Genomic DNA, 72089 nt, shown 5'->3' on the forward strand with positions numbered 1-72089 from the left:
CTGCATTCAGAATAAACTAATTCCTATATTGGCTTACAAAACCCTACAGGATGTAACCTGTGCTTGTTTACGTCTCCAAGCGTGTTTCCAAGCTTACTTTCCTTTTACTTTCTCATAGCTTCCCCCTCAAACCCAATTTAGGGCCTTAGAATTAGCAGTTTCCTTCGCCCCAAATTCTTCTCTGATATTTGCATGCCTGATATTTGCATGCTTCTTAAATGTTTCCTCCTCAAAAGGGCCACTCCATTGCAATAGTCATCAATCACATCATTCCCTGCATTTCTTCTGCGTGGAGCTTAACACCAAGATATTTTTCCTCCCCTGCTCATAAGCTCCCTAGAACTTAGATTTACATGTTTTTGAGGATGCTCAATCCAGAGTTTGAATAGTCCCTAACACAGAAGCTCAACAAAAAATTGTTAAGAAATAAACATATGAATATGCCCTTTGTTCCTTGCCCTCCTCTCTCCCAGCCTGGGCAAAACTTATAATGAAGATATACTTAAAAATGTCGTTCTCATCTATCAGGTATCTCCACTCTTGAGGAATAGATGTCTTCGAGGAGACTGCAACTTCACTGGACTAGCCCTTCCGATTCTACTTTCTTTTTTTTTTTTTTTTTCTACCTTGATTCTAAACATACTAGCTTTTCATCTCTGTCTTGGTTTCTCCGTGATCAAGGCTTTACTTCCCGATTCTGACATCGCCTCACGACGGAAAGGTGAGCATTAGGGCCTGGAGATCCCTTGATACCATTTGTCCAGGTCTGCGTGGGGCCGTGGGCCTGGCGCGCTGTGAATGGTCCTCTGGGAAATGCTGGGGGGAAAGGGCGGAGCTGTGTCAGAGGATGAGCCCTTCTAGAGCCGTCGGATCTCGAGGGGCTGCCGCTATGGGAAGGGGACCCCGGAATCAGAAGCAAGCACAAGCTAATCTGGGGCGAAGAAGGAGCCCAGCTGACCTCCGGCGGTAAAACCTAGGGGACGAACGAAAGGAGGCAGGGCCTTACACCCGAACCGCAGAGCAAGCCAAGATTTGGATATTTTGCCAGAGGAAAGGGTTAAACGGTTCCCCAGGTAACGGACCAGGAAGCGCGCAAGACGTCTGCAGGAGGTTCGTAGGTCAGCCTCGAGTTTAAAGCTCCCGTGGGCCAAACGGACTCTGACCAATGGGAATGCCGCTGGGCGTGGTCACGTGATGCGCGCGGCCATCCGGCTGGCAGCCCCGGAGCACGTGGGAAGGCTTTTTCCTGTTCCTTCTCTCCCGTTTAAAAGCCCACCCACTTTTTGCGCGGGCTTGGTCGCGGAGTTCTTCTCGCGAGAGGCTGGGTGTCCTCTCGCGATAGCCAGTGGGAGGCGTGAGGACTCTCGGAGGTGTTGCGGGCTGGAGCTGCGGTGGCGGAAGCCGGGGGCGGGTGGGCCGGCCGCGGGGCGGGGAGGGGGGAGGGCTGGGGGCCGCTGCGGGAGGGGGGCGCCCGCCTCCTCGGCCGCTCGCGCCGCTGGTCGTTGCGGGCGGGTGTCATGCTTGTGAGCTGCGGAGGCTGCGGCCCCCCAGGTGAGCCTTGGTGCGGGTCCGCCCGCTGAGGTGAGCGGCGCCCGTTGGCTGGGGCGGCGGCGGGGCGTGGGGCCTCGCTGGATGGAGCGGCCTGGAGCGGCCAGCAGCCCCGGCTCTGACTTCGGGGCTGCCCGGAGCTGCGCCTTCGCACGGCGGAGGGAGGAGCGGGGCGGGGAGAGGAGAGGAAGCTTGAGGCCCTGGGCCTGAGGGGACGGGGACGAGGTCCTCGGGCTCCGGAAGGGTCTTCCCGGGGTCTGAGGGCGGCGGCGGGGCGGCAGCTCTTTGGGTGACAGGCCTAGTTTCCGTCCCCTAAGGTGGTCTTCACAGCCGGGCCCCCGCCGTGCGTGCTGCTGCGTGTGCCTCGTTGGGGATCCGTGCTGCACGCACAGAAACCTTTGCGGGAGGAATAGGAGGATGCATTTTGTCCCCCGAACCAACAGCCATCCTCTGTCAGATCCCTTTGAGCCCTGGAATCGGGCACAGCCCAAATACTGTGACAGAAACGGAAAGCGTCAAGCAGCTCCTCGGGGTGCTACTTGGATTTATCTGCTCTCAGATTTCCTTCAGCGCTGTTAAACAGCTCAAATGCAGGCCACCACCCCTCATCTGAATGGACTGGGTAGACTTATTCTTTTATTCCAGGCACTTAAACTGCCTAATTAAAAAAAATACGTGGGTGTGACCAAAGTGTTAAAAACGTTGGCAGAATAACAATGGCAGTAGAATCTGAACCACAGTGTATGACGTGGGGACAGTCTTTCTGATTTCCTTCCACTGAAACCCCTGTTAAACTGGAGGTGGTTTAGCTTAAGATGCTAAGGAAATTTCAGGGTGAGAAATACTGCTGAGACATATATCTAATGGCCTTTTTGCAGCCTGGCGTTAAACATTCTGGTTCGCTTTTCAGCTTTGTAATTCCTCAGTCCCTTGCAAAACTCATAAGCTTTCCTTAGCTGTTTTCCACCTTGTTAGGGATGATATATTGATTGATACTGACTTCGGTATGTCTGGAAATAGGAAATGTACTCAGAAAATTTAGGGTTCTCAGCAGTTATTTTCATGTCTTATTATTGTCTTATTTATGGTTTTAGAGGAAATGGCATCCCAGTGCCCAGCACAATCACTGTCAGTTTAGGTAGTACCATTTTAATGAAGCTCTTAAAATACACAGTTGTATTTTTCTTTATGGCCCTGTGGCAGAACTGACCCAAAGGTTGACCGTGAATTTCACTCTTGGCTGTAACAGAAGTTTATGAGAAATCTGAGAATGTAAAGGGCAGTCAGAACAAATTCCCAAAATTGAACTGGTACCTAGGGATGAATATCTGTACCCACATAGCTGCTCTGTTAATAAGGGCCTAGTGGTTTACCTCCAGGAGAAGGCAGTGGCACCCCACTCCAGTACTCTTGCCTGGAAAATCCCATGGACGGAGGAGCCTGGTGGGCTGCAGTCCATGAGGTCGCTGAGAGTCGGACACGACTGAGTGATTTTACTTTGACTTTTCACTTTCATGCATTGGAGAAGGAAATGGCAACCCACTCCAGTGTTCCTGCCTGGAGAATCCCATGACGGGGAAGCCTGGTGGACTGCCGTCTATGGGGTTGCACAGAGTCGGACACGACTGAAGTGACTTAGCAGTAGCAGCAATGATATTTCCCAGTTATTGAGGATATGGGACCTGCCAGAGACCCTGAACCACAGTGAGAAGTTCTCTAGCTTTACAACTCTTCGGAGAACTCTAGAAGCTGAAGAAGTTTTCCTTTGCCTTTCAAGGATGGAAGAAGGATAGTACATTTGTTTTTCTTTTTTTTTTAATGAAACATTCCAGGAACTTAACTGTCTGGAAAAGTAAATCAAACCAAATCAGATGATACATTTTAGGTTGTTCTTAGGGAAATTTCCAGTAATGAGTAGGCTATGCTGTTGTTTGTACTTGGAGAAAACATGAAAAACTTCAGCAGTGTCTTTTTGAGAATGGGCAAAAGAGATTGTATAGATTTAAGAAGTTCTCTGTCATTTCATCTTGGGAAGCTGATTTTCAGGGATAGAAAAACAGTTTTATGCTGGTTTTTTAATCACTTTGGCAATATTTTCAGGTTTAGGATGTAGATACTTGTAAATGAAGTCACTTTGGGTAGGATGATTAGGTAAGCTAAACTGTTCTTTTTCTGGCCTGCATTTTTAGTCAAATCAATGATTTGGAGGAAATGAGGAATGGGGCAGGTCAGGAAAAGATCTAAGCTGGCCTGGGCTTGAGTTAAGGGTTAGTGTATAAAGTGGTAAAGTAAGGAAAGAAAAATACTTCATCAATTTAGAAACAAATCAGACAGCTCCTAGTGGCTTTATTCTGGCACTCATCTTCATTATTAAAGTTTATTATAAAATACTAGCATAAAGGCATTTGAAATATATAGGTTAGAGACTGGACAGGAGAAAAGAAAACATTTTTGGACTAATCAGAGAATGTTTCATGGGAAAAAACAGATAAATGGCATTGAGGATTGGAACAGATTAGATGTTACTTGAGTGAAAAAGAGGTACAGTGTAAAAGAAAAAAGTAGAAAGAAAAGAGTTTGTGTTTGGGAGTCCAGCAGATCTGTCCATTGATACTACAAAGCCTCTTTTTCTTCATCCCCGACAGGAAAGTTTTTAAAACCTTAGTTACAGTGAAGCACATAGTAACTGCTTACCCACTGTTTTTTCTTTGACCTCTTTTAATGTCTTGAGGATTATTTGGCTGCAAGAAACAGAAACCATTTGAATTAACTTACTTAAAAAGGGCATTTGTCAGACAGAAGGCGTCTGAAGTCCAGCTCAGCGTTCTGGAAACCAGAAGATCTTCAGGCAGTTAACCAGCCAGTTTTTCTCTGGGAAGCCATGACACGGGTCTTGTGTCTCTGTTACTCTGTAATGTCTGTTTCGACTTCTTCAGACTGTTTCTTTCAAGTTCTTGGTTTCTGCTTCCCCATACCTTTGGTTTGCACGAGACTTTGGTTTGCTTTAGTGCCGACACAAGATGTTTTGATTTTGCAGTGTGGTTCTCTTGAGATATCTCTATGTCTTAATTCCGAATTTCTGGAGATATAGATGGTCCAGTTGATCAGGTACCTACTTGTAGTCCTGTTGGCTGAGGGTGGGGAAAGATGGGGGAGAAGATGTAGGTGTGCTCTACACAAAAGTCCCAAAAAAGTCCCACAGTTTGTATTTTTTCAGGCTGGGTACTGCAATTTCTCTAGTAAAGGGGGTGTGAACAGCAGGAAAAGGTGGGTACTTCCGGTGTACTCTGACCTCCTACAGTTAGAATTTTCCCCTTCGTACTCCTCTGAACTTGCTCTCACCAATGATCTCCTTCAGGACAGGTTCTAGGTGTATGAGGGAGAAATGTGTATGTAAATCAGGTGTCCCCAACCTCCAGGATCTAATGCCTGATCTGAGGTGGAACTGATGTAATAATAATAGAAATAAAGTGCACAATAAATATAATGTGCTTGAATCATCCCGAAAACATCCCCCCCTCCGCAGCCCTGCCAGTCCGAGGAAAAATTGTCTTCCGCAAGACTGGACCCTGGTGCCAGAAAGGTGGGAGGACCACTGAAGTAAATGTTTTGTATCTCAGTTTTCTTATGTAAAAATGGGTATAAAACAGCAACTTCTGTTGTGAAAAATATAAATTCTGTTCATCAGCAATTCAGCAGTGCCTGCCTGGCAGAGTGTAAGGGATGTGGTGTGACTGACTGAGGGCTGTGGGTATTGTGTGTGGGTATTGTGGTGTGGCTCCTGCAGCATTTGAAGAAGAAACACTCATTCCTAGCTAAGTCTAGTACTGACCACTGCATACTTAAAACTGTTTCTTGACTTCAGTGACACCTGCTGCTGCTGCTCCTGCTGCTAAGTCACTTCAGTCGTGTCCGATTCTGTGCGACTCCATAGACTGCAGCCCACCAGGCTCCCCCGTCCCTGGGATTCTCCAGGCAAGAACACTGGAGTGGGTTGCCATTTCCTTCTCCAATGCATGAAAGTGAAAAGTGAAAGTGAAGTCGCTCAGTCCTGTCCGACTCTTCCTGACCCCATGGACTGCAGCCTACCAGGCTCCTCCATCCATGGGATTTTCCAGGCAAGAGTACTGGAGTGAGGTGTCATCGCCTTCTCCTCAGTGACACCTAAATTCTCCTAAATTGCTGCCTCACTTGCTTTGACTGCCACTGATTTGTGGTTCTTCGTTTACCTGCCTGGGGACTGTTCGTCATGATTGTCTTCTGTCTTGTCAGAGTCTCTAGGGTCAGTCAGCTTTGAAGCTCTCTGTATGCAGATAATTCCTAGAGTAGTGTCTCTAGCTCTGACTACCACAGCTAAATTTATTTTTTTAGGTGCTCTTTGGATATTATCTTGACATAAAATAATGCTATCTTCCACTTACCCTCTAGTTGGCTTCACTTACAGCTCCCCAAGCTTGAAACCTTAAAATTACCTTTCACACTCTTTTTTTTTTTTTAAACAACTGTTTATTTTTTTATTTGGCTCCACCTGGGTCTTAGTTGCAGCTTGCAGGCTCTGTCGTTGTGGTATGTGGGATCTAGTTCCCTGAGTAGGGATCGAACCCAGGCCCCCCTGCATTTGGAACACAGAGTCTTAGTTACTGGACCACCAGGTAATCCCCACACTTTTTTTTTTTTTATGCTTCATGTATTCTGTTGGTTAATAGGTTCTGCACAGAATTTTAGAATGCTACATATGTGCCAAGCACTGGGCCCATCTGCAAAGGAGATCTGTTCACTCATTCCTGCTGCTGGCAGTTTGGGGTAGAACCTTATTATTATTTGCACGAGCTGCTTAAGTGCCTTTTCAGCAATATATTCTTAGAGCTGTGAAATCACAGATGCCACTGACATGGAGAAATGTGTTCCTGAATTAAAATTTTGAGCATACTTTTTTGTTAAAAATAATCTTGTAGGTGGGGATTGTGCAGAAGGTTAAGAATATTATTACCCTACCTTCTAGGAAGCGTATTCACATTAAGTGCACAGCCTCAGTACTTTAGGGTATTTTTTTAAGTTGTGTTTGTTGTTCATATACAGGACATTTATAGAGAAGCAGATATCTTAGTAGATAATCAGATTACATTCACACTTCTTTTTGCATGAATGATTATTGTGTTGAAAGACAAAGTAGTAACTGATAGCTGTGATATTTTTAGATTTCATAAATCTAAGGAAGAAGCTAGCATTTTTCAGTTCTTTCTACATCAAGTATGGTTTTTAAATGTATTAATTGTATTCTTATAACCATCCTGTGAAGATGAAGCCTTGGGTTCCTTACCTGCAAAAAGAGGATAGCACCTCTTCACACCACTTTGCTTTGTATTTGATGGTTGCTCTGGGGTTAACAAGATAACTTATCAATATCACTTTTTGTATAGTGTAGAACAGTATTTTTTTTAGTTCTTAACTGTGTGTAATTTTGTTACACATCTTACTTATATGTATGTTGTAAACCCCATAATTCATTGTTATTTTCAGTTTAAAGTTATTTTTTAAGGAATTAAAAAAGCAGAAAATATTTTTTATATTACCCTTATATTGACCCTTTGAGATATTATGCTTAGTTTAGATCCAAATTTGCATGTGATAGTGTTTTTCTTTTGCCTGTAGAAAAAAAAATTTTTTAACACTGATTATAGTGATGGTTGGTTGGTGATGAATTCTCATAGCTTTTTTTTAGTTCAAATAAATTTATTTTCTCTTAATTTTTGAAAGATATTTGGGAATGCGTATCTGGGTTGACACTCTTTAGATGTTTCCCCATTGTTTTATGGTTTGGCATAGTTTCTAATAAGAAATTTGTTGCCTTTGTTCCTCTGTATGTAGTGAGTAGTTTTCTCTCTGGTTGCTTTCAAGAGGTTTCTCTTTATCACACATTTTCAGAAATTTGGTTGCAGTGTGTATTGGTGAAGTCCTCCTCATGTTTGTTTTCCTTAGGGTTTGTTAATCTTCCTTACATCTGTCAGTTTATGGTTTTCATCAACTTTGGGACATTCTGAGCCATTTTGTCTTCATATGTTGCTCCTTGTTCTCACACTTTTTGGGATTCCAGTTATTCATCTTTTACAGTGAGTCATTTGTTTGTTTTTAAGTTTCTCTGTGCAGCATTTTGGGTAGTTTCTATTGCTATGTCTTTAAATTAACTGAGCTTCTCTCTTGCAGTGTCTAATCTGCTGTTAATTGCATCTAGGATGTACTTTATTTTTATCTCCAGAAATTCAATTTGAATCTCTTGCATCTTCTGTTCTCTCCTTATCATAATCATGTTTTCTTTCCCTTCTTGACTGTATGGAACACATTTGTAATATAGTTTTAATATCTGTTCTGTGCATTCCATTATCTCCGTCATTTCTGGATCTGCACTTAGTGACTTTTATCCTCCTGCTTATGGGTCTTATTTTTCTCCTCTGTATATCTGATAATTTCAGACTGTGTGCCAGCTATTAAATTTTATGCTGTTACTTGCTCAGTTTTGTTGTATTCCTTTAAGTGTTGGAGTTAGTTGGAGTATACAGCTAGATTATTTGTAGTCTGTTGGGTGTTTTGAGGCTGGACTTTTATCTTTGTTAGGGTAAGTCCAGAGCAGACTTTAGTGCTGACTTAGTTCCTCAGCTGAGGCAAATTTCCTTCTGAGGAGTCCATCCATTTCCTGGTATGTTACAGAGTTTTCCCACTCTGGTTGGTGGGACTTATTCCAAAAGTCCTGTGTGGCTCAAGGTACTATTTGGCCTACTGCTCTCTGGAAATTATTTCCCCATCCTCAGCTACTCAGCACATATAAGGACCCTAGGAAGCCCACCTTGCAGGTCTGTAAAGTTCTGACTCTTTCTGAGCTCTTTCTCCAGTACCTGCCCTGCAAATTCTAAGCAACTTGGCCTTCCCAAACTCTGGCCCCTGTTTCTTCAATTCGGTGAGACTGCCAGACTGCTTGGCATGTGTCTCTTTGTGTTGTGACCTGGAAGTATTTCTCTTGGATGATAGTCTTGCATAGATCAACTCTTGTGTTGTCTCTTGTCTGGTAGTGTCTGAAACTAATGTTTCACATATTTTGTCCTATTTAGTTGTATTTATATTCAATAGAATATTTATTTTTAACACTGGATATTTGGGATTTGGCCAAAATATGTATTTGGTGTATTTATTATAAATACGTTCCCAAATATTATACAATTAGAAATTATTGGAGACTTATATTTTCAGAAATAATTATTTAAATGTAGAGGTATCCATTTCAACATTTAAAGATCTACTTTGTACTTTAAAAATAATTTTTTATTTTTTTCAGCAGATGTTTGAATGCTTACTGTGCTTGAATACAAATACAATAAAACACTTTTGTTTTCAGAACTCAAAAAGAGGGAAACATGCAGTGTCAGTTTTGTATGTATATAATTTTTAAAAAAATCACCGAGAGCACACTATTTATGTTGTTCTGTAGCTTTCTTTTTTCCTTAATATATTGTGAACACGCTGGACTATCGTCAGTATGTATTGCTTTCTTTCCAACACAGTCATATGAATTTATTATAATTTATTTGACTTGTTGGGCTTCTAGGTTATTTTTAGTTTTCATCCTTTTTTGTCTTAGTGAATATTCTTTCACATATATCCTCGTGAATTTTGTGCAAGTATGTATATAGGATAAATTTTAAGAAGTGAAATCGCAGGATCAAGGATAGGTACAGTTTATTCAAAGTGTCTGATACCTGTTTTCTGTGCTCTTTATAATTTTTCTAGTTTTCATTTGTTTTCTTTTACATTCTGTGGTATTTATTTTTCTTTTGTGATATTTCTTAAAACTTTCTTGGTTGTTTGTGTTTCAGCAAACAACTATTCTGCTTTTTTGCTGCTTCTCAGAAGATTTCATTTGTTTCATGGTGCTTTATATCCTGTGGCTTTCCTGAGCTCTGACAGCTTACTCTTGAGTTGTTTGCCTTGTCCATCTGTACTTTATTTTCTTAGAGCTGTTTAGTAAAACATTATCCAGGTTCACTCTAATATTTGACTTTAGAGAAAAACCCTTAGTGATTTCCTGTTTAGGACTCTTGTTTATTCACCCAGAATGGAACACAAAACAAAAAAGCATTAAGGGAAAAGTTTATTATCCTAACATAAAGATGTTCCAGGGAAAAATACTGTATTTTTGCACCTTTTGTAAAATCTGTTTAAAAGTACATATTCTGTAATTATGAAAGAATGAGGAACCCTACTCTGTTACTCTTTCTCCCTCTATCTGCCTTTGTGTCTTTTCTAAAGAGATTTTTGTTTCTTTGCTTTATCAGAAGTATGAGTCATACCATCTCATGCTGGATTCACTGTTACGGACTGTTTCATAGATATTCTTTGATAGATTTCTTTTCTCTGCAAGGTTAATATTTTGCTTATGTTTTAAGTGAAACACAGAAGTAATGGAGTAGGATTCAGTAAGTATTTTTCTTCAGTGAGTGAAGCAGAGTGTAAACGTGGGATTAAAACTAGTTTCTTAAATTCTAAAAATAGATAATGTGAGTTTTGGGTGGCATGAGTATGTTGGGAGTTTGTTTTTTTTTCCTTTCTTCAGTGTATATTTGTGTGTGTGTGTGTTTTAATGATTCTTTGTAGGTTCATACTGGATTGTTCAGTTCTCAGCTTTGAAAAGGGTGTCCTGTTTAGGTCTGCCATTCAGGAATATTTCAGGTAGTGAGCTGCGGTAGTACACGGTGTCAGATACGGATGTTGTATCAGAGGCCCTGGCCTTCCCCGAAGGCCTTGTGACTGCTTCTTTCCTTGGGGGCTTGGCCTGTTGCAGAGTCCACCTTCTGGTGAGGTAATGGGTCAGTTTCAGGTTTGGTGACGCCACCATTGAGTTCAAGTTTAATCTTTGCTCGTGTTGCCTTTATTCTGCAGCTGCAAAGTTAATTGCTTTTAGCAATTACCATCTCTTAGCAACTCCATCTCTTGGGGAAGATTAGGGGTCAGAGAAAGTACAGATGCTTTGCATGCTGGTTGTCTGTCCGTGCGCATTGTGTACCGTGGCCGACATCATGTCGTGGTGGGAAGGCACTCTCGGGCATTCAGTCTTTCTGTTTCTGACATCTGGGGTGGTCCTTATTGCTATTACAAAGTGCGATGAACAGCTTTTCAGGCCTCTGTACACTGTAGAGAGGAGGATAAGCGCCTGGGGGCTAGAGTTCAAAGATCGGGATTTGCGTCTCAGCCCTCTGCTGCTAACTGTGGGGGCCTGGTGAGTGGTTAACTTTGCTCACCTCTGTTTTTCTCACTGTAGAACTGGATTCTGCCAGTCCTAAGGATTGAACGATACGTGCAAGGAAGTCTTTTAGCACAGCTATTGGTGTGTCTTAAGCTCTCCTGAGAACCCTGGCTGCTCCAGGGGCATTCTTTCCTTTGATGAATTCCCAGAAGTGGAGTGGCTGTGTCAGAGTGTAGGGGTGTTTTCAGGGTTTTGGCATGCATTACAAAATTGCGCTCCAGAAAGGTGATGCCAGTTTACTCAGGAGCTGAGTTAGAGTTTCACTGTTGTTGCATCCTTGTGTTGGCCTCTTAATTTTATATGTTTTATGTGAAGTTTGAGGCAAGTCCACTCGTCTCTGAGGGTTTTTGGTAGGTGTAGAAAAATCGGGGCGGGGAAGAGGGGAATGGAGAGTGTCTTGGACTGGGACAAAGAAAAAGATTATTTCTTTGCTTTGGTTACATAAACCTTTATACCTTGTTTTGAGAAGTTTGGTCCTCTTAATCATTTTGGTCTGTAAGTAAATCTTTTACCTATGTTTATAGTTTTTGAAGTGCCTCTTATAAATTTCTATTTGATTCTTACAATAAACTTGTCCAGTAAGTAGGTATACATCGAGGTTAACATACATCATATACACCCAGATATATACATAGAGGAAACAGATCCAGAGATAATGCAGTTTGCCTAGAGGGAACAGAGCTAGTGAGAGTCACAAGGGGGATACAAATGCTACTGTTCTGTATCCCAGTGTATCGCTCTTTATCTTGTGCTATCTGGACATTCCTTGTCTTTCTGACAACTCTGCTTCAATTCCAGTCACTAATCACGTTTTATTGTTAAAGAGACTAGAATAGAAGTTTATTTTAGTTCAGAATAGAAATTCTTTGTCTGAAACAATTAAATTCTGGGACTTCCCTGGCAGTCCGATGGTTAAGATTGCGCTACTCCTGCAGAGGGCACAGGTTTGATCCCTATTTGGGGAGCTGATAGCCTCCCCAAGTGTGTGGCCCCCCCAATAAGTAAAAAATATAATTCTTTGGGAAAAATTAGAATCTAGGAATCCCTAAAGTGAGGTGCATTTGTGTGCAGGCGCTGATACTTCAGTTTTATCTTTGTAGCAAAAGAATATAAAATTAGAGCTCCACTATAATTTAGGTTTTCTTTTTTTTTTTTTTTTTGCAGTTCTGTGGGGGACTAGTTTGAAGTTTGGTTTTGTGTATAAATCTCTTCATAGTATAAATTAATATCAACCAAATGTCTTGAAAACTTCAACTAGGTAATTCTTGAGAAGACCAATTTGACTGAAACTGATTAGGCATGTCTTCAATCTCCATTCAGATTTTTTTTAGTATTAAGGATTTATTTATTTATTTATTTTTTAGTATTTTTTTTTTTTTTTTAGTATTAAGGATTTAGAATTCAGTTCTCACTCCTGCCCTTTACAGTAATAAAGGATTTTCCTTGTAAGGCTCTGACCCAGAAGGGCTGTATATGCCCCGTTCTATACCTGTATCCATAGCATCTGGTGCCCATAGATTATGAACGAAGGGACAAGTTACTGTGGTCAAATGTGGGTATTCAGTGGTTAATACTCAAGTTGATTTAAGCTCTCAAAGGTGTTTCATTAAAGCATTGATAAAAAGTGACATAGCTCTAGCGTTTTCTACCAAGGAGGGTGTGTGTGTGTGTTTTAAATACTATGGTGTTATCATTTGAATTGGATGTTTTTGAATTCTTGCCATTGGTATGCTCTTAAGAGTCCTGTAGAAGGGATTTGTTTTTATCTGATTTTATCTGATATGTACAGATTTCATATTTTCGTTTGTATATTATTAAACCTTTCTCCCCAAGAAATAAGAATGTCTAGAGCATTCATGGTTGCTGTAGTAATAGAGTCACTTTTAGGAGACAAGAACGTTGAGGTTCTTTCTGTGATACTCTATGTTTTAGGTTTTTTAAAAGTTTTTGAAATATTTCTTACTAAGGCTTTCAGATATTATTTGTAATTAAAAAGGGCTAAGACTGACTAGATATGGGTAATTTTGAATATATAATAATTTTGAACCTAAAAATAACATTTTGTAATAGTTTGATCTTACTAAAGTACCAGTATTCATAGTTTTCATGAATATTCAAATATTCATGTTAGACTGTTGAGTACATTTTTATGTCTGAGAATTTTTGTTTATGTTTTCATTTTTCTAAGTGAATTTGAAGAAGTTATTTTAGGACAAAATGCTTGCCTGAATTACTCAGATCAATAAATTAGTTTCTTTTACTATTTTTTCTTTAGGTCTTTAGTGGATTAACTCTTCATTGATTACATACAACAGCAGAATAGTCATGGCGACCTTCCAGTCTTTCAGGAACAATCACATGAAAACTAGAGCATCTGTCAGAAAAGTAAGTTCACTATATTAGATTTCTTTTAGTGATTGTTTTAATAAAAATGTTGATCCTTTTTCTGAAGTCAGAGTCTTTTTAAGCAGCTGTGTTATATTACTGTTTTTACACTTGATCTTAGCCAAAAGGCCAAGAAGGAATTGATATTACTGTTTTTAAATGCATTTTAATTATTGAAATCAATAATGATAAAATGCAGAGATTGGGATATATGTAAATAGTGATATGAAATCATGGAGACAATAAACATTATTTGCCAAAGATCAAAATCTCTCCCTATTTCTTCTCAGTAGTTTTCTTTCTTCTTCTTCACAATATAAGCATCAGGTGTGACTTTTCTTACATAGCTTTAGCTTTACCTCAAAATATTACTGTTCACTGATTCACTCAGCAGATATAAACTTGAGTGCTGCTAGTATGCCTGGCCCTAGGCTAGGTAGCAGGTGGAAAATAAAGAGCGAGCAAATGAAATGCGATTTCTGATGCTTCCGGGTTTCTAGTCTGAGGAAGAACCCTCTCTCTTTTCCTCTCGTGATGATTTTGTTACCCTTTCATTCTTGACATTTTTCCTGACTAACACTGTGGGGGTGTCACTTGATGAAAGGGAGAATGAACACTGGAGGACGGTTAGCAGTCTTTGTCAAACCTTTTTTTAGCTTCATCTCACATTATATGACACTGTTGACAAGTCCTTGCTTGATAAATGGTCTTTGACTTCTTGCATTGTAGCTCTTTCTCGCTCCTCTCTTATAGTAGCTCTTGTCTCTCTGCAGATCTTCTTTCCAGCTTCTCATTGTTAGTGTTCTTAAAGCTGCTAGGCCTGCTTTTTCATTTAGCTATTCATTTCTTCAGAGATCTAAGAAATGTTTGGGTTTGACTGCTAACTGGAATAGAGTGGTTGTCGAAAAAGGTGCCTGTAAAGTTGGAAAACAGAAAGTAAACTTATTTATTTTATATTTTTTATTGGAAGATAATTGCTTTATAATATTGTGCTAGTTTCTGTAGTAATTATATTTTTAAGTAATATGCCCCTTGTGTTTTCAGGGACCTTTAAACTTAGTAGGTCCCCTTTTTAATTTGAAAAAAGAAACCTGGGTTCTATCCCTGAGTCAGGAAGATCCCCTGGAGAAGGAAATGGCAACCCACTCCAGTACTCTTGCCTGGAAAGTTCCATGGATGTAGGAGGCTGCTGGGCTATAGTCCATGGGGTTGCAAAGAGTTGGACACGACTGAGCAACTTCACTTCATAGTAAAAACTATTTTCTGTGTGTTTTTACTTTTTGTAAACTATAGGTATATTATAGTTTTTTCAGATTAGCCATTGGATCCATAGCTTTAAATTAGTAATTAAATTGTACTGACTGCTTTAAATTAATATTAGAACTAAGAAATGCACATATACAGAAAATATGGTAGTGAGTGACCATGTACTCCAAGCATTGTACTACCTATCTATTTAATTTGAATTCACCAGTGTATTCAGCCACAGCCGAAACTTCATACTGTTAATTTAATATTGTTATTTAGCAACCCACTCCAGTACTCTTGCCTGAAAATCCCATGGATGGAGGAGCCTGGTAGGCTGCAGTCCATGGGGTCGTGAAGCGTCGGACTTGACTGAGCGACTTCACTTTCACTTTTCACTTACATGCATTGGAGAAGGAAATGGCAACCCACTCCAGCGTTCTTGCCTGGAGAATCCCAGGGACGGCGGAGCCTGGTGGGCTGCCATCTATGGAGTCGTACAGAATCGGACACGACTGAAGTGACGCAGCAGCAGCAGCAGCAGCAGCCCATTGTTTATATTAGACACATGATAAAATTCTGGTTTGAATTCTCTTGAATATTTGGAAACCCTTTTAGATAGAAGTATATGAATCTAAATCTTATATACTTTGTATGTGTGTTCTGTATGCACAGTACAACTTTTGACATTTTTTATTTCAAAAGGTCTGTGTGTGTGTGTGTGTGTGTATTATATGTATTACATGTATAATATATATATAATATATATATATTAGCTGAAAAAAACTTCCCTGTTGGCTAATGTGGAAATTGGAAACGTATACTCAGATTTTCTAGATTTCACCTTACTTTGCATTAAAGGTAAAGAGATACTTTGAATATTTATTGGGAATCAGGGACTATGAGAACCAGAAAGAACTGCACTTTATATTCCATTAATTTTTTTCTAACATTTTATTATGAAAATTTCAAGCATATAGAGAAACTATAGTACACCCATATGTAAACCTACATACCAACCACCCCTATTCAGCAGTTAATATTTTTGTTTTATTTCTGTGTGTATTTAATTTTTGGCAGAACCATTTGAAAATTAATGGTCTTTATTTTTTTTAAAACTACAGTTGATTTACAATATTGTGTTAATTTGAGGTGTAGAGCATCAGATTCTTTTCCATTATAGGTTATCACAAGATGTTGAATATAGTTCCCTGTGCTATACAGTAAATCCTTGTAAAAGTTAACATTCTTGATGTTTCATCACTCCAAACATGATCACATTCAAGAAAATTAAATATAATCCCCTATATCTAATACCCAGCCATACTCAGATTTCCTTTATTACTCTGAAAATGTTTTTTATAGGCCATCACCCACCCCACTTCCATTTTGGGTTCAATGTAGGCTCCTATTGCATTTGAGCTAATTGCATTTGATGGTTATGACTCATGTTTTTGAGGAGTGGTTCTGAAAGAGCTTCTCTTCTTTTTCTCTGTTTTTAAATTCAAGACTGACTGGTTGAATGGGCCAGGCCAGTTTCTTGTACAGTGTTCCACATTCTGCATTTGTCTGGTGGTTTTCTCACAGTGCTATTTAACTTACTCTTCTCCCCTCTCTATATATTTCATATAAACTAGAAGTTAGGTGTAAAGGCTTAACTTAGATTCAAGTTAAAAATTTTTAGCCAGGATACTAAAGGGTAGTGAGAAGACAAAATTGCAGGTTTTCCTAATGATTAGTGATGCTAGAATCGATCAGTTGATTAAGGTAGTAACTGTTGTCCATTTTAAAAGTGTTTCTGTTTTTTAGTTAGCAGATAATCTATGGGATGATACTTGGTGGTGTGCAAGCATCTTGTTTTTTCAACTTTCATTAACACTTTTGGCATCCCTTGATGGTCCTTTCCTGCAGCTAGTTCCTGAAAGTTGCAACATGGTGATTATCAATTTTCAGATGAATTATTTGGTGGAATAGTCACCTTACATGGATGTTAGTAGTTTAAATTTATTTGTGTTGCTCTGGAAGCATTGATTTTAAAATAACTATGTTTTCTTATCTTTTATTTATTTGCAATCATTTATTTATTTATTCACTCGTTTATTTAAGTTGCTCAGATTGCCCCAGACTTGGTCCCTATAAGCCCCTTCAGGCAATGCCAAAGTCCTTTTGTCTCAGGCTTATAATTCTTTAATTGCTTCCTTGCTTTCTAGTATAAGACTGACCCTGTTTCTGCTTTACCTTCCTCAGACCTGGAATGGGCTCTTTCTCCACAGAACCTTTTGATTTTAGAAATCAAGATCTGGGTACTAACTGTGCTGTTGTTCTTTTACTGTCAGGAGTTTATGTTGATTGCTTATGTTCAGATTTCACATTTCATATTTTTTCCTTTTTTAAGTTCATGTTCATAATTTAGCCTGAAAATTTCCACTCATTAGTGAAAGAAGAATCATTTAAAATTTTGAATATTCAAATATTGGGGGGAAAAGCAGTACAGTGAACACCACATCTACTCTTCACTTAGATTCACCCTGTTAACATTTTACCAAACCCATTCTATCTGCATGTGTATATATGTACATACACACTTCCCTTTTGAAACCAAATAAGAGTAGGCTACAGACATTATTTTACTTCTCGTTTTCCTCTGCTAGCATGCTTCTCTTAAGAACATCAGCATTATTACTGTCCTTCAGAAAATCATTAATTCAGTAGCACAGTCTTAACGTGCAATCCATGCATAAATTTCCCCAGTTGTCTCAGTATCCTTGTGATTTTCCCCTTGCCTCTCGTCTAGGAGTCAAGTAAGGTTGACATTCTCTACTTAGGTATTGTATCTTTTTGATCTCCCCACCCCCGTCAGCTCCATCTCTGGTCTAAATTCTTTTCTCATGATGGCAGATCTTTGGAAGAGTTTGTAGCGCTTATCTTGTAGAACATCTTCATATTCTGAGTTCACTTGTTTTTTCCTTGTGGTTAGGTTCAGTAGGAACACCTCACGGATCATGTCATGGTCATTCTAGTGTTTCAGATCAGAAGGTGCATCTTTTTAAGGCCAGGCTTGACCAGATAGTTAGTTACCCTTAACTGCCTTAACTCTGATAAACCACCAGTTATCTGCAGCATAAAGACACATAATCCCTTTGTAATTAATACTGTTAATAAGTAATCTATAGGGTGATGTGGCAAAACACTATCTTGTTCCCCAGTAGCTTTTAATCTGGTAGATTAGGATACATTGATAGTCCTTTCCTGAATCAGTAGTTATATTGGGAGTTACAAATGGAATTTTTAAATTTTGTCATTCTGTTCATATTTGTTAGCCAGCCTTCTAAGGTAAGGTAGCACAGTCCTCCAACCCCTACCCTTTTATCTGTCTCTCTTAATGGGCTTGTAGTTTCTTTTAAAACTCAGCTGTCGTACTCCATTACCATCTGTATTCTTTTGATGCTTAGATTATCCCATATTTGGCCAATTGGAATTCCTTCAAGTGTTCTTCAAGCTTCTGTGTTCTTTTGAGACACTTTCTTCCATTGTGTCACAGTAAGACGTTCAGCTGCACTTCATAAGTTTCCGCCTCAGACCTGGAATTCCTTCACTCAGAGAACTTCTAGTTCTTTTCATTGGTGAATGGTATTTAATTGGTGAATGGTAAATACCATTCCAGGAGTTTGTGTGCTGGATTTGCTCATTGCTCTTAAGGGTCATTGATTCTATGATCTATCAATGGAAAAAATGCAGTACAAACGTTTAAAGAGCCCTGAGTTCATATTGAAAGTTCAGATTTAACATTACATTTTTTTTGTTAATTGCTTTGATTTCATATTTGCATCTTTTCTCTTTGTTTGAGTTCATACTGTATGTGAGGTACTGAAATCTGGGATAATAGATTGAGTAAAGGACAATTACTTCAGTAATTTGGATTAACAGGTAGGAAAGACATACATACAAAAGCAGTAATTATAATACATTGTGGTATAGATTAAATGATCTTAATGTGCAAACAATACAGTAGGAAGTTTGGGAGAGCTTTATTACGACTAAGGGGTGGGAAATCTTCACAGGTCTTGGAATACATAGGATTTCTACAGGGGAACATTAGGGAATAAGGACATTTTTGCCAAAATAGCAGATCAACAAATCAGAAGGGGAATAAGGTAGAGAGAAATTAATGTTCTCTTTATATCCAACTATAATATTCATTTATGAAATTTTCCTCCTCCTCTGTTTCTTTGCACTTATGACATCCTTTTCTTTCAAATCTGGAATGCCTTCCCTCTTTCATCATACTGCTGCTTTAAGAACCCTGAAAAGCCTTATTTTGGGTTCTTACCTCTGATTTTTCCATCCCCAACTTCGCTATGAAATTAATCACATTGTTAGCATACCTTACTGTAAGCCCCCCCATCATCATCTTATGAATTGTTGCTTCTGTTCTTCCAGTGACTTGGAAATCAGGTGTGCGATCTGCTAGGTGTCAGTGCAGGGTGGAAGGGAGAGGGCCTGGCTAAGGGCCTCACGTCTCTCTAGGTTGAGAGCCTGGGGCTGTTGTGTGTTGAGCATGTGGAGTTCTGCTTCAGCCTTTTGTTCTTTCTTTCTCTCAGTTGAGTTGAGTTCTGTTACATCAAAAGGTGCCCACTGAATATTCTCTGGAAAGTTACGGACTCTCCATTTAATCCATCACCAGGTTCTTTTACATTGTCTTAGAATTAAGTAAATTAAGAGTATCTTTTGTTTTCAGAGCTTCAATGAAGATGTGTTCCAGTCTGTGAAGTCTTTATTGCAGAGCGAGAAGGAACTATGCAGTGTATCAGCCGAGGACTGTTTGAAGCAGGATGAACATGCCAATTTGACTGAGGTTTGACGGATTACGCTCTATACCCTTTTCTAATACAGCACAGTGTATTTTCATGTATCTTTGTAGGACTACGTGGTCTGTTTTTAAATGCCTAAAATCTCTGCACATTAATTCATGTGTGAGAAGTACCTGTTTTAAGTACCTGCTATGGTGGCACTAGTGGTAAAGAACCTGCCTGCCAGTTCAAGAGACATAAGAGATGTGAGTTCAGTCCCTGGGTCAGGAAGATCTCTGGAAGAGGGCTTGGCAACCCACTCCAGTATTCTTGCCTGGAAAATCCCACAGACAGAGGAGCCTGGCAGGCTACAGTCGATGGGATCGCAAAGAATCCCACACACCTGAAGCAATTTAGCACGCACACACAGCATAGTCATCTTAGTGTATTATAATGCACACATTTAATTCAGTGCACAGACATTACTGACCACTCAGACACACAGCTGTGTATTAAATGATTTCTACTATGTTCAGTAATTGGGACTTACATTCTGAAATTTTCTACTCTGAAACAAAATATATACTTATTTTTAATACTCATTTATTGGTTGTTTAAATTCAGTGCTTTGATTCAAAAATGAAATAGTGATATATTTATTTTGAAGTAAGATATTTTCCACTTAAGGATATGATATACTACTTGCTCACCTTTTTCTCTGTTGCGTCAATGTTTCCAATCTTTGTTTGAATTTATTACTATTAAAAGGGGTAAAGTTTTTTTCTACAATATATAACCATAGTCCATCTATACATTTATTTACCAAAGAAGAGAGACAGGATATTGGGGTCATTGAAGCTCAAAACTGATAAATATGTTGATTAAAGATTCTTTTTTGAAATCAGGGTTCTAATAAAAATATTGGTTATTATTTTGGGTATGGTTTTCTTTCATATTCCTTGAGAAACTGTTTGAAGTAGCTGCACAGGATGGCGAGCACAGCTTTCAGGCCTGCAGTGGTTCTGACCCGAGCCTCTTCTTTTTGTGTGAGCTCGGTTCTCTGGCTCTTGGCTGTTCTCCTGTTTGTTATCCTTTATTGTTTTATTTTAGTCGAGCCAAGCCTCTCCTGATCTCCTCAGCTGTTGCCAGGCATGACAAGTCTTCTGTGTCCTCTGCCCTCAACCGGGGTCCCAGCCGCCTCTCTCCAGTGGTTTACTCAGTGCCCTCTGAGCCCACATTCCTTAAGCACTGCGAAATGCAGTGCTCTGCTGGCACCTTCAGACCTCCATGCCAGCTCATTTTCTCTCTTGCATTCAGTTAAAGGAAGCTTAAAAGAATAGAAGGAATTTCTGTCTCATGTTAGGGCATATATATTTCCGAAGTATCTTTGTTGAAGAAAGGAAGCTTGTTACTTGAGTGTCTCTTTGTTGTTGAGTGCCTGCGATATGCTGGGCACTTTCCTCCACATTCTCTTATTAGCCCTCACAACCATGGGAGAGGAGTTGTGTTGCCTTAAGATTTATACGTAAGGAGACAGGTTCCTACAGGTTAATGACTTTACCTGGACACCTGGAAGTTAACTGTAACATTTCTGTGAAGGCAGTACTCATAATTAATGAGAATAAAGATTCTGCAACAATCTTAAGATTCTGACTTGCTTTTGAGTCATCAGAAAGATGTCAAAAGTATATTGAGTGTTGCTTTGTATTTTAACTATGCTGTTTTCCATTAATTCTTGAGAATTGATTATATTGTTGCCACTTATTTCATATTTTTAGTCATAGAACTTACTTGGTAGACAGTTACTAGTCTAGCTTCAAGCAGTCAAAATTTCTTCTTATGATGTCAAAGACAAAGAAATATAAATTTTTAAAGTAATGATACTCAGGTTACAAAACTGTACATATTCCATATAGAAAAATAAGAAATACTGAAAGTATTTAAAAAAAATGTCATTAATTCTGTAAGTGAGGAAAGAAAAAACCATAGGGGGGTGAAAGTAGAGAAAAATAAGATCACTTACAATTCCATCATTAAAAGTTAATCCCTCCTTATAATTTGGTATATTAACTTCCAGAATTATTTTCCTGGTGTATATTTTTAAAAATAAGGTTGAAATTATGTGTATAGTCTATATCATTTTTCTATAATTTGTCCTTTTTGCTTAATAATGTGACATTTCTTCAGACCATTAGATTGTCTTTAAAAATTTAATTTCTATAAACTTTTGTAGAGAAATCTCCATGTAAAGGTATTGAAGGAAATAAATGTGATATCACAGAGAGTCAGTCAGGAGGTACCTTGGGAGGTTCCCAGGGAAAGCCTCTCTGTGGAGGTGATGTTTAGGTTGGAACTAGAAGAACAAGAAGCAGCTAGACAGGTAAACATCCAAGGAATAGGGGTCTGGGTTGAAGGCACCACTCTGAAGCCCTTAGGCAGGAACAATCAGGCGTGTCCTGGACCCAGCGAGGGGGCCCATGTGTTTGAATGAAGGTGAGGGAAAGTTGAAGCCACCAGCTAAGCCAGAGCCTTGGGACCTCCATTAGGACTCTGCATTGAGAAGCTTGGAAAGGTTTTGACAGGGAAATGACAGGATGGTTCCTGAGGCAGGTAGGAGAGGACTGGGGTCATGCCGGGGAGAAGTGGCCACAGAGGCTGTGGAGAGAAGAGACATGTGCTTTATGTTTGAGGGTGAGGATTGAATTTGCTAATGAGTGGGTGTGGGAGAGGTTTGGGAACCCCAGTTGGAGCCAGACCTTTGGTGAAAAACCTTTGTGATCATCTTTGAAAAAATTAATCATCTTGCAGCAGCATTTTAATGCATTGTGTGCTTTGCTTTCTGTTTCTCAGCTCTGTCAACAATCTAATTGAGACAAGACTTAAAAATTTTAATGGACCTTTATTCCTTTTTTATTCAGGTCACATTTCTAGGTTTTAATGAAGAAACAGATGCTGCTCATATACAGGTACGGTCGATTTATTGAACTGGAAAGGGACATGAGAGATTATTTGAAACAAATTTTGAGAGCATGGAAAATTTGCTCGTTAGCCTTAAAGTTACGTTAAACTCTTCTGTTATCATTCCTATTTAAAGTTAAAAGATGACATTTTGAGGTCACCTTTTGAGTGTGTCCTCGACATTTTCACTTTTAGTGTTTTCACTGAGTGTTTCTGTTACGGAAAGCAGTTTTAGGTCAGGGGACCACAAAAGTCATTTATCTGAGAAGGTTGCAAACCACAGGCTAACTTTTTCTGCATCTGTCATAATGTAGAATGGAAGATTTATTTTTTATTTCGATGGTTTTTATAATCTAACTTCAACAGTCATATTCTTATGTTTTTAATTGAGAAAAGAGTTAAATTTGTTAAAGTAAGAGTAAATTTGTAAAAAATAATGAAGAACCAGTGTAAAAATTGTAGCCTGTTTGATTTAGGCAGGTGTTTATAGAGGCACTGACAGTTGAGATTAGGATCAGCAAAGCAAAGCTGCACACTTAGGTGAAGAGGAGTGGAAGCTCGGGTAGATGTGATAGGGGTACTTTCTTTTTCACCTTGTACTGCTTCTTAAAACTTGTGCTTGTCGTGTTTCCTTTTGTGTCAGTAAAACATCTGGCAGAAGCAGCAGCACTAGCACTGCATTGTTTGCAAAGGTAATGCGTATCTGGTGATGAGAAAAGAAACCTTTGCTGTGTGTCTTGATTGTGCCCTTACCTGAAGGAAATAGTTTAGACAGAGGGCACAAGAGAAGATATAGTTGCGAGAGCGTAAGGCTGAAAAGATGAATCCAAAGTTATTTCTTTCATACTCCACTTCCTCTTTAAGAATGACTGATAAAACCATGTTTATGAAGGAAAGTACTATATGAATGGTCAGAGATGGTAATAATTCTTGCACTGGGCAAAACAGTTACATAAAAGGGGCAAATGGAAAGAAAAACAGGCGTTTTTCATTACATCTTCATAAAATTTTCACTAAAGGGAAGAAAGGCAGAAAAATAGACTTGAATTATACAAATATGTAACTTAACCGCCAAAGAACTGTAAAAGCAAGAATCCCATTTGAGACATTTCATGGTTAAACTTGAGGACTCCAGATTTGACATTTGCTGCTGAAAACTATTAAATGCCTCGTTGTTGTTGATGTGTGAGGTACCATGTGAAATCTTGTTACAGTTTGGTATCATTATGTTTAAAGTGCTAAAAAAATTGTCAATTTTAAAATATTTAGTACATTTTATTTTTGAGTTTCTAAACAATCGATGGTGGTCAATAAACTGCAAGTGTTAGCTATTATGAACTGGAAAGTTTACTAACTAGTAGGCTTTAGCGTGCTGCAGTCCACGGGGCTGCAAAGGGTTGGACATGGTTGAGCAACTAAACAACAATAACAAGTAGACTTTATGATTTTAGTTCAGGGCCACAATATAAGGGATTTAAAGTGTTATGCTACAGTGTTATTTATTGTGTTATTGCTTTACATTAGGATTTGGCTGCAGTTTCTTTGGAACTCCCAGATCTTCTGAACTCACTGCACTTCTGCAGTCTAAATGAAAATGAAATTATTTGTATGAAGGATATAAATAAATCATCAGATATAAACAGTGATCCTCTAAACCAGGTAACTTTTATATATTATTTCTAATGAGTTTTTGTTGGCACATTTTATAAATGACTTTTAATTTAGCATTGTAGTTCACTCGCTCAGTCCTGTCCGAATCTTTGCAACCCCATGGATTGTAGCATGTCAGACTCTTCTGTCCTCCATGATCTCCTGGAGTTTGCTCATATTCATGTCCATTGAGTTGGTGATGCCATCTAACCACCCAGTCCTCTGCCTCCCGCTTCTCCTTTTGCCTTAAGTCTTTCCCAGCATCAGGGTCTTTTCCAGTGAGTCAGCTCTTTATATCACATGGCCAGAGTATTAGAGCTTCAGCTTTAGCCATCAGTCCTTGCAGTGAATATTCAGGGTTGATTTCCTTTAGGACTGACTGGTTTGATCTCCTTGCTGTCTGAGAGACTCTCAAGAGTCTTCTCCAGCACCAAATTAGAAAGCATCAGTTCTTCAGTGCTCAGCTTTCTTTATGGTCCAACTCTCACACCTGTATATGACTACTGGAAAAACCATAGCTTTAACTATATAATATAGGCCTTTGCAGCCAAGTACTATCTCTGCTTTTTAATATGATGTTTAGGTTGGTCATTGCTTTCCTTCCAAGGAGCAAGCATCTTTTAATTTGATGCCTGCAGTCACCATCTGCAGTGATTTTGGACCCAAGAAAATAAAATCTGTCACTGCTTCCACCTTTTCGCTTTCTATCTGCCATCAAGTGATGGACCGGATGCCATGAGTTTTTTTTTCTATTGTTGAGTTTTAAGCCAGCTTTTTCACTCTCTACTTTGACCATCTTTTGGGTTTGCCAGGTGGTGATAGTGGTGAAGAACCCGCTTGTCAATGCAGGAGACAAGAGACTGGTTCAGTCCCGCATGGGAAGCTCCCATGGAGGAGGGCATGGCAGTCCACTCCAATGATCTTGCCTGGAGACTTCCATGGACAGAGGAGCCTGGTGGGCTACAGTCCATAGTTGCAAAGAGTCAGACACAACTGAGACTTAGCACCCACGCAAGAGACTCTTTTCTTTAGTTGCTTTTCATTTTCTGCCATTAAAGTGGTATTATCTGCACATGGAGGTTGTTGATATTTCTCCTAACAATCTTAATTCCAGCTTGTGATTCATCCAGCCTGGAATTTGGCATAATGTACTATGCATATAAGTTAAATAAGCAGGGTGTCAATATGCAGCCTTGACGTATTCCTTTGACAGTTTTGCACCAATCACTTATTCTTTGTCTGGTTCTTTTGCTTCTTGACCTGCATACAGGTTTCTCAGGAGACAAGTAAGGTAGTCTGGTACTCCCATCTCTTTAAGAATTTTCCACAGTTTGTTGTGATCCACACAGTCAAAGGCTTTAGTGTAGTCAGTGAAGCAGAAGTAGATATTTTTCTGGAATTTCCTTAGTTTCTCCATGATCCAACGAATGTTGGCAGTTTGATCTCATGTTCCTCTGCCTTTTCTAAATCCAGCTTGTACATCTTGAAATTCTCAGTTCATGTGTTGCTGAGGCCTAGATTGAAGGATTTTGAGCATAACCTTACTAGCATGTGAAATGAGTGCAATTATCTGGTGTTTGAACATTCTTTGGCATTGCCCTTCTTCGGAATTAGAATGAAAACTGACCTTTTCCAGTCTTATGGCCACTGCTGCATTTTCCAAATTTGCTGGCATATTGAGTATAGCACTTCCATAGCATCATCTTTCAGATTTGAAACAGTTCAGCTGGAATTCCATCACCTCCACCAGCTTTATTCATAGAAATGCTACCTAAGGCCCACTTGACTTCACACTCCAGGATGTCTGACTCTAGGTGAGTGATCACACCATTGTGGTTATCTGGGTCATTAAGATCTCTTCTGTATAGTTCTTCTGTGTGTTCTTGCCACCTCTTCTTAATATCTTCTGCTGCTATTAAGTCCATACCATTTCTGTCCTTTTCTGTGCCCTTTCTTGAAATGTTTGCTTAGTATCTTCAATTTTCTCAAAGAGATCTTTAGTCTTTCCAGTTCTGTTGTTTTCCTCCGTTTCTTTGCATTGTTCATTTAAGGCCTTCTTATCTCTCCTTGCTATGCTCTGGAACTGTGCTTTCAGTTGGGTATGTATTTCCCTTTCTTCTTTGCTTTTTGCTTCTCTTTCTTGCTCAACTATTTGTAAAGCCTTCTCAGACAACCACTGTGCCTTCTTGCATTTCTTTTTCTTTGGGATAGTTTTTGTTACTGCCTCCTGTACAGTGTTTAAAATCTCCTTCTGTAGTTCTTCAGGCACTTTCTCTACCAGATCTAATCCCTTGAATCTATTGATCACCTCCACTGTTTAATCATAAGGGATTTGGTTCACTGAATCAAATCAAAATGGTTTTGATTTGAACCACTGAATGGTCTAGTGCTTTTCCCTACATTCTTCAGTTTAAGCCTGAATTTTTCAATAGGGAGCTGATGATCTGAGCCATAGTCAGCTCCATGTTTTGCTTTTGCTGACTATAGAGCTTCTCCATCTTTGGCTGCAGAGAACATAAGCAATCTGATTTTGGTATTGACCATTTGGTGATGTCCATGTGTAGAGTTGTCTCTTGGGTTGTTGGAAAAGGGTGCAGCATGTTCTCTTGACAGAGCTCTGTTAGACTTTGCCCTGCTTTGTTTTGTACTCCCAAGGCCAAACTTGCCTGTTACTCTACTCTGGGTATCTCTTGACTTCCTACTTTTGTATTCCAATCCCCTATGATGGAAAGGACATCTTTTTTTGGTGACAGTTCTAGAAGGTCTTGTAGGTCTTCTTAGAACCAGTGAATTTCAGCTTCTTTGGCATTAATGGTTGGGGCGTAGACTTGGTTTACTGTGATGTTGAATGGTGTGCCTTGGAAGCGAACCAAAGTCATTCGGTCATCTTTGAGGTTGCATCCAGTTACTGCATTTCGAACTCTTTCATTGACTATGAAGGTTACTCCATTTCTTCTAAGGAATTCTTTCCCATGTAGTAGATACAATGGTCATCTGAATTAAATTCGCCAATTCCTGTCTACTTTAGTTGACTGATTCCTAAGATGTTGATGTTCAATCTTGCCATCTCCTATTTGACCACATCCAATTTACCTTGATTGATGCACCTACATTTCAGGTTCCTATGTAGTATTGTTCTCTATATATCTGACTTCACTTTCACCACTAGACACATCCAAAACTGAGCACGTTTCCACTTTGGCCCCTGGTCTTCATTCTTTCTGGAGCTATTTGTAGTTGCCCTCTCCTGTACCCCAGTAACATATTGGACACCTTCCGACCTGGGCAGGCTCATCTTCTGGTGTCATAACTTTTTCCTTTTTTATAGTGTTGCTGGGTTCTCCAGGCAAGATTATTGGAGTAGGTTGCCATTCCCTCCTCCAGTGGACCACATTTTGTCAGAACTTTCAACTATGACCTGTCTGCCTTGGGTGGCCCAGCATGGCATGGCTCATAGCTTCATTGAGTTACGTAAGCCACTTTGCCACAACAGGCTGCAGTCCATGAAGGGGTTAATTTAGAGCATTAAATTTTAAAATGCTTGGGTGAAGTTTCTTTTTGTTTAATACCATCTGAAGGAAATACAATTCATAAGAAATCGAACTCATGAATCTTTGAAATCACTGAAGGGTAAAATAATTTTGGTCATAGCTTTAAATTAGATTTTCCATGTATGAAGCTCCATAAGTGGTATGTAAGACATATTAATTTTTTTCTGAAAATTGATTATTTCTGGATTCTTGAATTTTTACCTGTGTGTAAGTCATATAAAATTTTCCCTCTTCTTTCCAACTCCAAATTTATGTAAATATTGAGCTGTATCTTTTAAAGAATATACTTTAACTCATTTTCTGGTTTAAAAAATTTCATGTTAAATCAGTACCTGAAGATGTGTTCTTTATTTATTTATAAGCAAAAATGTCACCTTTCAGTGAGGTCACTAGTATCATAATATTGAACATTTAGTTCTTTACTAAGTGTTAATTTATTGATAATGCACCAAACAAAAATACATTGCATATTTTCCCTCCTAAAAATTGAATCAGTAGGTTTAAATTTAGGTTACTTATTCCTTCAAGTGTTATAGACTACTGTGTTTTTTATGAGATTTACAGATAAAAGTAGAACTGTGCTCATTTCCTTCATTAGATTCTTCATTTATATTTACTTTGTTTTATTTACGAGAAGAGGTGATCAGCTATTTTATCTCATTTCTAGCCTTTTGAACAAGTCATTTGTCAACATTTGTCTTTTAATATGTATGGGAAAGTTCAGTTGACTATTTTTAATCAAAGCTATAAACCTTGGAAATTGAAATACTAGGGGAATTTAGGAGAAAGGAAGGGACAGTTCTTTTATGATAGAAGAGAATGTATTATCATGCTGAAAGCTGCAGGAAAATGGGATACGGGAAGACTAAGACCTAGTTCCTGTCCTTAAGCAGTTAATAATATAGTTAGTGAACCAGGTGAATGATTAAGAAAAAGCACAGGGCTGTATAGTAACAGGAAAGCATCGTTGTCACAGAAATGGATGGCAAGTTCTTTTGACATTTAAAGAGACATAATAGGTAGAATTTGAATACCTGGATAAGAGAAAGGTGGGAGAAGACACTGGAAAGTGAGAAGTGTTGTGGAGAAAGAATGAAGAAAATAATTAAACATTACAAAATCAGGCAGCCTTTTAGGATGCATGTGTTTCTTTTTTTTTTTCTTTTAAAACGGTATCGTGTTATTTCTGGGCTTTATTTCCAGGTAATATGTCTTGTAAGTATAGTATATTTTCAAATTAAAATTGTTACCATCTTTTATCTTTTCCCAGAGTCAACATCCTGGAATGCTTTGTGTCATGAGAGTGTCACCTACATTACCAAGACTTAAAATTGATTTTATTTTTAGTCTCCTAAGTAAATACGCTACTGGCATAAGGTACACCGTGGACACATATTTGCATCACAAGCACCAACTTGAGGCCACCAATGAGGACGACGATGATACTAACCAGTCTGTATCTTCCATCGAAGATGACTTTGTCACTGCTTTTGAGCACTTAGAGGAGGAAGAGACTTCAAAGCCATATAATGATGGTTTGTTCTTCACTAGATTTTTTTTCTTGAAATAGAGAATTAAGGTTTAAAGTTCAGTTTTAAAAGTTTTAAGACAGACTTGTTCAGTTGACATTTATTTTGAAATTTGTTCAAATTAAAGCATTGATACCTATTTTTTGTCTGATAGAGGAATTAACTTTCTTGTGTCTTTTAAGGTCATTGTTACCTGGTTTTTAGTTTTGCTCTTTTATTAGGTTGTACTGTTCAGACACTGTTTCCCTTAAAAATGCCTAAGTTCAGACTTGAGTTAGCTGTCAGGGTCACCTAAATATTAGTGTTTCTAACATGTGGCAACGTGCTAGATATTCCTTAGACCAGGTATTCCTAGATGTGGTGTAGAATGAGAATATTTTAGTAATGGGTAAACTCCAATACTTTGGCCATCTGATGCAAAGAGTTGACTCATTGGAAACGACCCTGATGCTGGGAAAGATTAGGGGCAGGAGGAGAAGGGGACACCAGAGGATGGATGAGATGGTTGGATGGCATCACTGACGCAGTGGACATGGGTTTGGGTGGACTCCGGGAGTTGGTGATGGACAGGGAGTCCTGGCGTGCTATGGTTCATTGGGTCGCAAAGAGTTGGACACGACTGAGCAAATGAACTGAATACTTGCTCTTAAGTACAACTTGAGATGAATCTGTTAATTCAGTGGTCCCCAACCTTTTTGACACCAGGACTGGTTTCATGAAAGATAATTTTCCCATGGAACTAGGGCAGGAAGGGGATGGTTTCAGGATGATTCAAGTGCATTACATTAATTGTACATGTTATTTCTAGTATTATTACATCAGTTCCACCTCAGATCATCAGGCATCACATCTTGGAGGTTGGGGATCCCTGTGTTAAAATAGTATAGAAGATACTTATAATATAAATGAGTATTTCATGGTTCACGTCTACTTATTCCCATCGATTTAAATCAGTTAAATTCTTTTCAAGAATAATCATTTTATTCTTTTCCTCTAGGATTAAACATAATTGCACTAAGGAGCCAGTGTGATGCTACTTCACAGACTATTTCTGGTCACCATTTGGATACCCATGATTTCAGGGTTCTGGTTGGCTCTGAGCAGCAGAAGTCATTGGCTAAACCTTCAGCTTCTTTAATAAACATTCTGGGACATAAAAAACTGCCTCCAGTGAGAACTTCAGTCACGACATCAGTCTCTGAACCATGGGTCCAAAGGAGTTTCTATAGTTCCTTTGCTGCTTCAGAGAAAGGTAGTGATGCCCAGAAACCATTGTTCTCGTCTTCTCCTGCCTACTCGTCTGAATCAGAGTGCTCAAGTCCAAGTCCTGTTATCTTCTTGGATGAAGAAGGTTATCAAAAAAGTTTGAAAGCAAAACTTGAGTTACCTAAAATTCCTGTGATGAAAGATGATATTGAGGATTCAGACTCAGAAGTGAGTGAGTTTTTTGATAGTTTTGATCAGTTTGATGAACTAGAACAAACGTTAGAGACTGCTTGTCCGTTTCTGAAAGATCTTGCTGTAGGGAAGCCATCGCAAAAGAAAGGGCACAAACATGAAAAATTGTGCTCTGTAACCACTACTATGAATCCTCAAAAATTCAAGTTTGATCGGCCAGCTCTCCCAGCTAACGTTAGGAAGCCAACACCTCGTAAACCAGAATCCCCTTATAGTAACCTGTGTGATGCCCCAGAATCTCCCCGCCCCGTGAAGGCCTCAGGGGAAGACAGTGGTTTGTTTAGTCCTATTCGATCCTCTGCTTTCAGTCCTCTTGGAGGCTGTACTCCAGCTGAATGCTTTTGCCAAACAGATATTGGTGAAGATAGGGGTCATGAAAATCCTGATTCTCTTTATTATACCTTTGAAGATTATGCAAATAGCCTTTCCTATGAAGTTCTGGGTTCAGTTCTTCATAGCCAACATACTAATGCAACATCCAACACTAATAATATTAAAAAGGGAGAAAATAAAATGGTAGCTCTTCAGCATGGAAGCCTTGATCAAAAAAGTAAATCTAAAAATAAACCCATAATGATTGATAGCATTCAGAAGTTTGCAGCAGATCTCGTGGAAAAAAGTTTTGGCAGTGCATTTAAAGACTTACAGAAAGGGGTCTCTTCATGTACCAATGCCTTATGCCAGTTAGCCATCAAACTGACGTCATCCATTTTTCAAATGGCATTTAACGAACTGAGAAGGCAGTGTGCTTTTTCACTGAAAGAACGAGCCATTAGTGGCCTGGCTAGTTTTTTGGTGAGTGAGGCATTCTCAGATGCTTTACAAGATCTACAGTATGTAAAGAAACAGATCTTCACTAACACCGTCACTAGATTTGCTGCAGATCTTGCTGAAGAGCTTGTTTTTGAAGGCATCATGGAAGTGTGTCAGTTCTCATATCCTCCAACACCTGCATCTCTGCAGGGTCGGTCATTTCACTGTGAAGACAGAGTGGTGAAGTCCTATGCAAGAGATCTGTCTGAATCTGTAATACAGGAAGCATTCATTGAGCTGTCTCAAGTTGATGTTACCTTTACCACAAAGGCAGCAGTTAGTGTTTCCCCAGAAAACATCAAGTTTGTGAGCACAGAAGATGTAGTGCCAGCAACACAGACTTCTGTGTGTTCCCCTACTTCTAACAGTCAAACAGTTACGGTGACAAAACCAGTGCAGGAGTATAAAAAGGAATACACGGTGCAGCAGGCCTTGCTCTGTACTTCAGGAATTGTTACTTCAATACCAGTGCCCTTGGCAGGGAGTGCCCTTCACCCATACCGTATTTCTTCTAATACGTATCAGACAAAGTCTCATCCATCATGTGATGATAGTCATTTGAATGGTGGTCCTACCCCAGCAAGTGTTGCCACAAAAAACAAAGAAGAGGAGCTAGCTTGTCTCAGGAATATTTGTTTACCTTCAGACCACAACCCCGGTAGCCAGAATGAGGTGAAACCAACTAGTGATGTTGTTGAAACAAAAAGCTCTTCAAAGTTAACAAATGATCCTGTCATTATTGGCGATTTTTCTGCCGCAATGGTGCATACGATAGTAAATGAAACTATAGATTCAGTGACATCTTCCAAAGTTGCAAAAACAGAAGAACACACAGATTGTTTAACTCAAACAGGAAAGGGAAAAACCCCTTCTTTCTACTGGGATCAAGCAACAGTGCCACAGAGTGAGGCTAGCAAGAAGGACATGTTCGCCGATCGGTTATCTAAATCTATTATCAAACATTCCATAGATGAAAGCAAGTCAGTGATCGTAAATGTAGATAAAAATGTCCTCCCCAAGAAAGACTTGCCTGTTCCTGGAGATGAGTCACAGTTGACCTTGGAAGAGTTCCCCAAGTTTCTTGAAGCTCAAGATCATTTAACTCACTGTTCACTTTCAGAAGTAAAGGATTGTGTTCCAGAAGGTAAAGGTTCTGTGGCTCCTGGATTTTCTTTGGAGACACTACCACCTTGTCTAGCAGCGGCAGGCCAGAAAGCTGATCTGAAGGAAATTGCTAAGGACAAATCTGTGAAAAAGCAGAATTTGCATAATTCAGCCCTCGAGCCCTTGGCTTTTGGGCAGGAAAACTCGTTTCCCCATTCACATGCTTTCTCATCCACAGTGCTCACCTGTGTAGATGGTTTGCACGTGGAAGATAAACAGAAAATGAGAGATGGGAATGTAATACCTGACACCCCTCCATCAACTCCTCTGGTTCCATCCCAGGCTCCTTCTGATTGGGATATCAAGAAGTTAACCAAAAAGCTTAAGGGGGAGTTAGCAAAAGAGTTTGCACCAGCCACACCACCATCCACACCTCACAACTCGTCTGTAAGCAGTTTGTCTGAAAATGAACAAAATGCAATAGAAAAAGAAGAGTTCATGTTGAAGCTCATGCGGTCTCTCTCAGAAGAAGTTGAAAGTAGTGACGGCGAAGAGCAGCAAGAGGTGGACGTGAAGTTGGAGCCAGCAGGGAAAAAAGTTCAGTTTGCAGACGCGTTAGCGACACACATCGTTTCTCTTGCAACAGAAATGGCAGCTTCCCATTTGGATAATAAAGTGATTCAAGAAGCCAGGGTGAAAAGCCCTTGCTTAAATGTGCAGAGTCAAAGAAGCCTATCACCTGCTTTTTTTAATTGCTCAGATGAAAGTTTACAGGCATTATGCAGTTTTGCAGGTGATATGGCAGCAGAAGTCATTACGGAAGCTGAAAAAATAGCAAAAGTTAGGAGCTGTATGTTTTTCAGGAGGAAGAGGAACAGTTGTGTTGATGGTGACCAAGATCATAGATCCGAAGAGAAGTTGGATGTAGAGGCTGTAGCACACCCGGGAGGAGTAGATCCGTTTGTTCTTCCTTTACCACCAAGTTCTTGTCTGTCAGGTCTAACGTACAAGTATCCCAGCTGTGAAAGTGTGACAGATGAGTATGCAGGTCACATTATCCAAATACTAAAACAGGAAGGTGGCAACAGTGAGTTAATAATGGACCAGTACGCCAACAGACTTGCCTATCGGTCTGTTAAGTCAGGATTGCAAGAAGCAGCTAAAACAGCCAAAGTGAAGTGCAGCTCCAAAATATTCCCTGTGCAGAGCTCACAGGTGAAAACCAACGATGAACTGTTACTGTTTTTAAATAAAGAACACCAGCAAGAAGCAGATACAAAAAGACAAAGCAGAAGTGCTGGAAGTTACCTTCATAAAAACCAGACTTGTGAGTGGACACGGGACACGTGCAGAAACGAGTGCTCGGAACTACGTAGTTTTTCAACCTGTCTTGCTCACAGCATCACAAGAGATGTTAAAAAAGAGCTGATGGCATCGACAGGTGGCTTGCCAAAATCCTTAACAGATTCTTGCCTTTATGAAAAAAACGTATGTGACAAAGATACTGAGACTCATGTCGGGCCAGAGTTTCCCAAGTCTCTTCAGCCTTCTTCACAGAATCACAGATTTTCTCAGAGTACAGGCAGCTTGAGTGGGTGTGGCTATGGAGAGACTGTCGTTCAAGCTATAGAGCAGTATGCTAACAAAGTTGTGGGCGACACTTTAGAGCTGGGTTTAGGATCTGCCACCTTCCACGTGTCTGAAGCCACAAAAGCAGTTGATAGGATTACTTACGCAGAAAAGCTGTCACCTCTGGTGGGTCAGGCTTGCCGATACTGTGACCGTAAAGAGCTCCATGACTGCACTGGAAATTCGTCTCCTCGCTTTCCCAGACCGGATTCGCTTGCTGGTAGTAAGCCAGTTTCTCATTCACAGCTTAGCAGCTTCTATCAGAAATCTAGGATTTTTCATCTCGATGTTCCTCAAATTCACGTTGATCTCGATAAGAAGACAGTGCTTGCTGAGAAGATAGTTGCTGAAGCAATTGAAAAGGCAGAGAGAGAGCTGAGCAGTACCAGCCAGGCAGCCGACAGTGGGATCGGACAGGAAGGTGTCAGCTTTGCCGAGAGCCTCAGCACAGAGATACTGGCGTCAGCAGTGGTCAGTGCTGGACAGGCCATCAGCAGGTAAGCTCCTAATTTCTTTTGGGTTTTGCAGTAAAGAGTTAACTTGATTATTTATGTCTTAGAAAGATGTTCAGAAAGATGTGATTCTTTTTAATCCTAAATGAACAAAAAGAAATACTCCCTATTACATTTGCATATCGTTGATATCCTACCTGTTACTTTTCATAGACACTGTCTCATTATCCCCCAGCAGCCCTTTGGGGGAAGGAAGATATGAGCCATTTCCTCAATTGGAAGGTGAGGCTTAGAGTAGAAAGTCACTTTGCCCAAGTTTACACAGCTGTAGAGTAGGTAGGGTTGAATCAAGGAAACAGCTGGAGAAGTTCATACAGCAAGTACTGAGTTGCACCATATTAATGTACCACTCTGAGATTATGTTTTTATTTCTGTTCACAAAGGTAAGTTTTCTTACAAAGAGTATAAATAACGTGCCAGGCGTCTCTGTCCATGGGATGTCCCAGGCAAAAATACTGAAGTGGGTTGCCATTTCCTTCTCCAGAGGGTCTTACCCACCCAGGGTTCTGTGTTGCCAGTAGATTCTTGACCAGTTGAGCCACCAGGGAAGCCCCATGAAGAAAGCAAGTGTTCTCTACATAGTTCCCTCCTGCCACCACTCCTCTTGATAAGCCGCCGTCTAAGGGGCAGTTCTCTGTGATAGTCCTACGGTGTTTTGTGTTTCAGAGACTGTGCCTTGTGCTTAGTGGTCCTAACAGCTTAGTTCAGATGTTTACTTTTAGCCTTCTCTCTCCCTGGGAAAACATCAGGACTGACTTGTGTTATTAGTTTGTAGGATTATTTTTGTTAGTCTTATGGAAAGAGAAAATTTCTTGAGTTGAGAAGGAATTCCATTGAGCCACATGGTAACCCAGGATATTTTAGTAGCTTTTGTCAATGCCGTGACAAGCACTGCCTCTTTTCTTGGCCAGAGGGAGATGCAGGGAGCTAGTGCTGGGGGTGGCGGTGGGCAGCAGCAGGCGGGGGTGGCATGCAGTTTTGAAGAGGTAGCAGGAAGCAGCTCGGACAAAGTGACATTTGAGCAGCGAGCCAAAGGTGAAGAGACAGTAAGCTAAGTGGGAATCAGGGAAATGGGGTTCCCAGCCAAGGTTAGTGGGACTGCGTTTTGGGGAAACAGCAGAGAGGCTTGTGTGGCTAAGGTGGGTGAGCCAGGGAGAGCAGGAGCCCAGGGAAGGTCATGAGAGGTTATCATACCAGATGCATGTTAAAAGGGTTTGGACTCTTTATTTTGATTGATGAGAAGCCACTGGAAGGTTTTGATCAGAAGACTAACACTTCCCCTCTTCATGTTTGAAAATACGGGGCAAGATTGGGGTATAGGGTTAAGAGGCACAAACTACTATGTGCAAAATAAGCAACAAAGATAAATTCTATAGCATTGGGAAATAAATATAAGCCATTATTTTGTAATAACTTTAAATGGAATATAATCCTCAAACATACCGAATCACTGTGTTGTACACCTGAAACTAATAAAATAATGTAAATCAACTGTACTTCAACAAAAAGTTAAAACATCACTTTAAACTGTTCAGTTCAGTTCAGTCGCTCAGTCGTGTCCGACTCTTTGCAACCCCATGAATCGCAGCACGCCAGGCCTCCCTGTCCATCACCAACTCCCGGAGTTCACTCAGACTCACGTCCATCGAGTCAGTGATGCCATCCAGCCATCTCATCCTCTCTTGTCCCCTTCTCCTCCTGCCCCCAATCCCTCCCAGCATCAGGGTCTTCTCCAATGAGTCAACTTTTCACATGAGGTGGCCAAAGTATTGGAGTTTCAGCTTTAGCATCATTCCTTCCAAAGAAATCCCAGGGCTGATCTCCTTCAGAATGAGCTGGTTGGATCTCCTTGCAGTCCAAGGGACTCTCAAGAGTCTTCTCCAACACCACAGTTCAAAAGCATCAATTCTTCGGTACTCAGCCTTCTTCACAGTCCAACTCTCACATCCATATGTGACGACTGTAAAAACCATAGCCTTGACTAGATGGACCTTTGTTGGCAAAGTAATGTCTCTGCTTTTCATTATGCTATCTAGGTTGGTCATAACTTTTCTGCCAAAGAGTAAGTGTCTTTTATTTCATGGCTGCAGTCACTATCTGCAGTGATTTTGGAGCCCGAAAAAATAAAGTCTGACACTGTTTCCACTGTTTCCCCATCTATTTCCCATGAAGTGATGGGACCAGATGCCATGATCTTCGTTTTCTGAATGTTGAGTTTTAAGCCAACTTTTTCACTCTCCTCTTTCATCTTCATCAAGAGGCTTTTTAGTTCCTCTTCGCTTTCTGCCATAAGGGTGGTGTCATCTGCATATCTGAGGTTATTGATATTTCTCCCGGCAATCTTTATTCCAGCTTGTGCTTCTTCCAGCCCAGCGTTTCTCATGATGTACTCTGCATAGAAGTTACATAAGCAGGGTGACAATATACAGCCTTGACGTACTCCTTTTCCTATTTGGAACCAGTCTGTTGTTCCATGTCAAGTTCTAACTGTCGCTTCCTGACCTGCATACACATTTCTCAAGAGGCAGGTCAGGTGGTCTGGTATTCCCATCTCTTTCAGAATTTCCACAGTTTATTGTGATCCACACAGTCAAAGGCTTTGGCATAGTCAGTAAAGCAGAAATAGATGTTTTTCTGGAACTCTCTTGCTTTTTCTATGATCCAGCAGATGTTGGCAATTTGGTCTCTGGTTCCTCTGCCTTTTCTAAAACCAGCTTGAACATCTGGAAGTTCACGGTTCACGTATTGCTGAAGCCTGGCTTGGAGAATTTTTAAGCATTACTTTACTAGCGTGTGAGATGAGTGCAATTGTGTGGTAGTTTGAGCATTCTTTGACATTGCCTTTCTTTGGAATTGGAATGAAAACTGACCTTTTCCAGTCCTGTGGCCACTGCTGAGTTTTGCAAATTTGCTGGCATATTGAGTGCAGCACTTTGAGAGCATCATCTTTCAGGATTTGAAATAGCTCAACTGGAATTCCATCACCTCCACTAGCTTTGTTCGTAGTGATGTTTTCTAAGGCCCACTTAACTTCACATTCCAGGATATCTGGCTCTAGGTGAGTGATCACACCATCGTGATTACCTGGGTCGTGAAGATATTTTTTGTATAGTTCTTCTGTGTGTTCTTGCCACCTCTTCTTAATATCTTCTGCTTCTGTTAGGTCCATACCATTTCTGTCCTTTATCGAGCCCATCTTTGCATGAAATGTTCCCTTGGTACCTCTAATTTTCTTGAAGAGATCTCTAGTCTTTCCCATTCTGTTGTTTTCCTCTATTTCTTTGCATTGATCGCTGAGGAAGGCTTCCTTATCTCTTCTTGTTATTCTTTGGAACTCTGCATTCAGATGCTTATATCTTTCCTTTGCTCCTTTGCTTTTCGCTTCTCTTCTTTTCACATCTATTTGTAAGGCCTCCCCAGACAGCCATTTTGCTTTTTTGCATTTCTTTTGCGTGGGGATGGTCTTGATTCCTGTCTCCTGTACAATGTCACGAACCTCATTCCATAGTTCATCAGGCACTCTCTCTATCAGATCTAGGCCCTTAAATGTATTTCTCACTTCCACTGTATAATCATAAGGGATTTGAGTTAGGTCATACCTGAATGGTCTAGTGGTTTTCCCTACTTTCTTCAGTTTCAATCTGAATTTGGCAATAAGGAGTTCACGATCTGAGCCACAGTCAGCTCCTGGTCTTGTTTTAGCTGACTGTATAGAGCTTCTCCATCTTTGGCTGCAAAGAATATAATTAGTCTGATTTCGGTGTTGACCATCTGGTGATGTCCATGTGTAGAGTCTTCTCTTGTGTTGCTGGAAGAGGGTGTTTGCTATGACCAGTGCATTTTCTTGGCAAAACTCTATTAGTCTTTGCCCTGCTTCATTCTGTATTCCAAGGCCAAATTTACCTGTTACTCCAGGTGTTTCTTGACTTCCTACTTTTGAATGCCAGTCCCGTATCATGAAAAGGACATCTTTTTTGGGTGTTAGTTCTAAAAGGTCTTGTAGGTCTTCATAGAACTGTTCAACTTCAGCTTCTTCAGCGTTACTGGTTGGGGCATAGTCTGTTAGTCAAGAATAAAATGTAGAAGGGGCATACACAGTAATTGAACAACAAATGGAATTTCTTGTGAAGATAGAATAAAACTATAAATGTTTTTTCCTCAATGAATAAAACTATAAATGTTTTTTCCTCAATGAATAAAACTATAAATGTTTTTTCGTTGAGGAAAAAAATGAGAGGGATTATGATCCATGCTCAGAATGTTGAAGAGATTTGGCTAGTCTGACTGTACCCTCGATTGGCAGTGTAGAATTCCTTGAACTACTTTTTTTGTTGTTCTTAAAGCCAGAAAAGGGGTAATTTTGGTACAAATAAAAATACTGTTTTACAAAGCAGATGTGGCAGACTTAGGAACTTGTGGTCCTTCATAGTGTCCCTATTGAAAATATGAACTGCTTTGAAGAGAATTTAAATAAATGATGTGCTTGGGATGAACCCATAATGAACAGAGTAGGTTAGGGATATCAGTGGGTATCTCAGTTAATTTTGAAATTAATAAGCTGTCCTGCCAAGTCTCTTTATTAGCAGATCCAAACAAAGGGTTAGATCGACCACTGGTCTAATTCTGAAGGTCCCATTTCTTGTTTTTGTCATCGGTATCATCAAATGGATATTCCTGTTAATAATACAAATCAGAACCTGATGCTTTTGGACTTATTTTCTTTCTTTCTTTTTTCTAGTCCAAAAGAAACAGAAGAGATTCAGTCAGCTGAGTCTCTTGGTAGCCAGCAGATGCATCTCAGTATTGGTGAGGACAGTACTGGGAGCTGGTCCAACTTAAGTTTTGAAGATGAACACCAGGATGAAAGCAGTAGTTTTCACCATCTAAGTGAAAGGTAACTCTGATTTTGCATGTAATTGCATAGTTTAGGTACTCAGACTCCTCAGAAATAAGTCCCAAATTATACTGAATTTAATTTTAAAATTCTTAATTTGTAAACCTAACCATTATTATCAAAGTGTATTTTGTTCCAACATTATTTCTAATGGTTTGACATTTATTAAATATAGTAATTAGCTGGACTAATTTTCTTTGTGCCAATAATTGAAAAATATGTCATACATTTGATTTTATATGCTTCATGCTATACTTGGCCTTCTCATGAACTTTTGAGAAAAAATTTTCTTTCTCACTTTAAAGGACAGGAAAAAGAATAATTATCTGTAAAAGGCATCAAAATGGTCCTGTAATTTTTTTAATATTATAGTAGTATTTTTCTAGGGGAAGGATTCCTTATTTGTCCATTCAGGAACACTGTAACTTGAGCAGTTATACCTGAATGACTGAAAATACGTAAACTCATTACAAAAATACAGTATAATATAACAGAAGGCACTTCATGTATCATTCTCTCAGTTAACCTTGTTCCTAAAACCAGTTTTAGAATATTTTATTAATTAGAATTATTTCCTTTATTCGTAATGCTGTACAGACCTTCCTGAGTAACCTATAAAATGTTACAAAATCTTTATTCACATTAAGTGATACTTGGAAATAGTAAACACTGACCATAGCTGAGCCTAGGGAGAGGAGGGGGTTTTGGGCACTTGTAGAAAGGACCCTGTGAAGCTTCTGCAGAACAGGCCCTTGGAATGGACTTACCAGGAGGAGGAGGAAAGAGGGGATGAGGAAGCAGAAGGAAAGGAAATGGTTTTTCAGCTGTTAGAACACATCATCTCGGAGTACTTGGTTTGATGCTTGGATTAACCAGTGAGTGTTAATATTTTTATATTTTTATTGTCATAGTTTTTAAAATGTGACACAAGCCACCAACATTTTACAAAATTTAAATCCAAAAAAGGCAGTCTTTAAAATTAGTAGTAGGAAGTGGGGTAATATCACAGATTATCATTTGGCCCTCTCCATAGCTTTAGAATGTTTACACTTAAATTCTTCTCTCACTTTGAGAAACAGGCTTCTAGAATTTCAGTGGAGTTGACATTGTTGCTTATGAAATCCTGGTGTTAAAGTGGGAGAACTTAAAGGCTAGTGGCCATAAAAGGACTGTAGCTGGTTGAACGACTCAATATGGAATGCTCTCCAATATGATGAAAAGAAGGAAGTACCTACCAGGGTCAGCCCTTGGTTCTTCCTCTTTAGCATTATTTTATCAGTGGTGTAGAACACTCATTATTTGTGAGTGACTCAAAACAGAGATGAAAAGGTTAATCCTGTTAATAGAACCAGAGTTCAGAAAGACCAAATCAGGCTGAGGCTAAACCAGTTGTGTTTAACATGAGTAAATATCTTTAGGTTCAGAAAATTAATTACTTGAATGGGAAAAACCTGACCTGATAGCATTTTGTCCAGGGGAAAAAAAAACCTGTGGTTTAATTGACCATAGAATTAATAAGAACTAACAATACTGTGTGAATTTAAGGTTCCGGCACAAAGAAAAACTTAGTGGGGCTCATCCAGGGTTGGTGGTGTGCTTGTCTCCTAGAGATTAAGGTTCACTGGGTCATTGGCAGTCCCAAGATTCTGCATGCTTGATAAGTGCCTCAGATGATTTTAAAGCAGGTGTTTCAGAGACCTCACTTAAGATACATCCACTTTAGTGTAGAAATGGGTAAAAATTTTAATTTTGTAATTTTTTTCTGTGCGTAATCATTCTATTAATGGAAGTAAATATGGTGTTTGAGATCATTGATTTTCTCTCTCTTTGGCTCACAGCTGTCTAACCATTCTGTATTTCCATATTTTCTCGATTTTGGTTTGTCTGTCACCAGACTATGTAGGCAAAACTGGTTGGTTTCATGGTTTTACACTAGAGCTGTATTTGTTTGAATGTAATGTTGAAAAGACACTGATCAGTTTTAATTTTTATTCTGTAATGCATTACGGTTTGTGACAGTTGGATAGTGCTAATACGTACATGTTAATTATTGAGATAGCCTGGAAACTCTTTAGAACTTTTAAGTAATCAGCCCCTTTTTGGGAACCGTATCAACATTTACTGATGGATAAAAGGTGATTTTATGTTAACTAATTTTTAGAACCCAAATTTTATATTGTGTAAATATTTTTATAATTGTCTAGCCTACTATGGGAAAATACAGCTGCTTATCACTGCAAACTAATGTGCTTACTAATTATTTTAATGATAAGAATTTTTAAAAATTGCATGTTTAGATTTTAATCTGAAAAGCTGAATTTAGTTTTGTTTCCGAACACAGTTGCTTTTTGTGTTGTGTCGCTTTGCTGCACTTGTAGAATGTAGCTGCTTTCTTCTTTTGATTAGGCAGTGAAAGAAGGTATTGGTGGGGTGTTAGTGACTGGCTGATCTGTCAAGTGTGACACGTGATTAGACCTTGCAGTATTCTGAAGAAACTGTATATTATTTAACCTGATGAATTATACATAATGTGTGAAATGAAGGTAATTGACATAATAACAAGTATCTTAAAGTGAGAAGATGTCTTTTCTCCCCGTAGTTAGACGAGGTCTTTTGGGAATGTTTCAGTGTCTTCCTTCTCATCCTTTTCCCATCCTCCTTCCCCGCCCTGGCCATCACTGTGTGCACTCTCTGAAGACTCAGGGGAAAAAAAAGACTCGAGAGAATGTTAACCTGTGTAAACTTTATCCAAACTGAAGAGCATTGGCTTTTTACAAATTATGTCCTAAGTTATGCCATAGACGTTAATTTCATTGTGAAACTTTTTCCTTCTTCCATTCATTTACTGTCCTAAAAGTCACTGTCTGAATCTGTAAAATAAATATAAATTTAGAATAATTTTCATGAACTGCTGAGGACAAGTAAGTAAACTCCCTAATCTCTGAAGCTGTCAAACACCTCGTGTAGTAGCAACGATGGTCTTCACGTAACTCCATGGATGCTGCGCCCACCGAGGCAGCTTCAGAACATCCTCAGTTATCAGTGATGGATGCCGTTCCAAGGAAAACCAGGGTTGTTTTTACCATTCATTTTCTAGTTCAGCTCTGTTCTTTTCTTCCTCTGGCAGTAATGGTAACAGCAGTAGCTGGAGCAGTCTTGGTTTAGAAGGAGATTTGTATGAGGACAATTTATCCTTTCCAACATCAGACAGGTTGGTCCAGTCCAGAAATCTAAACACTGATGAGTCTTTCACCACTAATGCATGATATCATATTCTTAAAAGAATGTGGGTTAGAGTGCCAACATGTATCAACCTGCTTTTCTTCTATATTTGATTCTGCTTGATAAATTTACATCTAATGAAAAAATTCAACTCTACTAAGATACGACTGACACCTAATTGCAAAATGTGTTACTTTTATGCATGTGTTGCACTGCTTGCTATTTTTCATTCTACCAATTACTGTTTCATTAAAAAGAGCTTGCTTCCTACAGGATTTCTGTTGTTTTGTTTTATTTTGTTTTGTTTCTGTATATAGTTTCATTTCATTTATAAGAAAAGTATAGGAAAAAATGTGTTTTTAACTGTTAAAAATATACAAATGGCATCAACCGAAGCACTAATAAATAATTACTCATGGCATTCTGTGATATTCAAATGCTGTGTTATCTAAAACCAAATTAGCATATTTTTGCTTTAAATTATTTTAAATTTTATTATGTGATTACTTGACACTCTGTATGTTGTGGTCAGGTAGAAATTCTATTACTGATAACTTCCCTTTAGGCATCATTGGCACTTGAGATTTTAACATGAAATGGTGTGAGAAGCAAAGCTTCCTTTTTATTGTCATTTCTCCCCTTTTTAAATGTCATATGTCATATTGTAACATTCATTTTTTGGTCACATTTTAAGAATTGACTTTAATACCATTATTAATTAAAGCTCTTTTTTTTTTTTTTTAACTGCTTTTGCTTCATTTGGTAAGTGATGGGCCAGATAATGATGAAGAGGAGCATCAGACTGATGTAGAAGGTAACTGGCTGTTTGTTTTTTAAAGTGTTTGCCTGTTTTTTGTATAAGGTATAAAGTTCTTTATGAAAGTCTTTAATATTTGTGCATTTTCATCAAATAGGCACTGTATTATTGTTGAGTTATCAGGGTTTTTACATTGCAAAACAAATTCTTTTTTGTTTAAATTCATTAATTTATTTGCCATTTTACTAGACTTGGAACATTCAAACAACACAAACATACCAAAAAAAAGACGTTTATAAGAATGTATATGGAGCCCTATCAGATGGGAAATACTAACTGAAGACTGTTAATAATAACAGAAAAAATCATTTTATAATTCCATAATGTTTTTTTTCCCCCTTCCCTTTTGGTTATTAATGTCTTTTGAGATCCCTTCAACACAATATTACTCATTTAAACTATTCAGTGTAACTTGAAATTATTTATTAGGACAAACATTGATTTATTTTTAAATTGTTTTCCATTAAAATTACAGAAGTTTGCAATTGGAGTAGACCCAGGAGAAGTTCTTGTCTACATTTCTTATTACACAGATAATAAAGGAATTGAAAGATGAAGAAATATTCCAAATCAGGGTATTCTTGAACTAATCTATCCAGTGTCAGATCTTTTGCTGAGCACCTTGTGTTATTTGCTAAACTAAAAGGAGGGGTACTCATCAGTATAAAGATGAACTACTTTAAAAGAAGTATTCAGTTATTTGAGGGAGAAATTTATAATAGTCTCTTCATATAATTTTGTTTAAAATATAAAATTCTTATATAATGAGATATAATTATTATAATTATCACATGTCAATTTGTTTTCCTTTTAAACTAGTTATTTCTAGAATTACTGTTTGATGTCAATCTTATAAAAATCAGTAAATAAAAGATATTTTTAAACCAGTTCTCCCTTCCATTAATTGCAGTCTTACACTCGCACATATATTTGAAGAAAATACTCATTTCTTCCTTTAATGATCATGGTTCCAAATGTGTAAATACTACAGTTCTGGAATGTGATTTGTAATTCTTAGTTAAATATATTAGAATGTCTTAAGCAAATATCAAAAACTTCTCATGTTGAAACTGAGTTTTCATTATATTTAGATGGGTGTTGAGTTTTTTTCCAAAAATCTGATTTTCCTTTATTTCTGAAAATACCAATGTAAGAATATTCATGTTTAGACATTAGTTTTTGAACCAGTGATTCTTTAATCATCTCTTTAGAAATAGGCAAACAGAAAATTGTAGGAACAAATTACTTAAAATGTACTTTCCACCTGGGTTTCCAGTTAGTTTTATTACCAATTGTATTTTTTTAATTTAGAAAGGTCATGTATCAGTTTTGAGTCCAAATCCTCAGACCTAAGATTATTATTATTTTAGTTCTAAAACCACTCCTAAGTAGCCATTTTTTATATAGGGTTTCTGGAAGTAAGTTTTTTTCCTCATCAGATACAAAGTAGGGGTGAAAAGGGAAAGTAAAAGTGAAAGTCACTCAGTCCGTGTCCGACTGTTTGAGACCACATGGACTATACAGTCCATGGAATTCTCCAGGCTCTAATACTGAAGTGGGTAGCCTTTCTTCTCCAGGGGGATCAGGCAGTATTTTTAGAGTTTTTGTTAGACTGTTTATACTTAGTTGCTCAGTCGTGTCCAACTCTTTGCGACCCCATGAACTGTTGCCCACTAGGCTCCTCTGTCCATGGGATTCTCCAGGCAACAATAGTGAAGTGGGTTCCATGCCCTCCTCTGGGGATCTTCTCAACCCAGGGATCGAACCCAGGTTTCCCGCATTGCACGCAGATTCTTTACCATCTGAGCCAGCCAGGGAAGAATATTTGCTTTATTTTTTGCTGACTAAAAACAATTCAGAATTATGGAAATCCTAAGGCAACAAGCTTTATTTATTTATTTATTTTTGTTTGTAGTTGTAGGATATCAGTTCTTTCTCTTTTCACTAGAGTTGAATGACCTCTCTTAGAGATCACTCTTAGGCAACCAGACATCCTGAACTGAAAAATCAAGTGATACAGAGAACCTTTCAACTCCATGACCTCTGCAGAATTTATAGAATGGCTCAAAGACTATGGGACTGTTGTGTGCCAGACCCATTTTTGATTGAGAATCAGAGGGTGGAAAGGAAGGAAATGATAATACATTTATTTTAAGAGAATAGCATGAACCAATTTTTTTAAATGAAAAATCTTACAGGTCAGTAGGAACCCTAAAAATTAGTAGTGGTCTAAAATGCCCTCCCAACTGTAAAAAAAAATTAGGGACATTCACCAGCAAATGTCCATTACTTGTGCAAATTGGTGTGGTGTCTGCCTACATCCCCGCTTCCTGCTGCTTGTGGGGGAGGCCCGGGCCTCAGCACTGCTGGTTGCTCAGCCACCACTAAGCAGTGGTATTCAACACAGGATATTGGTTTAGTTTTATAGTCAACAGAGATTCACCTTTTGTTATGTTGAAAACATAATTTTATTAAAAAACAAAACAAAACAAAACTTGAGAACAGTGTCTTATAAGACTGTATCAGAAAAGTCCGTGGTTTGGTTTTGTGGATGTAAGTGTTGCATATGACTTTCCCCCCCACCCCCCCCACCCCCACCCCCCACCCCCCCCCGCCATATTTTGCCTGAAAAGTGAAGTGATTAAGAGCATGGAGCCAGATTGCCAATGTTAATATCCTGACTCAACTGTGTCCCACCTGTGAGACTCTTGGTCTGTCTCTACCCCTGATCCCTCACCTGTAAAATGAGATGATGGCAGTTCCCTCCTCCTAGGGTGCTTGTGAGGGGTGAGGGCGTTAGTGTGTATAAAGAGCTTAGAACAGCACTTAGGCTGTAATGTGTGTGATCCGAGTATTCACTCCTGCTGCTGTTTCTCTTAGTTCAGAAAGCTTTCTGAAAGTCCATTTAATATATTTGTGTTTTGATTGTAATTGTAGCATTTTAGTTTTATTTGCTATACTTGTGGATTATATTTTGACATAAATTATGGCATTTGTGAATTGCCAGTTGAATTCAGTGCCTCAGAATAGAGTTTTGCATTGTGCTGTCACAGATGATCAAACTGTTTCTTTATTTTAGCATTATTTTGCCCTTTCGAAGTAATGCTTTAGTTGGTGTTACGGTGCAGTTACGAAAAGATTATTTTTTGGAAAATTCCTTGGAATCTTAAGAAATGGAAAATGTTTATATATCCTTAGAAACCAGAGAACTGACAGTTGAATTGATGGATTTCACTACATATTGCTTAAAAATTTAAATTTTAGGTTTGGAGCAAGATGGAAAGACTCTGCTAATTACAAATATTGACATGGAGCCATGCACAGTAGACCCCCAGCTAAGGATTATTCTTCAGTGGCTCGTTGCTTCTGAGGCAGAAGTTGCAGAACTTTATTTTCATGACTCTACAAAGAAGGAGTTTATGCAAGTAAGTACCTACCTTGTAGGGTGGGTGTGAGGGCACAGTGTATGCTGCTCTGTGTCACACAGTTGATCTGATAAGATGCCCACTGATAGCAAATGGGCAGATGCCCAGGCATTAGAGTCCAGTGCTTGGGCTCAGATACCAGCTCTGCCGTAGTCGCAGTGTGACCTTGGGCGGTTCACTAGTCGCAGTCTTTTTATCTGGACTGTGGAAATGAGCATAGAATTTACCTGGCAGAGGTTTGTGAGGATTAAATATAGCACTGTTAAAAGGTGCTTAATCCAGTGCCTGGCACATCCTAAATTCTCAAAGCTGGGTGTCTTTAATAAGCATTTCATGTGCTCATATGAAAAGATTGAGTTATTCTTTGTACTTAATTGATGCATAATTATGCCTAGTAATGAGTATGTCTCTTCTGTTAATCCAGTGTCATTAGTATGAGAAGCTAGCATAAGCAAAAGCCCATAAAAGTTTATAAACATTTAATAAGGGATAATAGTTCACTTTGAGCATTTAGTAGGGTTCTAATAATAAAACATTCAGATTAGGTGCATTAAGAGAATATTTTTATTGATAATTTACTGTGTACCAGTTACATTATTAGCCAAAATTTTTCGTTTGCAGCCTTAAGGTTTTTGTCCAGGACTTTTCTTTATCAGAACTTTAATTTAATCTTATTATATAATGTAGAATAGTTCAAAGAATAACCAATATAAAATGATTAATAGTAACAAAAAAAGGAATTGTCAAGTTACTCTTGATTTCCAGTTCAGAATTTTCAAAAATATTATTGAAAGAAGTATGTGAAAAAGATATATTAAAAAATTGTTTTTTGTATTTTGTTGTTTTTATTTAGACTTCTTGAATTTTTCCAGCATAGATTTCTGTTCAGAGGCAGAGGGAGAAAATAAGACAGAAAATAAGTTCAGGAAATGAATTGTCAAGGGGAAAAAATGGGTAGGGAAAGTATTAGAACTGACTATATGGAAGCAAGCATTTTCAAGTCGTTTAGTCTTAGATAAATTGAGGACTAAGGAAGGCCTTAGGCAGAGCTGAGTGTAATGGTGCTGAGGTAAGGGAACCGCATCCCCACATAACCTAAGAAAACATTCTTGCAGTTCCTCAAAAAGTCAAACACAGCATTATTATATAACCCAGAAATTCTCCACCTAGGTCTGTACCCAAGAGGAATGAAAACATATGTCCAAGGTGGTGTTATTTGTAATAGACCAAAAGTGGAAACATCGTAAATGTCCATTAACTGATGAATAAAATGTGGTCTGTCCATGCAGTGGAATATTGTCAGTAAAAAGGAATGAAGTAGAGACATGCTACACCCTGGAGGTGGAGGACCCTTGAAGTCATTATGCTAAGTGAAAGGAGCCACGTCACAGAAGGCCATATATTTTGTGATTCCATTAAAATGAAATGGCCAAAATAGGCAAATCTATAAACTGAAAGTAGATTAGTGATTGCCTTGAGTTGACGGGGTTGGGCGGAATGGGCAGTGATTATTAACAGGTAGGACTTTTTTTGGTATAAAGATATCCTAATGTTTGTGGTGATGTTGCATTCAACTCTGTGAATACACTAAAAACCATTGGCTGGTCTATTTTAAATGGGTGAATTGTGTGGTATGTGAATTATATCACAGTAAAACTATTTTTGAAAGGTTAAGCATATTTATATTACAAACAATTCGTTTTTATAGAACTAAATAGGAAAAAAATCTGAGTTGAAGACATATTTAGATTGGTGATGATAGTTTAAACCTGTATTTTTATACTTAAAAAAATGAGGTATAATTGATATATAACACCATATTAGTTTCAGGTGAACAACATAATGATATTTGTTCATACTACAAAATGACTGCCATAGTATTTAATTTTTATTTACTTTTTTTCTGAAACATGAACATTTCTTACGTGTTTCTTTTGAGCCTGGAGTGCGTATTCCAGGGGAGAAAGCCACACTGTACGTTGTGGAAGGAAGATCCACATCCTTTTATTAAGCTTGACATTGTCTTTATTATTTTATGTTCCCAGTTGAGGGTGTGGCAGATGTATTTAGTTCAGTTCAGAGTTTCCTGTAGAGATGGAGCCTCTCCACGCCCACACAGACACTGTGCTGGGTGAGGTTTGTGGGGTTCTGGCTCCCGCAATCCCAAAGTGTCACTCTGTGGAGGAGAGTATTTATAAAACCCAGGAAGGAAAAATGTTTAATTTGTGTAAAGAGTGGTGGTTTAGGGGAGAATACCTTGTTATAACTGGGAAACAGTATTTTGCTGCAAACAGCAGTTTGATCCAGTGTTATAAATAAAAATGAAAACTTTATTGTTAAAAAATTGCTTTTGGTTAATGTTTGGCTTATCTTCCTTTTTTACTAGCTTACAAAACGGCTACAGGAAAAAGGGTGGAAGGTGGGAGACCTCCTGCAGGCTGTGCTTAAATACTATGAGGTGGTGGAGAAGACATCCAGTGAGGAGAGATGCAAGTCCCTGTTTGATTGGCTCTTGGAAAATGCATAGAACAAACTCCAAACCAGTAAATTTTATTATTTGTTTTGGGAGAGGAAGAAAAGACACATAGGGTAAAATTTGAGTAGTGAATATTAACATTTAAAGTGAATTGGGAGGAAAGTAAATAGCTATTAAGTGTGTTGTGTCATCATATGGTGTATATAGTTCATACTTTCGTAATCTGTCAGATATTATCTTCATTTATTCTTCTGTACACATGTGCAGTGTGTTAAGTAAGACCCTAAGAACATGTATTTGAAGGAAGGTCTGACTGTGAGGCTTTCAGGAACATTGACTGATGACGGCGTTCTTTTCGCATCCAAATAGTGCTGCTAGAAATTGCACTGAGGTGGCTGAAGGTGGGTTCCAGGGATAAAGAGTTATAATTTTGCTCCTTTACAAGCAAATGGTTTCCTGTTAATAACAAATCTGACATCAAAAAAAACAGCATTGAGGCTAATTTATTTTTCTGACATCTTTTTCTATTTTTAAGGGTCAGTTTTATTTTCATGGTTCAGCTATTGGTATTTTTTTGAATCCCCCAAGTTATTTAATTTCTTATAAACTGTAGTTTAGGTTTCTATAAATACTATAAATGATAGTTTCCCCAGCCTTTCATTAAATGATCTTATTTGCTAATGTTTCCAGTTGTTCTGGCATGAAAGTGAGTGAGTGAGTGTGTGTGTGTGTGTGTGTGTATTTGTGTGTATGTAAAGGAGAACTTAAACCTTGCTAGTGGTGGGTACCCTCTTTTATTTTACTCTTTTCTGGTTACAAACCCGCTGTTAACATTAAAAAGGTGCTTTAAAATAAAATGTCTATAAAGATTGTGCAGTAAGAATTTTTCTTTTTTGACTATTTTGAGTCCCCACCTTATTCTTTAAATGAAAATAAAGGTGCAAAACATATTGAAATTTTAAAACTTAATGTTCATTTGGAAATGCATTTAGAGAAGCCCAATAATTGTTTTCTCTGTTGGGATTTTGAAAACCTTTAGCAAGGATTTTTAAATTAAAACTCCACTTTAGCAGGGATAAGCTTTTTCTAGGAAAAACGGGACCTTCCCACCAACCCCTTCCCCAGTAAAATGTATCTGTACTGTTTTGTAAAGCCCTCTGATACAGTCTTTCTGGGCTCTGCATTTTGTTCCACTCGTCTTTAGTAACTGCGAGTTGACTTGAATAGAGGACCAGGATTGTGTTTTGTATGAGGGTATGTGCATGTGAATTTTTGATTCTTCCATTAGCAGATTTTTAATTGAGAGGAAATCATTTTTGTTGAAGGCTTTTGGTTTTGCTCTCACTTTTTCTTTTTTTCCTGAGAACTGACTCTTCTGGAAGCTGCACAAAGTATCGAGGACAGTAGCACCTGCAGGGGACAAGGAACAGGGCACTTGCATTGATTTGAATTACAGTTATGGCAGGAAATCATTGCTTCTTAAGAAAAATGCCAAAATCTATTTAAATGTTTTGAGGTTACACTTACAGAAGCTTCTATTTTTCTCAATTTAAGATGAAGAAATAGAGCAGGCCTTAAAAATAAATTTTGCTAAAGTTTCTTCGGGCATTTTTTAAGGTTGGAGAAATGTAGGAAATGTATGTAAGCAGAATTGATTCTGTCTTTAGCTTCTTAGAATTTGATCTGCAGCAGCACTGGACTAGGTTCTTAATTGTTAGGAAGCAGGTTGTTATAACATAGATTAATTGATTATTAAGCTTAGGTTGAATTTTTACAAGTGTATAGCTATCAAATTGTGTTTGGTATTTTCAGTGTATGTACGGGTGTTATTAACAGCAAAACTGAGTTCTGAATTTCTTTTAAGCTAAAGTGACAATATGTTAGTTCTGTAAAACTCTCTACTTGAAAACGTTGATTTCCTGTATGGTAAGGTTTTCCTCCTGTCTTTGTTTTTGTTCGTTTTCTGGAGCTGTGCTGGATTCCGAGTTCCCTGTTCAGCCACTGTGGCCCAACAGACCAGTCCTTGGACCCTGGTGTGTATAGTACTGATGACAGTGGAGCTCCACACATAGCGGTTCAGTGCAGGGATGTAGAGAAAAACGTTAAACGTTGGCAAACGTGAAAAGAAGCGGGAGTTAAGCTTCCTTATATAGAGAGAGAACATTGGAGTTTAGAACAGTATCTTTTAATCAAGAACAGTCTAAACTTACTTTGTTTAAAGGCACTTTGTGATTTTTCCAAAGATGTAGATCTATTTGGTTGCTTAGCCTTCAGAACAGATCTGTTTGTCGAGGACGACTCTTATTTTGTTAAAAATCTATTTGATGTAATTTTATTATGATACTGTAATATTGCCATTCTGCATACTTTGGCCCTTATGAATATCATGTCTTACAGAACTGTTAAAGTTGTGATGTGCTTTGGGTTGAATTTTCTGTTTTATCAGTTTCAGAACCATTGGAGAACTGTGAAAAAAAAGTGAAGGAAGCCTTGGATGGGGTTTTTAGAACATTGTTTCAGATGGAACTTTTTCCAAGCCAAGTTTAAAATTCCATTTATATTTGGGGTATTAACTCATTTTGATTTTGATTTATTTCCTGATTTTCACAAAAGGAATGATTCATTTATAAATCACAGAAGAACATTACAGTATCTCTGGGATGGTTTAACACAGTTTAATGGTTTAATGGAGTTTTAAAATCTTTGAGAACATTTACTCAGTGAATATATGTGATAACATCTTCATAGTTTGACAACCATTCCATTTACCCTTTTAGATATTTGATAGGAATTAATTCAACTCATAATACTTCCATTTTGCTTAAATAAAGGTTTTATTTTGCTGGTAGGAGAAGTTAGTTATTAAATGCACCAGGTATAAAGTAAAAGATGGTTTACCCACGTGGTTTTGATATCACGCACATTCCCCAGATGCAGTGTTTAACCTTGACTCATCACCAGGGTCTAGACTCAGATTAGTAAATATTCCTCTCTCACAATTAAAATGATCAATTTCCCATCAGTCTGTTGCTTTAAATTTTATTTCTTCAAGAGAAACTTTCCACAGAATTAAGAAAAATAATAATGCATCCATATTCAGGGTGTAGGGAAAATTCTTTCCATTTCAAGCTCTGTCCACCCGTCACCAGCACAAGAGAAGTAGAGCTTCCCTGGGAATTACGAAGCTGTGCTCAAGCGAAATGCTTTTTTCCTCACTCTCGTTTGAGGCCCTGCATACATTGACTAACTCACCGTATTCCTGCTCTGGAGAGCAGACGCAGTGTTGGTCACACTTGTCACTTTATATATTTATTTTTTTTCTACCATCCATGTACATTCCTTTCACAGGGGTAGAATCATAGGTCTAGAAGTTCATTGTCTTGTTTTTTGTTGTAATGTTTGAACACTATTTAATATCAGGTTTTAATATTGCTGGATTTGCTACCTTTTGTTACTTGTGCAGTGTTAATAGTAATAATTCACATTCTTGTTTAATATACCAGCTATAGAGCAAAAGCAGCTTTGAATAATTATAGCTGTTTATTTGACTGTGCTGAATTATTCCGTTAAGATCTTGTATAACAGTAACTTTTTTCTTTTGCTTTTTCAGTAATTTAATATGTTCATTTACCAAAATATGAACTTCAGGATGCACTAAAATTTTGTTTTTGCAGTGGCTCAAAAATAAACATTTCAGAAATTACTTTTGTAATAATTTGCGATCAATTGTTCTTTTATTTTTTTCCAATTGTTTAAGTCTGTGATCTTTCTCTCCCAATTAAGAATTTCCCAATAAACTTAAGAGATGCCTGACTTTGGTTTTCAATCTGTAGTATCTTGTTAACACACTCAATACTGGACTAAAACAAAAGCATAGAAGGCACATCAAACAACCTCTACGTTTCTAACATTATTTTAAAGAAGAACGGAAGCTAGAGTATTTGTAATTGGACACTGAATCCTAAGTTTTTATTTGAGTGCCTCTGAATGCTGACAGGATGACTTGACAGGCTGTTTGCCTTTTGGATTTTAGTGCAAAGTAGAATATTGTGATTGCCTTGAATATAAGTGTGTTAGGGAATTCTCCAGTCTGGACCGAGCACTTCTTCCATAGGATATAGAGATCAGACCTTTGTCATGCTGTATAGTATCAGGTACTTCAAAGCTAGGTGCTTGATTATTTATTACTAATGGAATTTGACTTTAAGTGTCTTCAGCCTTGGAATTAGTGATCTTCTAGCTTTTCATGAATGTTTCAAAATGTTTGGAAATAATGATCACATATAATGGCTTGGGTATGAGTACATCTCAGGAACCAAGAAAACAAAATGCTCTCAAGCCATAAGATTCTTTTGACTGTAATTCCAAAGAGGAAAAACATTTCAAAAGGAATGGGACCTTGTGACAAATGACATTTGAATACCTTTGCAGCAGCATTTATTTACAGCAGAAACAGTAAAGAGTTTAGGAAGTTGCATTTTGGGAGGCAGTGGTGGTTGCATTTTTTCCTCTTATTTGAGATCTGTGTTTCAGCTGGGATAAGGAGGGAGGATGAGAGACAAGCCTTGAAGAAGTACCTCACATTTAAAGTATGAAAGATGGAAGAGCCACATACCCCAGGATGAATATACTCTTGGTGCTTTTTTGCAAAGAGGGTAGGAGTAAAAACCTCAGAGCCTTTAGCAGCAGCATTTACAACAGAAACAAGAGTTCAGGAAGGCTGCCCCTTGGGAGTGGAGTGGTGATGGTTTTTTTCTCTGTCCTTAGTAGTTTTGTAATCACCTCACCTTCATTTTACTTTTGTGCTCTGGAGCAAGAAGGGTAATATTTTAGATTGGAAAGAGATGAAAAGAGACATCGCAAGAGGATTGAAGCTTCAAATTTGACATTTTAGTCTTTCCCTCCCTGCCTTTCCCCATCCTGCACCCCATGTTATCTTTTAAACAGACACTTCGATTTTTTAGTTTAGAGCAAGGGATTAAAACCGGACTCCTTGGTCCAACGTGAGATCTGATTTTTAAAATAATTGCCAACACTTAAAAATAAGGAGATTTCACATTTAAATAGGTTTTGTATTTCAGCATCTCTTGAAGCATTGGATGCCATGGAGTACTGATTGGGGGCTTCCCAGGTGGTGCTAGTGGTAAAGAAACCCGCCTGCCAATGCACAAGACATGAGAAACACTGGTTTGATCCCTGGGTCAGGAAGGTCCCCTGGAGGAGAGCTTGGCAACCTGCTCCAGTATTCCTGCCTGGAGAACCGCATGGACAGAGGAATCTGGTGGGTTGCAGTCCATTGGCTCGCACAGAGCTGGAACAGTCAACTGAAGCAGCTTTGCATGCACGCACGCACTTGACTGGACTCCCGTGTGGCAGCAGTTTGACAGGAGCTGCATAATGGTTGCTCCTGTAGTCCAGCCTTGTGTTTTTCTTGGCCAGTGGCCTGACATGCTTCACTTTACTCACTTGTGTTGTCTGCTGGGGCCCTATAGGAGTTTGAGATGCAAACTGACTTAAAGCAGATGAGTTACTTGATGTGTTTAGAAAATCTGAATGATTCTCTAACAGCTCTTTGCTTCTCTAGGATTGTGCAGAGATGGGAAGGAGAGTCTAGAAATTACAGACTTGGTGAGTTTATTGCTCTTGAACAGGGAACAGATCCTAATTATTAAGAGCACGTAGAGACGAAAGAAGGGAAAGCCAGCCTGGCTCTGCCAAGAGCAGATTCAGTTTACATTTCCTTTTTCAACAGAACTACCCTGCGGGCATGATGGAATACCAGAGATATAGTATCGATTTTAATGAGGCATTTTATACGGATAAAGGAATGACAAATTGTGTCTTCCTGACTTTTTGAGAAGGCACAACAGTTCGATTAGCAGTCTGCTCAACAGTGCATTGAAAGAGAATAGCTTCAAGTGCTGGTTAACCATCAAATCTAGAAATTCATATTTTTCTAAGCTATTTTTCAAGAGTGATCATAAAAATTAAGGTAATTTCCAGTTGACTGAAAGAGTTTATGTTTACCTCTGTTGAGAAGAAAAACTACTGGATACTATTTTTCTAAGAAGGAAATTGAACTCTAAAGAAACAGGGTTAGCAGCATTTAAAAAAAATAAGAAAACGAAAGCCACCCAAAAGCAACACTTATTCACATAATCCTGTTTACCATTATGGCAAGCATTCCATGTCATTGAATCCAGACATCAATCTTGTTATGATTCCTATTTTTCCTGTGAGAAAACTCAGGCTCAGGTTGAAATTTTTTACAGCAGGGATAGTTGTGATGCCCTGATCTCCCAGGCTCCAGAGCCTGAGTTCTGCTCGTCACACTACATTGTTTCACCATAATTAAAAACCAAAATACAAAAGCATGATGAAACCACCTGTAAGAATACATGTTGCTAAATTGTCTCTGACTCCTTTGTGACCTCATAGACTGTAGCTCACCAGGCTCCTCTGTCCATGGGGTGGGTTTACATCTGTCTAGTTCCAGAAAAACATCTTTCTGCTTTATTGACTATACCAAAGCCTTTGACTGTGTGGATCACAAGAAACTTTGGAAAATTCTGAAAGAGATGGGAATACCAGACCACCTGACCTGCCTCTTGAGAAACCTATATGCAGGTCAGGAAGCAACAGTTAGAACTGGACATGGAACAACAGACTGGTTCCAAATAGGAAAAGGAGTACGTCAAGGCTGTATATTGTCACCCTGCTTATTTAACTTCTATGCAGAGTATATCATGAGAAACGCTGGGCTGGATGAAGCATAAGCTGGAATCAAGATTGCCGGGAGAAATATCAATAACCTCAGATATGCAGATGACACCACCCTTATGGCAGAAAGTGAAGAAGAACTAAAGAGCCTCTTGATGAAGGTGAAAGAGGAGAATGAAAAAGTTGGCTTAAAGTTCAACATTCAGAAAACAAAGATCATGGCATCTGGTCCCATCACTTCATGGGAAATAGATGGGTGTCAGACATGGGAAATAGAAACAGTGTCAGACATTATTTTTTCAGGCTCCAAAATGACTGCAGATGGTGACTGCAGCCATGAAATTAAAAGACGCTTACTCCTTGGAAGGAAAGTTATGACCAACCTAGATAACATATTCAAAAGCAGAGACATTACTTTGCCAACAAAGGTCCGTCTAGTCAAGGCTATGGTTTTTCCTGTGGTCATGTATGGATGTGAGAGTTGGACTGTGAAGAAAGCTGAGTGCTGAAGAATTGATGCTGTTGAACTGTGGTGTTGGAGAAGACTCTTGAGAGTCCCTTGGACTGCAAGGAGATCAAACCAGTCCATCCTAAAGGAAATCAGTCCTGGGTGTTCATTGGAAGGACTGATGCTGAAGCTGAAACTCCAATACTTTGGCCACCTGATGCAAAGTGTTGACTCATTGGAAAAGACTCTGATGCTGGGAGGGATTGGGGGCAGGAGGAAAAGGGGACATCAGAGGATGAGATGGCTGGATGGCATCACTGACTTGATGGACATAAGTTTTGGATGAACTCTGGGAGTTGGTGATGGACAGGGAGGCCTGACGTACTGCGATTCATGGGATCGCAGAGTTGGACACGACTGAGCAACTGAACTGATATTATCTATTGATATCTATTGATAACGTGTCTATTTATATCCATATCTATTTATACCTATTTATCTTCTATTGAGAAAGATTTATTTTAAAGCATTAATTCACATGATTGTGAAGGCTGGTAAGTCCAAAATCTAAGTGGGCAGCAGCAGGCTGGAGACCCAGGGAAGAGTTGATGTTGTAGCTCTAGTCCAGAGGCAGCCTGCTGGAAGAATTCCCTCTTTTAGGGGGAGGGGACTTCAGTCTGTTTTCTCGTAAGATCTTCAACTGGCTGGATGAGGCCCACCCACACAATGGAGTGTCATCTGCTTTACTCAGAATCTACTGATTGGAATGTTCATCCCATTAAAAAGAATTCCTTTTCAGGTAAATATATCTGCACTCCAGACATGTGTGACCAAGTATCTGGCCCTGTGGCCTAGCCAAACTGAAGCATTTTTCCTTAACCATCACACCAAACTTTTGGGCATGACCAGAGTGAAGACCTCAGATGACTACACCCACAGTATCAAAGTGAAGTTGGGGTTGGGGGAACAGCTTTCCCACTCTGGGGCTTGGAAGAAAACTTCTCTAGAACTTTGGCAGTGACTCAAGTTAAAAATCTTTCATGAGACTTGATAGGCTAACTCTCATGTGAGCAGTTTCTCAAAAAGTCAAAGTTATATAATTCAACAATTCTATTCCTAAGGAGATTCTCAAGGGAAATAAAAACACAGATTTCTACAAAAACTTGTGCATGAATATTTATAGAACTATTCATAACAGTCCCAAAGTAGAAACAACTGTCAGTTGATGAATAGATAAACAAAATGTTTATCCATAAAATGTTCAGTCATTAAAAGGAATGAAGTAGTGATATACATTACAACATGGATGAACCTTAAAAATGCTATGCTAAGTATAAGAAGGCAGACACAAGTGGTCACATGTTATGTGATGCAATTTATGTATAATGTCCAGAATAAGCAAATCCAAAGTGACACTTAATTGTTTCCAGGGTCTGGAGAAAGAAGGGAACGTAGAATGACTGTTAGTGGGTTTCCTTTGGGTGATGGAAATGTTCTGGAATTATATAGATTGAGAAGGCAATGGCAACCCACTCCAGTACTTGCCTGGAAAATCCCACGGGCAGAGGAGCCTGGTAGGCTGCAGTCCATGGGGTCGCGAAGAGTCAGACATGACTGAGTGACTTCACTTTCACTTTTCACTTAAATGCATTGGAGAAGGAAATGGTGACCCACTCCAGTGTTCTTGCCTGGAGAATCCCAGGGACGGGGGAGCCTGGTGGGCTGCCATCTATGGTGTTGCACAGAATTGGACACGACTGAAGTGACTTAGCAGCAGCAGCAGTGGTTGAAGAAATCAACCATCAATATTCATTGGAAGGACTGATGTTGAAGCTGAAGGTCCAATACTTTGGACTCCTGATGTGAAGAGCCGACTCATTTGAAAAGACTGTGATGCTGGGAAAGATTGAAGGTAGGAAGAGAAGGGGACAGTGGAGGATGAGATGGTTGGATAGCATTACCAACTCAATGGACATGAGTTCACGAAAACTGCGGGAGATAGTGAAGGACAGGGAAGCCTGGTGTGCTGCAGTCCATGGGGTTGCAAAGGGTTGGACTTTTGAGACTTAGCGACTGAAAGTCCGACATGTCTTAGCAACTGAAAAACCATAACAAGTGGTTGTACAACTCTGAATAAAGATGACTGAATTTTATATTTAAAAGGATGAATTTTGTGTGATAAAAGTTATATATCAGTAAATTGAATTAAAAACAGCAGAAAGCAAGGAAATAGTTTTAAAAAACAAGTAAAAACTTCTAAAATTAAAAAAATAATGGAGCCAAAAAACTCAAAAGAGTTTAATAGCAGATTAGTCATGGCTTAGAATATTGAAAAAAAATGTCCAGAATGCAATGTAGAAAGACAAAGATGTGATATATTAAAGTTTAAGTGACCAGGAGGGAAAGGACAACTAATAAAAGGAGAATAGGGCATGAACAGGATCAATAGCTGAAAAGATGATTGTTGGGAATTTCCTAGAAATGATGAATGAACCACTCAGTTTCAAAAAACCTAACAATTCTTAAGTAAAAACAATATACATATTAGATTTCCCAGGTAAACCTATACACATACTTGTCTACTTTTCTGGATTATTCAATAAGCAAGCTAAAATAAATTTCTAGGATTGCCAGTAAAAGAATATACAATTTATATATATTTAAAACTAGTGGAGAAAAAAGATTAGAAGCCAAGAAAAAATAGAAAAACAACTGGGGCAAAAAGTGAAAAGCACAAAGTAAGATGGCAGATCTAAATCTCACTTCCTTCATCCCTCACAGGTGTTCCTGAGAGCACCCCCTCCCAGTAAACTTCCTTCCAGGAACATCCTGGTCTGTTTGCAGGGCAACCTCATCTGTGAAATGAGGACAACTGCTTTGGAAAAGGATGATTACTTAGTTAAGGTGGACGTGTGTGTGCCCTGTGACACGTCTACCCTTATATGGAAGCTTTAGAGAAAATCTTGCTTATGAAGACCAGGAGATGTGTACAAGTGTTTATCAATAGTGTAAGTTATGGTATGTTCATCCAGTGGAATAGTCCACAGTGGTAAAGAAGGATGACAGATACATGCTTCAACATAGACACGCTGCAAAAAACAGCAAAAGAAGCAAGTCACAGAAGAATATAAAAGAGTGAGTCCATCTACATAAGGTTCAAAAACAGGCAAAACTATGTTCAGTTGACCCTCTATATCTGTGGGTTACGTGCCCCTGGATTCCAACCAACTGTAGATTGAAAATACCTTTTTAAAAGCCCCAAAATTTCCAAAAAGCAAAATTTAAATTTGCTGCATGTCTACAACAGTTTACATAGCATTTACATTGTGTTTACAGCAATTTGCTTTGTATTTACATTGTATTAGGTCTTACAAGTGATCTAGAGTTGATTTAAAGTATACAGGAAGATGTGCGTAGGTTAAGTGCAAATATTAGGCTACACTACTTTATAGAAGGGGTGTCAGCATCTGTACATTTTGGCATACAAGGGACTTGTGGAATAATCCTCTGATGATTGAATTATGTTGTAATATATACATCTACACATACATGTATGGGCTTCCCCGGTGGCTCAGTGGTAAGGAACCCACCAGCCAGTGCAGGAGATGCAGGACATGCACGTTCAATCCGTGGGTTGGGAAGATCCCCTGGAGGAGGAAATGGCAACCCACTCTGGTATTTTTGCGTGGGAAATCCCATGAACAGAGGAGCCTGTCACAAAGAGTCTGACATGGCAACTGAGCATGCGTGCACACATATATGTATATATACCATACATTCATTAAAAATTTTATTGTATTTTCGGCTGTGCTGGGTCTTCGTCGCTGCATGCAGGCTTTCTCTGTTTGTGGTGAGTAGAGGCTACTCTCTTGTTGAAGTGCATGAGCTCACTGCGGCGGCTTCTCTCGTTGAGCATGGTTCTCGGGCTCTTGGACTCAGTAGTTGTGCAAGGGCTTAGTTGCTTCACGTGTGCAATCTTCCAGACCAGGGACTGAACCCGTGTTCACTACATTAGCAGGCAGATTCTTAACCGCTGGACTACCAGGGAAGTCCCATACAACCACTTAATAATCAAGTATGGCAGCGGAACCAGATATCAAATTGCCAACATCCGCTGGATCATGGAAAAAGCAAGAGAGTTCCAGAAAAACATCTATTTCTGCTTTATTGACTGCCAAAGCCTTTGACTGTGTGGATCACAATAAACTATGGAAAATTCTGAGAGAGATGGGAATACCAGACCACCAGATCTGCCTCTTGAGAAATTTGTATGCAGGTCAGGAAGCAACAGTTAGAACTGGACATGAAACAACAGACTGGTTGCAAATAGGAAAAGGAGTATATCAAGGCTGTATATTGCCACCCTGTTTATTTAACTTATATGCAGAGTACATTATGAGAAACACTGGACGAGAAGAAACACAAGCTGGAATCAAGATTGCCAGGAGAAATATCAGTAACCTCAGATATGCAGATGACACCACCCTTATGGCAGAAAGTGAAGAGGAACTAAAAAGCCTCTTGATGAAAGTGAAAGAGGGCAGTGAAAAAGTTGGCTAAAAGCTCAACACTCAGAAAATGAAGGTCATGATATCCGGTCCCATCACTTCATGGGAAGCAGATGGGGAAACAGTGGAAACAGTGTCAGACTTTATTTTTGGGGGCTCCAAAATCACTGCAGATGGTGACTGCAGCCATGAAATTAAAAGACACTTACTCCTTGGAAGGAAAGTTATGACCAACCTAGATAGCATATTCAAAAGCAGAGACATCCCTTTGCCAACAAAAGTTCGCCTAGTCAAGGCTATGGTTTTTCCAGTGGTCATGTATGGATGTGAGACTTGGACTGTGAAGAAGACTGAGCGCTGAAGAATTGATGCTTTTGAACTGTGGTGTTGGAGAAGACTCTTGAGAGTCCCTTGGACTGCAAGGAGATCCAACTGGTCCATTCTGAAGGAGATCAGCCCTGGAATTTCTTTGGAAGAAATGATACTAAAGCTGAAACTCCAGTACTTTGGCCACCTCATGTGAAGAGTTGACTCATTGGAAAAGACTCTGATGCTGGGAGGGATTGGGGGCAGGAGGAGAAGGGGACGAGAGAGGATGAGATGTCTGGATGGCATCACTGACTCGATGGACGTGAGTCTGAGTGAACTCCAGGAGTTGGTGATGGACAGGGAGGCCTGGCATGCTGCAATTCATGGGGTCGCAAAGAGTCGGACACGACTGAGCAACTGAACTGAACTGAACTGAAGGTACCAGTGATGTTCTGTTTATGAGAGGTAGATCCCTGGATGTTCACTTTATAATTTTTCTTCAAATTATACACATTCTTTTATAACACTTAAAATTTCACACCCAAAATATTCATTCAAAACAGATTACTCAACAGAATTTGTTCAAAGAGGTTGCGGGGCATGTTAATTAGGTGTTTTCTCAAATGTTTCTAAAAACAACTTTGAAGAAAAATTCAGTTTTTAAGCACAACTGAAGATTAAAGGGGAAAAGCTGAAAACTTCTCTGTTTCCCAAATTGTGCCCTGAAAAGGTACGCATTACCAAGGCTTTCTGCTTGTCAGCCTCTTGGAGTTGGGGCGGGTGGCAGTGAGGGAGGAGGGGAGAGAAGCCACGGCTGCCTTCTCTCTATGTTTGTCCTGCATTTCCTGGTCTGTATTCCCACATCTGGACTCCACCCCAGCTCCTGACACAAGCTGGGTTTATCCACTCTTGTTGTTTAGCCACTAAGTTGTGTCCGACTCTTTTACTACCTCGTAGCCACCTGCTGGGCAGGAGAGGCAGAAGACGTGGGTTCCATCCCTGGGTCAGGAAGATCCCCTGGAGGAGGCAATGGCAACCCAGTCCAGTATTCTTGGGCTACAGTCTATGGAGTCACAAATAGCTGGACGTCTGAGGGACTGGGCAGGGACTGTAGCCCACCAGGCTCCTCTGTCCATGGGATTCCCCGAGCAAGAATACTGGAGTGGGTTGCCATTGCCTCCTCCAGGGGATCTTCCTGACCCAGGGATCAAACCTGTGTCTCCTGCACTGGCAGGTGGATTCTTCATCACTGCGCCTCCCGGGAAGCCCTATCCACTCTTCCTCTGAGGTTGTATCAAGAAGTGCCTGTGGCCCTGCAAAGGGACTGGATCTGAGGCAGGGGATGGAGGGCGATGGGGTCGGGCAGGGAAGGACACGGGGAGACTTGAAGCAGAGCTAGCACCATCAACAGGCAGCAGTGCTGGATGAAAGGACACCATCCAGCCAGGAGATGAAGAAGGGCGCAGCGCCCCGGCCAAGAGTGGGGAAATGCTGAACCCCAATCCCCGCCCCCCCCCACCCCCCACCCAGGGAAGCTGCCTTGTGATCCAGCCTGCAGAAACAGGAACCTGAGATGCCTGAGCTCCGGGCTGAGGCGATCATTTTGGCAGCGTGCTCTCCACAGTGGTACTCTGCATGCCCCAGCCAGGCTGGACCCGTCACAGAACAGGCTGGCTGGAGGCCCTGCCCCTCTGCAGCTATCTTGCAGCCTCTCCCACGGGGTTCACAGCAGGGGAACCCCATAGCCAGCCCCGGGGCATAGGGCACTTTATTACGACAAGAGACAGCCTTTGGGAAGGGGCCACAGAAACCCAGCTGAAACATCGGAGAGGCGGCTGTCCTAAAGCTGCAGTCTCACTTTGAGCCGCTAGGTGGTACAGCAGCCCAGCCTACGGCTTAACAAAAACCAGAAGAATTAATACAGCTTTGCACGATGCTTTGTTCTTGTTCAGGCACTAAGTCATGTCCAACTCTTTGCGACCCCTGAGATGCTATGGCACAATTCCTACCCACCCCACCCTGATGCTTAAACCATATCTCAGGCACTTGCGGGCATTCTTTATTTCAAAGAACCTGCCTCCTACTCCAGCCCGGATTTTAGGGTCTTTTCTTGCTGACTTCTTCTCTTCTATCCCTGGTCCAAATCTGGTTCATCTTCTCAGTGTTTCAGGCTTCTGTTCAGGTTCACCCGTCAGTTTCAGGGGGCTGAGCTGCCGCCCTGTGACCATGGCCCGTCTTCATGCCCCCCCCCACTGCCCCGCCCCAGACAGTGCCAGGCACCCAGGACAGGTAAGTGCCATTCCTTGTGCAGTCACGGGGAAGCTCTGGTGAGCAGCCTGCCACCACTAGCATTCCTCGGGTGTCCAAGCCACCTTCTTATCTTACCTGCCTCCCCTCCACACGCATCCTCAGTCACTCCTCAGGCGCTTTGCTAAAATTTTTCTGGAATTTTCTATTAGCGTTTCATTATGTCCCTGCCATTCATGATCAGCTTTTATTCTGAGTGTACTGTAAATTGTAATTCAAATTTATTCTCTGCTCAGTGTCACCTTACGAGTATGGTTGTCCCTGAGCTTGCATGGGAAATAGCAGCCACCTTCTAACACTCTATTCCCTTGTTGTTTAGTTGCCAAGTCATGTCCAACTCTTTTGTGACCCTCTGGACTCTAGCCCACTGGGCTCCTCTGTTGGTGGGGTTTCTCGGGCAAGAATACTGGAGTGCATTACCATTTCCTGCTCCAGGGGATCTTCCTGACCCAGGGATCAAACCTGTGTCTCCTGCATTGGCAGGCACATTCTTTACCACAGAGCCACCAGGGAGGCCCCTCTTTATCCCCTTAGGTTGCTTTATTTTCCTTCTTAGCCTCTTTTCCGCCTGAGATAAGTATGTATTGGTACTCTCTTCATTCCCTAGAGTGGAAGCTCCCTGAGCACTGGAACTTGGCTGGTTTTGTTCTCTCTTGTGGCCTCAGTGCTAGAACAGTGTCTGGCATGTGGTGGGCACTCAGCAAATGTTTCTTGAATGAAAGGGTAGATGGATGGATGGAAGGATGAATGAATAGTTGGAGGGATGGATGCATGCATGGATGCATGGGTGGATGAGTAGAAGGATGAATGAGTAGAGGGAGGGATGGGTGGATGGATGGATAGATCTGCCTCTCCCCAGTAGGCCATGGGGAAAAGCAGTGTCCTGGGGGTTTGGAGTCTAAGGTTTTTGGCTCCAGTTGAGCCACTACTGGACTTTGAGCAAGTAACTAAATCTCCCAGTGTGGCCTGTTTCCTATTTTGTAAAATGAGTGGGCTGCACTTTGTGATCTGGTGTTTGTTCCTGCCCTGACCAGTTTTGGTTTTATAATTATTCCCAAAGGTGCTGAGGTCATTAGCTAGGTAACAGACAACATGCTTTTTTGGCAGAAAGCTGTTGCAAGTAATAACTTAGAATCAAAAGATGCATTTATATATGTGGATAAAGACATAATTGCTTCACAATATTGTCCTATGAAAATATTGGATGCGTTGGTCTTTGCTTATATTTCCACCTTGACCTCTGACTTCATGTATTAATGATTCTGATTATTCTGACAGATTTTTAAAAAATATATTGTTCTTCATTTGGAATTTTCCTTGGTTATTTCTTTTCATTAGTAATTTATGATTATTTAAAGAGTTGAAAATATTCTATAGGAGACACACCTACAGGTTTTGGAAAATTAGTAACATTATTTTCAAAAAGATATCATGTTTCTAGTGCACTTCCACTGTTGTAAGCAGATTTTAAAATAAAATACTATTAATAATATAAAAATTCTTAATGTTGAAGAAGAATGATCACCCAATGTCATGATTTTCCTTTTGCTACTTGGTTGTAATTATTTTGTAGGATTGGCTTGTGTCTGGTATCTGGAAAACCTTCAGATGTTTTTGAGTGAATGGCCAGTGGCCTGTGAGAGAAAAGACTCATCCTAAGATATAGGTAGAACTTCATGAAAGTAGTTCTCTCTTTCTTTTCCAAGAGCAGAAATCTAAATGAACTTAGGAATAAAAGGAAGGACTCTCTCCTAAATCCTCAATTCTATTTAATCAGTTAATTAATTTTGAATCAAGGCTGTCTTTTTATTTTTTTTGAAATAAACTATATTTATTAAAAAATTTTTTTAATGTGGGCCATTTTTAAAAGCCTTTATTGAATTTGTTACAATATTGCTTCTGTTTTATGTTTGGGGTTTTTTTTTTTTTTTTTTTTTTTTTGCCACATGTGGGATCTTATGTTCCCCACCAGGGATAGAACTCACAACCTTTGCTTTGGAAGGCAAAGTCTTAATGACTGGACTACCAGGGGAAGTCCCAGTCCTCAATTTTAAATGTTTACTCTTCTCTGTAATAAGGGGTAACAAAACTTGATACCTGTGGTTAAATAGAGTAGTGGCCCCTCAAGTCCAAGTCCTTCTCCCCAGGAACTGTGACTATGTCACCTCATCTGGCCAAAGGGACTTTGCAGATGTGGTGAAGTTGAGATGGAGACTATATCTTGGAATATTCGAGTAGGCCAATTTAACCTTCTTGAATTGGAAGACTCTTTCTCAGCTGCTGTTGGGGGAAGATGTGGTTAGAGAGGAGGAGTGAGAGGAGGGGCATGGCTGGCTTTGAAGATGAAGGAAGATGTCAAGGGCCAGCGGGTGCAGGCTGTCTCCAGAAGCTGGAAAAGCAGAGAAGTGGGCTCCCCCTCAGAGCTTCTAAAAGAAACGCATCCCTGATGACGCTTTGATTTCAGCCTTGTGAAACCCAAGTCAGACTTCTGATCTACAGACCTGTGACAGGGTGCAACTTGTGCTAAGCCACTAAATTTATGGTCATTTGTTACAGCAGCGACAGGAGACTGATTCATTACCTTTTCTTCTTTTTAACTTAATTTTTATTGGCGTACAGTGTTTAGTTGCTTTACAAAGTTGTGTTAGTTTCTACTGTGCAGCAAAGTGAATCAGACATACAAATACACATATCCGCTCCCTTTTGGATTTCCATCCCATTCAGGTCACCACAGAGCACTGAGTGGAGGTCCTGAGCTATACAATACGTTCTCATTAGCTGTCTGTTTTATACAGAGTATCAATAGTAACAATATATTGTAGTCAGTCCCCATCACCCAATTTCTCCCACCCTCCCTGTCCCCCTTGGTATCCATCTATTTGCTCTCTCTGTCTGTGTCTGTGTTTCTGCTCTGTAAATATGATCATCTATACCATGTTTCTGGCTTCCCTGGTGGCTCAGATGGTAAAGAATACGCCTGCAACACAGGAGACGTGGGTTTGATCCCTGGGTCGGGAAGATCCCCTGGAGTGGGGAATGGCAACCCACTCTAGTATTCTTGCCTGGAGAATTCCATGGACAGAGGAGGCTGGTGGGCTACAGTCTGTGGGATTGCCAAGGGTTGGTCACGAGTGAGCGACTAACATACACACACATATATACCATTTTTCTAGATTCCACATATATGTGTGAATATATGACATTTGTTTTTCTGGCTGACTTTGTATGACGGACGCTAGGTCCATCCATGTCTCTACATGCATTACCTTCTTATTTGAACAAATGCTTTGAGCTCCCCAGAGTGAAAGAGAGAGGCCAGGCAGAGAGCTAGAGCTGGGCTAAGCAACATGGTAGCCACTGGAAAGGCAGCTGGTCTAAATTCAGTCCTATGAGAGGAATATACATAGATTTCAAAGAGTCAGTATGAAGAGAAACTTAACGACTCATTTATTTTTATTGATCAGATGTTGAAACGATACTGCTTTCAGACATACTGATTTAAATTAAAAAATTATTCAAAAGCATTTCACCTTTTTTTAAAAATAGCTTTTAAAAACTGTGACTGTTAGAAAATTTAAACCACACACATGGCTTGCATTTGTGCTTCTGAGTCAACTCTTCCGCTGTCCTCTGAAGGATAAGAGGTAATCATTCCCAGGGCAGACAGTTCTCCAGCTAGGTCGTGATCTGGGACATGCAGGTATAGGTTTTCAAGAGGATGGGTCAGACTTTCCCTGTATCTTCCTGTACTAGACTTCCTGGATGAGAAAGTGTCTCGTGGGTCTTTATATCCTCAGCACCTAATACAGTGGCCAGCTTATGTGGAGACTGTTTGCAGAGCACACACAGACGCCGCTGACCCTAGAAGGTGCTTTGACAAGGCACAACAAGGTGATAAATTTGTCTCTAGCAATTGTTCCAACAGACCTAGACACTGTGGTCTAACAGAAAGCAGGATCCAACGGCTGAGCCTTTTCCCCTTTTAGCCAGTATTTGCTCCCCTATCTTTCCCATCCCGGAGAAGGTCTGTTAGCATTTCCAGGAAAGAGAGATGTCAAAAAGAGAAATCAAGAGGCAGCCTCAGATGTCTGCGAGCCTAAATACCAAGAACCATTCTGTATAGTGATTTCTGCTCGGCCTGTTTCTTGTCTCTGTGGCAACTTCTCAGTAACGCTGAGAAAAGGGGCTTGAGCTGAGAACCGAGAGACAAACTCTTCATTTGAAATTTTGGTTCTCTCACTGATGTGCCCCATGCTGAATTTACCTCGCTGTAGTTCCCCTCATCATGCCTGCATAAAGATGCCAATGTTTACATTGACCAGCACCGAGCGCCCTGAGGATTAATTAGTGACTGTGATTAGAAGCATTCTTTAAATATCAGGAATAATTTGTGTCCTGGGAACAGGATTGGGGATCTGATTGGTTGCTTAGCTGCAACCCTGAATTTGGCATTTGCAGAATATTTTGGGATTCAAAGCTGAAGCTATGAAAGTCAGGACTGCCTGTATGTACAGATGTATGCTGTCCATGCGCAAGACAGTGAGCTCTCTTTGGGATCCTGGAAGAATAGAAAGCACGCCCCAAAACCATCTGTCATTGTTTAGTTGCTTAGTCATGTCCGACTCTTTGCCACCCCATGGACTGTAGCCCACCAGGCTCCTCTCTCCATGGAATTTTGGAGGTTCAAAAGTTATTAGAGGTCCAAAATGCCATATTGGAAAGTGTCTACCATGGTTACATGCAGCTAAATGTTGCTGTTCCCCCCACCCCCGCCCCACCGTATGGTATCATTTGCTTAACTCAAATGAACTTTGTGCCATTAAAAATGGGGAAATGCAATTGATTTCAATGCCATTTGAGTCTGTTTTGAGGTCTTGTGGACGGAAATATCCTGGTTACTTGGTTCCGATGATTCATGTCATAAACTTTATCTTGTCTTTATTTTTGTTTTCTATATGGAAACTCATCATTTGAGGTTGGCAATGTGGATGTGGACTGAAGTTCTTCAATGAATTTTTTTCTGTGGCTCTCTGTTTCAGACCCCAAATCTCCAATTCTAGGCTGTTTTCCAAAAGCAAACATAATCATGGGCCCTCTGAAAGACGGCTGGCCTTTCGGATATTACAGTTAGCCCTCCTCTGAGGTTGGTTAGGCTCAGAATTTATTGCCTTTTAGTCAAAAAGAGAGAGTGTTACAATTCATTCCCAGGAGGGAGGAAGCAAATTAGTCATGAAAACGTTGTCTGGGAGACTGTTGCTGGTACACAGGACAAGCTCATTAGTGTGATCACCTTACTGGGGCAGGGGCCGCTGACCAGGAAGAAAGTGCTGATGACCAGGTGATCGAAGACAGCGTATGTTCATATTCATTGCCCTGTCTTCAGCAAGCGACATGGCTGTTTTGGTTAAACACACACACATACACACACACACAGAGTTATGTCTTTCCTGATGCTTCAGCAAAGTCTGTAAGTTAAGGCAAATGATGCGGGCTGGGAGTAACTAACCATCCTGTCAGTATGGAAGTGTCGTATTTGCAGGAAGTGAATAATTTGCCCAGTAAGAAAACAAACTATATGAAGAAAGAGGTCAAGGCATTACCTATCCACAGAGGGATAACAGACAGATACTCCAACCATTCCAAGATTTCTAATAGCCATGTATATTTATCCTCTCTAACTTCTTCAGTCACTAAGTTGTATCCGACTCTTTGCGCCCCTCTGGACTGCAGTCCTCCCTGTCCTTCACCATCTGACTAAACAAATGTAATAGTCTCAAGGCTCCTATTTAAAATTGAAGACCACTCCTTAGATAAATCTGTATTTCTCTGAATTGACCACATGTAGAGTAAATATCCTGGGGCTTTGAAGTATACCATGAGACCATGTACAACTCAGCCCTGGTGGATCAAGCTTTGAGGACATACACAGCACAACCCTGTCCCTGCTCCCCACCTCGTGAACGCATAACTGTGTCCATGTGATGTTGTGTTTAGTTTGAGGGGTGCTGGAAGCAATGTCTTTTATTTCCTCTTTTATTTTCTTTGTCTTGCTAGCTCGCAGGGCTGGAGGCCACAGGGCAGTGTGTTATCACCATCGCAGTTTAAGGTTTAACACGCTGAATGTGATCATACTTGGGGATTGTCAAAACCTGAGGAAATGTGTCCTTTGTTGAATGGCCCTGGGGTAATAGGACAACATTTTCAGGGTGGCCGGGCACTTGGAATGCTACTCGTGGGCCAGGCAGGCATGAATCATCATTCTCAACCTTGGAGCCTCTGGTACTCAAGTGTGGGGGAAGGTAGACATTTTGTTGGCCATTTGTTTGTCTCCTTATGGGGGCTTCCCTGGTGGCTCAGATGGTAAAGAATCTGCCTGCAATGCTGGAGACCTGGGTTCAGTCCCTGAGTCGGGAAGATCCCCTGGAGGAAGGAATGGCTACCCACTCTGGTATTCTTGCCTGGAGAATCCTGTGGACAGAGGAACCTGGCAGGCTACAGTCCTCGGGGTCGCAAAGAGTCAGACATGACTGAGTGACTAACACTAACACACTTTCAAGCAAATATATCTGGATGGTAGCCTTTAAAAGATGGCACAGGTGCCTGCTGTGGCATCACCTGGCTCCCTCCCTCTACCTGTCCATGGGTGAGCCTTGCACCAGACCTCCTGAACTGCAACCTCTGGGGATAGGGTCCCCAGAAATCCTAATTTCTTGAAACTTTTAATTTTAGAACAGTTTTAGGTTAACAGAGAAGTTGCAAAGATAGCACAGAAAGGTCCTATTTATACTATACCCAGTTCTTTATTAAACTCAAATTTTAATGAACCAATATTGATGTGTGATTATTAACTAACATCCACATTTTGTTCACATTATGCCGTTTTTCCATGACAGGACCCTGTCTGAGATAACCACATTATGTTTGATTGTCAGATAAATGTCTCCTTTGGCTTCTCTTGGCTGTGATGGTTTCTCAGACTTTCCTTATTTCTGATGACCTTTCAGAGTTTTGAAGAGTCCTGGAGACAGTTTTGTAGACTGTCTCTCGATTGGGATCTGTTTGATGTTTTGCTCGTGGCGAGACTGGGGTTATGGGTTTGGGGAAGGAAGACCACAGAGGTAAAGTGCCCTTCCCATCACATCCCATCAGGGGTTCGTAGCATCAACATGACTCATGCTTGATGTTCACCTTGATCATCCGGCTGAGCCGGTTTTGACGAGCTTCTCCACTATAAAGTTTTCTTTTTCCCCACCTTTTCATACTGTATTTTTTGAAAGGAAGTCATTGTGGGTAGCCCACACTGAGAGAGTGGGGAGTTATATATAGTCCACCTCCTCGTGGGGGGAGTAGCATTGGGATTCTTCTGCTTAGGGGATTTGTCTATTCTCCCCCATTGATTTGTTCAATCATTTTATTATATCAGTATGGACTCATAGATGTTGGGTTATAATCCAATAGTAGTTTGTTGATCAAATTCCTCCTGCTTTGCATATTGGGGATTTAAGTTGGCTCCTTTCAACATAGCCCCATTATTGTGGTTTAGTGGATGCACCTCTGGGACTTTCAGCCACCAGAGGCAGCTCCAGGAATCCACATTTTAAAATATATTTCATTTTATTTGTGTGTATATATACACACACATTTATATATGAATCTACATTAAAAACAATGTCCACATTAAAAATATCCATATTAAAAATAGGCTCCAACACAGTCTAAAATTCAAGATTTATCATTTCCAGCCATGGAAAGCAGACATTTCCAAATGGCCTGCTTATAGATCAATGTGACACCAAGTGGTTAAAAAGAAGTTACAGAATAATTTGTATCTTCAAAGTCTCTCTGAGTTTATTTTGTAACATACAAAGCCAAGGCATGTATGGAGAGGCAGGTATTCACATCCAATTACAAGACTAGGGACCCCCCAAGACGTCATCAGGGAAGCATCTTGCTGAGCCTGGCAGGGCTTCTGGGTGACAGGCAAGTCCGAGGGAGAGCAGAAGCTGCTCTGAGCTGTCTCAGTCACTAGCCATGAGGAGCCAGAGCCATCTCAGCTGCTTCCTAGGGACTTCCTGGTGACTTCTCTGAGAGAGGGTCAGAGAAGACCCCTGGACAGCAAAGCTGAGGGCTGGCAGGGTTGGGCTAGGTGTCCCTCTGGTGGAATTGTACAGAGAAGACCAGGACTGTAGGCACGGGGAGGAAGTGACTGTATTTGCACAGGGTACTGAGTGTGTGCTGCTCTGTGTGTGTCCATGCAGACTTGCAGAGGGGTGAACACTTCTTCCATCTTCCTTAGTTACGGCCATCTACACTTTATAACTGGATTAGACCGAGAGCCTGTTATTTTGTTGTTTGTTTTTTGCCAAACCTCGAGGCATGCAGGATCTTAATTCCCAAACCAGGATTGGAGCCCATGCCTCCTGCATTAGAGGGTGGAGTCTTCCTTCCACGTGCCGGGCGAGTCCCTAGACCAAGAACTTGTTCCCGAAGCCATGGATG

The 72089-nt window shown here is 39.8% G+C and overlaps 1 protein-coding gene and 1 non-coding gene across 5 annotated transcripts; one reads left to right on the forward strand and one right to left on the reverse strand.

Annotated features, from left to right (window-relative positions):
* Positions 1 to 1417: 1417 nt before the first annotated feature.
* On the forward strand, positions 1418 to 53111 carry AKAP11 (A-kinase anchoring protein 11). 4 transcript variants are annotated; one of them, XM_019971210.2, is made up of 12 exons: positions 1418 to 1551; positions 13116 to 13225; positions 19209 to 19325; positions 22179 to 22226; positions 23743 to 23877; positions 28690 to 28954; positions 29946 to 34449; positions 39203 to 39358; positions 42486 to 42569; positions 43348 to 43394; positions 46662 to 46822; positions 49209 to 53111. In XM_019971210.2, the coding sequence occupies exons 2-12, from the start codon at positions 13166 to 13168 to the stop codon at positions 49347 to 49349; spliced, it is 5718 nt and encodes a 1905-aa protein (XP_019826769.2). In that variant the 5' UTR covers positions 1418 to 1551; positions 13116 to 13165; the 3' UTR covers positions 49350 to 53111. The 4 variants fall into 4 exon arrangements, with proteins under 4 accessions (XP_019826769.2, XP_019826772.2, XP_070656125.1 ...); XM_019971211.2 differs by having other exon boundaries at positions 1462 to 1581; XM_019971213.2 differs by lacking the exon at positions 42486 to 42569.
* Positions 13169 to 13366, reverse strand: LOC139186294 (U2 spliceosomal RNA). Its single transcript, XR_011569891.1, has one exon. It is a non-coding gene; the product is annotated as a U2 spliceosomal RNA (small nuclear RNA).
* Positions 53112 to 72089: the final 18978 nt, after the last annotated feature.

This window comes from Bos indicus, chromosome 12 (genome assembly GCF_029378745.1).
Source record: "Bos indicus isolate NIAB-ARS_2022 breed Sahiwal x Tharparkar chromosome 12, NIAB-ARS_B.indTharparkar_mat_pri_1.0, whole genome shotgun sequence".
Classification (NCBI taxonomy): Eukaryota; Metazoa; Chordata; class Mammalia; order Artiodactyla; family Bovidae; genus Bos; species Bos indicus.

Coding starts and splice junctions, on each gene's coding strand:
- AKAP11 (XM_019971210.2), top strand. CDS start 13,166: ATGGCGACCTTCCAGTCTTTCAGGAACAATCACATGAAAACTAGAGCA. Junction 34,450..39,202: donor GCTGGACAGGCCATCAGCAG/GTAAGCTCCTAA, acceptor TCTTTTTTCTAG/TCCAAAAGAAACAGAAGAGA. Junction 42,570..43,347: donor TCCTTTCCAACATCAGACAG/GTTGGTCCAGTC, acceptor TCATTTGGTAAG/TGATGGGCCAGATAATGATG.